Genomic DNA, 72,089 nt, shown 5'->3' on the forward strand with positions numbered 1-72,089 from the left:
TTTTGGGTCTTTCGTAAAGCGAGAAACAAAATCATCTTTAGACAAAACGTATAAACTCAACTTTCTCCTTCAAACAATTTATTACCCTCAAATTGGAGAGCGGGGGAGAATTAGAGAAGCATAGACAACTAAAATATGAGCTGAAAAATGTGTCGTGTGGTGTCGTGTCATGTTCGTGTTTAGCTCCGCTCCGATTTTGTGTTGTTCACAAAATTTATCAACTGTGTAAAAAGTAAGATAATGGCTTAATGTGAAAAATCAAGTTAAACAATATTTGGGTTGATTTCGTGTTGTATCGTATCAACTTCGTATCGTATCAGTTTCGATCGTGTTGTCGTGTCAGATAACTAAAATGATGTTGGGTCTATTGAGCATTTGAGAGCCCAATGCCCAAAATAAGACTTTGAACAAGTGAATCAACCATCAAAACGTCTTCTTCATAACCCCCCATTCCCCCTTCACTCCCTCTCTTTTTCTCTCTCCTCATTTCTCTACTGCCGCTCACTCTCTGCTGCGATTTCTCGAATTCGTCCTGCTTCCATTATCGAAGCTTCAGAGAGCTAACAATCTACCACTGCTTCTCAGTTACTATGAATTGCTCAAGTAATTCTCTCTGTCTCTTTGAATTATTTTGTTAGGGTTTTTGTCGAACTTTAGGGTTTAACTTTGTTCGCTTTGATTTCTTGCAGTTTCCGGTGAAGTACCGGAAGAGCCGGTTGTTTCCAAGCAATCTGGACTTCTCTTCGAGAAGCGTCTCATTGAGCGTCACATTTCGGTACTCTTTTTGTGTTTTCTTGTTTGCATTCAGTTGAATTTAGCAAATAGTTTAGATTAAACGAAAGCTCGAGGTGTTAACTTAATTTGAACCTTTTGTATTCTTGAATTTCAATACGAAGTATGTTATTTGGAATCTGTTCTTGTCTTTTAATTCAGTGGACTATTCCGAAATTGGATTTCGTTTCTTTTTACCAGCTCACTAGGGTTTAGATTTAAGTGTTGTGGGAAAAAGATAATTAAGTATATTGATGATCCCTTTGGGTGGCATTTGTGAAGGATTATGCAAAGTGTCCGGTTACAGGAGAGCCTTTGACCATGGATGACATTGTTCCAATTAAAGCTGGGAAGGTATCATCTTTCCTCTTTATTTCTGTACTCTCTTTGTTGTGTAATGTTGTTATATTTAGTCGGATACTAATGTGTAATATTTGTCTTGCAGATAGTGAAGCCTAGACCTGTCCAGGCTGCTAGTATTCCTGGAATGATTGGCATGTTCCAAAATGTATGTACCTATGCTATCTTTACCTCATTATTGTTTCATCATCACCTGGCACTGTCTTTATGAATTGTGGTGTTAGCATTTTTCCTGCTTCGTTGTAACTTTGCTACTGGGTAATTTTATGAGTAAATGTGTACATTTTTCATATGGTACTTCGCCAAGGGAGTCTTTCCCTTGTTGTCTTGTTGATGCACTTAGTTCTAACTGGTTAACTATTTGACGAAGCTATCATTTAAGCGCTATGCAATTCAGGAAATACGTCAAATAGCCTCAGGCTGAGGCTTCTCAAGTCTCAACTCTTTCATTTGTGTTTGACTAGTTATTGGACTTTGCTAATAATGTATAATAGCATTGGAAAAGTTATTTCTTGTTTTGTTTTTGGTACAGGGAACTCAAAAGGGTATTTCTGTGCACTCAATCGTCAACCCCAAAGATATTTGTATTATTCTATTAATCATTGTGTTGAAGTTCTTTTATGATTATAATGTCTAAACAAGTTTACACATTGATGTCCTTCCCGCTCACTTATTGCTCCTTCCAAATGATATTTCCCCATACACAAAGTTACTTGATGAAAATCTTTAAAAGACAAGGTGCATAGATGGAGTGCCTTGTTGATAAGTCATATTCGATCTTGAAAGGGAAGAATTAGCACATTCAAGGCAAACTGCTCCTTCAAATCCAAGTAGATCCCCCAACAAAATTACCATATTGCCCTTGTTTCCTATATTTGGGTTTAACTCATGTGGAAAGATCTGACAGGAATAGGATCATAGGAAGCTACACACTGTAAAAGGAGCCCTAATGTGTGAGGGTTTAGTAGCACTTTATGAATGGAATAGTAACATTGCTCGGGGAAATTAGTTTCCAAAATCTTGCTAGATCATAAATGTTGAAGGAGTTTCGGCAAGTGCACTACTCGCACTTCATCACTTCAAGTGCTTTTCTTGTGAACTAGAATTATGGCCATCTTGTCAATAGTTTTCCTCTCCCATCACAAGAGGGCAGCATCTTGAATAAAAAATGTTTCTGACTGAATGTTAGGTTAACTAATCAAGTAATCATCTTAGAATGGATTGATTCCCCTGTCCTATCCAACAGAAAAACTCATTGTCGGTCTACTAGTTGGTCCTCTGGTATATAAAATAGTTTACCCTTATACTCGGCAACTAAATTGTTTAAGAGGTTTGTTTCTGAAAGCCGTAGGGAAACATGGTTTTTATAAAGAAAAATGACGAAAAAGTAGTATTAAGTAACCAAATGTATATTTCCCGACACATTTCCTAACAATTTGGCTAAGTTGTTGACAATCTTTTAAAATGTCTTTCACTCTGGTTGTTCCCTAGGTGTCAATTTCTCTATATATTGGTATGGTATATATATCTGTGATGTGAATATATAAGCCAAATCTTATGGAAGATACCATATCAAGATTCTGGGAGTGTTCCTGTAGTAAAGTTCTATCTTGAGCTATGGCGTGTTAGACACCTGGATATATGCAAGTATGGCATTCGTGTCTGGTTGACGTAGTGTAGATGGAGTGTGAAACTAATTGCATCTTGTCCAATATCAGTTTGATTTTGGACTTTGGGTTTATTCCTTTGCTTTGTTTTGCACAATTTTCATATTTTCAAATTTCCTTGTAACCGTTGTAAGTGTTGGTAAGCACAATAAACAGCATTACCAAATGACAACTAAAATAAAGTTCGAAAGATCAACTGTAGAATTGCAGTATGCAGATTTTCTGATGGACATTATTTTTCACTTGCCATTGTAAATATCTAAGCAAGGTTTAAATGATGGTATTTTGTTCTGCTTATTGATTCACCGAGTTAAACAGTTTATTTTGGGTCGCTAAAAATAGATAAAGTTGTATGCTTTCTAGCTATTCTGATGTGCTAGCTTCTAAAGATTTTTCTGTTGTATTCAGGAATGGGATAGTTTGATGCTTTCCAACTTTTCTCTGGAGCAACAATTACATAATGCCAGGCAAGAGCTTAGCCATGCTCTTTACCAGGTACTAGACTTTGCCTTTCTGTGTTTGATGGGTTTTTGAAGTTATGTATCTCAGACTTTCCAGTTGAATTCTAGTGTGTCGAATACTTGATACTCCAGCAGGAGTTTGGGCACTTCGGTACTTATGTTGGAACAGAAACATTGCTTTTAGTTGATAAAACAGTTGAGTCTGAAACTTGGTCATGTATCCGCGTCCGTGTCTGATATGAGTTCCCGAGACCGAGAGAATTAGTCTAAGAGGGTGTTTAGCCAAATTTCCAGAGCAGTTTCTCGAAGTACGAAACATAAACAATTGCGAAACAAGGTAAAAGTAGAAGTGGAAGCCCCAAACTTCTTTTACAAGCTGAAAAAACTTTGAGCTTCTAAAAAAACCGTGAAGCTGTGGAATCATTTAATTAAATTTTTACCTGGACTATAATGCCCCTAAATAAACAAATGACCACAAAATAATAGACTAATGATAATTTCCTACCTCCCCCCCCCACCCTCTCTTTCTCCCTATCTCTCAACTCTTCGATTCTTCAGCCATGATTCAGCAAGTTTCCCAAGATTTGAATATCTTTCTCTCATCTCCCCCGCGACAGAATTTCCAACCTCATTCACAATGGAGAACAACATTGTTTGAGTAATACAATGCATATTCTTTGTTTATGTGCAGAACCATAATTTCTTTAAAATTCAATGAAAAGGGGATCCTTCTCCTATTGCTAAATTATGCAAAAAATCAGGAGGCTTTATATTGAACTTTGTTTGATTTAGTATCTGCGTCATCATTTAGTTATCAACATTTTGGTGTAAACTGGGATGCAACTTAAGTTTTCTTTTCGATTTATTGCTTTAGCATTAAATCCTTATAGTTGGTGGTATGTGCAGAGACAAAACAGACTTTTTGTTTGATTTACTATTTGCACCATTACTTCCTGTATGGATTTTTGTTAAATTTGTGGCTTTATTAGTTAATAGGCCAAGGCAACTGATGCATTTTCTCTTGTATTATTGTGTACCGGTTGTACTGTCTTGATGATATTCTGTTTTGTGGGGGTTTAATTAGCTTTGATACTGTATAGAAGAACGGGAAAGGGAAAACAGAGATATCTGATAATATTTTGCAGCAGTCTGTTCTTTGCACTTAGGAAGAATGACAAAGCTAATTTTTGAGAGTACTGGTCGTCAAGTTTTGATGGAATAAATGTCAATGAGCTCTTGAAGTCTATATTATTTTACAACTGTCTTCTCTTTATTTACTAGTATCTACTTTTAATAAGTGACAATTTTACTTACTAGTTATGATTATAAACATTTAGGTGCACAAAACAATTTTACTTACTAGCTATGATTATAAACTTTTTTCTTGTTTGGAAAGGATAGAAATAATTTTTACCATGTGTATAGCTATTTAAGTAAAAAATTTGTAGCGTTTTTATCTCTAGTAAGTTAACGATAGGCTGAAGCCGCTGAACAGAGAAACCGTCTTGTTTGTAAAAAGTACTTGTGAAATTTTATGTCCACATATTTCTTTTTTCTCATACCTGTTTCTTTTGAAATAGTTTTTAACTTCTTCCAACTTCTAATAAACAAAAGTTATTTTTCCAGAAGTTTCTCGTTGTAGGCCCTAGTAGGTTGGATTACAATTTTCTGATTCTGGCTCAAATTACAGTCATTTGTGGCAGAATAAGCTTGTTATTGACTGTAGATGGTGGCAAGCTTTTAATTAACGGTTAATTTGTGAAATAATTACCCAGAAGTAGCTTGATGAATTTTGCCTAGCATATTCGTCTTTTAAGGTTTAAAGTCATAACTTGGAATTTTATTCTTGAGTGCATATGGAATAATTTTAATGTAAGGGGAGACACCATACATCTTTATCTGAAAAGATTCTCCTCTCTCTTTCTATCTCGTTTGAAATTTATTGGGGGGTTTTAGTGGGTCACTGATATATGTCTTTGCCTCATAGGCCTGTTAATGAGTTGTGAATCACGTACTGTAGATGTTGTTAGGATCACTGATTCATTGACAACTTTTTTGGGTTTTGTCAGGTTTGATTGGTTTGTCATCAGTTAATTATGGGTATAATGCACTACTGAAAGTTCAAGCCCAATTCATTAAAGACTTGTTTTCTAGTATATAGGACAAGAAGATGAGAAATCTAGCTACCTGCTACTGGATTGAATCTTCCGATGTTTTTTTAATACTTTTTCCGTTCTTTTTTAGTTGACGGGGTTGACACATAGTTTTATCACGTTTACCAACACATAACTTCAACCATTAATAACTTTTTTCAATAAGCAAAAATGGTAAAAGTTGATTTTTTTGAAAATATACAATGAGGCAAATCTAACGAAATCCCTCACGATTTTTTTTCCCCAAGTATAAATCACAAAAGATTGTAAAACTAGAGTATGTGAATAGTGTCAAAAGTCAAAGCGTGTCAACTGAAAGAACGGACGAAGTATTTATATATATGCTGTTCGAATGTCTTCAGCTGCACAGTATGTGTTGTGCATTGACTAGTTGTTCTTTCTCTGTCATCAGTCAATCTCATTAACTGGACCTATGGAAGTAATGATTGACAATAAATTTGCGTTTTCTATCTGCAGCATGATGCTGCTTGCCGGGTTATTGCAAGGCTAAAGAAGGAAAGAGATGAGGCTAGATATCTGCTGGCTGAAGCAGACGAGAGACAGAGATCTATATCAGGAGCAACAGGCAATGCAGTACATGCTCCTGCTTTGAGCAATGGGAGAAGAGGTGATTCATTACATTGTGTTTAATCTTATACTTGGACTTTTGAACTGAAAATGTGTGACTTGCAGCTGCTGAGGAAGAGGATCTGGGCCCTGATGCAAAGAGAGCCCGGCCCGGAATTTCAACCGATACTATTGCTGAGCTGACAGATTGCAACCTGGAACTTTCACAGCAGCGTAAAAAGCGGACGGTATGGTTTGTAGGAAAGTATAGTTGCTATAATAAGATCTTTATTTTTTTTAAGGGGCTATATGTTTTTCTTCATCAGAGTGCACTTTTTGCTTTCTTGCCTCTTCCACTCGTGGCGATCAACTATTTAGAAGCAGAAGCTGAATAGTCTTCAGCACTTTTCTGATAAATATATTACTTATATCTGTGGGTTTGAGTTTCAGATACCCTCAACCTTGGCTTCTATTGAAGATCTGGAGCGCTACACCCAGATCTCTAGCTATCCTCTTCACAAGACCAACAAACCTGGCATTCTATCTTTTGATATCCATTATTCTAAGGTACATTTATATATATTTCACTCATAGTAAGATGTTTGACGCTACTAGGCTAAATTCATTTTGATTGCAAATATCAGCAATATTTTTGGGGGATCTATCTTTGTTGTTTTGGTGCTTTTATCTAACTGGAGACTTGATAAAATGTGTGGGACTGCTGTTTTGTTTTCTAATTTACCTTTATCTGATGAAAATAAGCGTGCTTTTCTAGGATATAATTGCGACTGGAGGAATTGATACAAATGCTGTTGTGTTCGATCGGTCTTCAGGACAGATTGTATCAACACTCAGTGGTCACTCAAAGAAGGTAATTTTTTTTCCTTTCGCCTGGTTCTTCTTTCTTAAAATCATTTGGGATTGCTAGTTGTTTAAACTTTTATTTCTCATGGCCCTTTATGCAGGTTACCAGCATCAAAATTGTTCCACAGGACGATAGTTTAGTTATAACGACATCAGCAGATAAGGTAATGTCTGTTATCAAAGACACTCTTTGTATTGCATGTAAATTTAGTTGCGCAGAATCCCAGAGAGTGATACTATCATTTTGACATATTTTTCCTTCAATTTCTGTGAATATTTGTTTGATGTAAAATTTTCAGCGAGAGTAGGAACTTCGTTTTTGTTGTACTTTAATCTTCCTAGTGCTGCTATTATTATGGTAATGGTAGCTGTCAATTTCCGACTTTTGTGTCATTTTGTCGGGAAAACTCTGCTGTGTGACTTGTGTCAGCTGCCAATTAGAGTTGAGTCACACTTGGTGAGTTAATTTATAGTACCAAAGAGGCAAGGTCTCGGTTTAGTATCTTGGTGCGTAGAATGTTTACATTATTGTGCGGGCTGTTTGGATTTTGATTGATTGTCTTGGTTTAAAACTTTAAATGGGTAGACTTAACTTCAGAATATTGGGAGTTTGTAGGTTGGATATATATTATATATATATTTCACAATAGGCACTTTTTACTTATGTTGTACTTTATTTCACAAGACCTTCCTCTTTGCTTGGGCTTTGTTCTGTTACCATATTTTAAAGATGTATTACTAATTGTGTTTTCAGAATCTATAGATCGTGTTGTAAAAAAGATAGAAAAAAGATCAAATTTCTTTTTACTTATTAATTATTATCATATTTTTAATTATTATTAAAATTTATTAATATTCTAAACAGAAATTTAACAAGACCCTGCTGGTTACTGTTCTTTTATATTAGTGTAAAAGTATGGTCAATTAGATCAGACCAGATCAGAAAGAGTAGACTAGTAAGACCAACTAATTTTAGGTGAAGAGAGCACTGCCCAGTTTGATTCATAAATATTTTTCTTTGTTGAAATGAAAGCTTTCCTTATGTCATGCTTTTTACTGATGTTACTTTAGAAGATGCATCAGTTATAATTACGATACATTATTTCGGAAGAATGCTTCTGGTATGGTTTCGATTAGGTTTATGAATTGGTGCCAAGCTGTTATGATTTGTAGTCCTCTTGTTTTTTGAATGGCTAGAATTGGAGATAATGTCTAGTTAGGGGTTTCCCATGTCGGATTATGTTTTGACCAAAATATTTCCCCCTTTTTTTCCTAGAATTGTACTCCCTGCGTTTTTATTTAAGTGCATCACTTGCCTAATATGGCCGTTTCTATTCAAGTGCATCATTCTTATTTTTCGCAAATACTGTAATATTTTAATCTACTCTCTCCTTTAAATTACCCACTGGTCTACTTGCCAATTTTTATTTATTTTGCCACTCCTTTCATAGCTTTAAGTTAGAATATAAACAAACACACTCACCTTTGTTTATTATACAAAGTACCCGCTTGCTTATTAAAATAAGGACAACAAATATATTGCCTTTATACTCTTTGCAAATATATTTGATGCACTTAAATAGCACAAAGGGAGTATTACTTAAAACCACTTATTTCTATGTTGTTAATCTAGAAGCAAGTCAAGCAACCTCATGTGCATGTTATGTGCACAAAAGATGAGACCCTTTGTGAAAGATTTCAACATTTTCCCAAATTTTATATATCCTTAATTTGAAATTCCAACCCCTAAAATTATATACCTAAAAATCCGATTACAAATGTTTGAGGATATTTACTCGTCGTTGACTCAATTAAGTGCATATCGAACCCCTTTGCGACCCAATAAAAGCAAAAGGAAGATGTGTGTCTCACAAACAGAATGTTTTGACGTCATCCGTCATTTGGTAGTGTCTAACTCAAAACCCGAATTAGTTAGTCGTTCACCAAAATAAAACTCTGAAAGGTAGTTTGTTCACAAAAGTCGACAAGTAAACGGTAGCAACCACAAAAATTTCCTTCGTTACAACCACAAAAGCCTCTTCAAGTCAGTGTTTTATTGCTTGTTCATGTTTGGCAAATGACCATGTTTAACTGTAGTCTTACTTGTACGAACACTTTTCTGCTACCCGTGATTTTATATTTATGTAGGCCAATTTTTGGAATTTTCTTGGTGATTAATTTGATAGGAACCTCTCATACCTGAATTGAGGATATACATTATACAATGACAAATTAGCAATACTTGGGAATGACCTTCCTTTACATTACCCGTTGACTTTTGGGCCCCTTGTTGACTTATGAAAATATGAAGGTTTCAGTTCTTATTTAACAGATATCTGCAAGTACAAACTACAAACACATTTTTTAAATTTGAACGTATAGATTTTCTCTTTCTTACTCTCTCTTGTTCTTTTCCTCTTTTTAGTTTTTACAGTATAAAGAGTTGAGATCTTGATAATACTCCGCCGAACCTTTTTTTCCTGTCTTCTTGATTTTGATCTGTTTTTTCTTGCAATGCTGGTGTTTTCCAACAGACTGTAAGATTATGGCAAGGATCAGAGGACGGGAATTATGATTGCAAGCAAGTTCTACGAGAGCACACAGCTGAGGTAAATAATCCCTTAGATGGTTGTTGCTGCATCTCTGAAATTGGACTCCTTTGTGCATGCTTTTGTTTGGTGCAATCATGTGTTGTAAACAGAAAAGGATTATCTTGTTTTTTTTATTATTCAGCAAGGTTCAGCAGTCTGATTCTTAAACAATTGTTTTCTGTTGCTCTGTAAATCAGAGATGTAAGAAATTATTTGTTGAATTTAGGAAGAGGTTTTATAGTTTTATGTGTGCTTAAATGGTGGTTGTTATTTAATGATTAACCATCAGCGCATAAGTTCCTACCGTACAACTATTAGAATAAACCTGTGCTTTTTATTTTGAAAGTAAAAATTAGTTCATTGATAAAATAGTCATACGACATCTACAATAGAAATCAAAACTAACAAATACAAAATTATTTGGATCAAACAAAATTCTAATCCGGCAAAACCACGATCGTTGTAGATGAGATCTGACAATGATGAATACCCTCTTTCACATCGCTGTTTGATACAACCTTCAACGAGGGGGTCTTTCGATTTGTTGTATCTTTGGTATTGAATTAAATTCGATTCAATTGATTGTAGACGTAAGAATGACATCTGTTGTAACCCCGCACAAATCTTCATGAATAAATCAACTTTTCTTGCGAAATTATAAACATGATCCCAAACTCTCACAAGGAGAGAGATAAAACCCAATAAATGGGTACAGATAACCCAATAAATGGGTAAAAAAACTCTCCAATAGGGAGACAATGGAGTTTTTATTCCGAACATGAAATCAAAAGCTAGAAAAACAAGAAAAAAGGGGCTTACCATCAACCTAATGGTTGGTGGTAGCCCCTAGAAAATTAGGGTTTTGAAAGAGGAAGAGAGGAAAGGGAGAGAAAAAGAAGAGGAGCGGCGGACGAGGAGCGAATAAACCTGTACTTTATTAGTAGGTCTAATGGTCGGAGTTGCTTATCTACTTAGAGTTTGTGCTGTTTGAACTACAAACTGTAATTGTGTCGCCTATTATTTGTGACAGGTGCAAGCCGTTACAGTTCATGCAACAAACAAATACTTTGTAACTGCTTCCCTTGATGATTCATGGTGCTTCTACGATCTTTCAAGCGGACGTTGTCTCACACAGGTTTCTGTCTACCAACTCCAGAGAGAACACCTCTTTTTTTGTTCAGTTTCTCAATGTTTGAATGATTTACAACAAGAGATCAAACTTAACTTAAGGGATATATTGCATCTCACTGAATAGCCGTGTTTAATATTGATCAGGTTACAGACTCTTCAGGGTCTGAGGGGTATACAATCTCACTGATTAGCCGTGTTTAATATTGATCAGGTTACAGACTCTTCAGGGTCTGAGGGGTATACATCTGCGGCTTTTCATCCCGATGGTCTCATCCTTGGAACAGGAACAACAGATGCTGTTGTTAAAATTTGGGATGTTAAAACTCAGGTAGCACCCAATAATGTCTTGCTGAGTTCTAAACCCATGTGGTTCCCCAAAATCTCCCAGTTTATGTATGTTATTGTATGTTTTTTTACAGGTTAACGTTGCCAAATTTGACGGGCACACAGGTCCCGTTACAGCCATGTCTTTCTCGGAAAATGGGTACTTCCTAGCGGTAAGAAATTTATCCTTTTGGAATTTGCTTGATGTGTTAACATGATTTTTCTGCTCTGATTTGTCTATGAAATTGCTCAGACTGCAGCTCATGATGGTGTTAAGCTCTGGGATCTGCGTAAATTGAAGAATTTCCGGTCCTTCCCTTCTCCTGATCCAGACACACCAACCAACTATGGTATTGAAACAAGTCTGATTGGATCCCCTCTCCCCGGTTCCTCTAGAAACGATAATTTGTTTGGAATACTTGATATTTCTTTCTCTGTGGTGATTTGGTGCATATTCCTGCTCACCTTGGTGAAAATGTGACTTCTGTGAGCAAATACACTACCATCTTAAAGGAGCTTTTACTTTAAATAAGGTTTTACCATTCTAGCCATGTTTATTTATTGATTCGATTGTTTAACAGTTGATTTCGACCATAGCGGGAGTTATCTTGCAGTTGCCAGTTCAGATATAAGGTCAGTAATAATTGTAATATTAAGAATATTTTTTCTTCAGTTCTGCTTAAAAGGCTTGTTTGGTGAGTTGGAAGTAGTTGAATGGAGTGGTAAAGATCCTGCACAAACCAATGTTTGATGCAAGGGACCAAGAATAGCCAGGGGGTTGGAAATCAACTCCCACGTTATGCAACTTTTGGAACCTGGGTTTCATTGAATCTCGATGGAAATTTGGGGGTAAAAGAAAATCATTCAAAGACTGAATTGTTCTTGCACATCAAAAGCTCAGTTGCTGTTATGTCAACTGTCAGTCAGTTCACCCCATTTCCATTTCCGAAACCTGCATGTGGACTGGGGATGACCAGTACCATCTTCATTCTCACATGGGGCAAAGATCACAGATTCACAGGTGTTAATTGACATTGCTCATATCTATTGGCATATATAGTGCCAGATTATCCCCCGCTGCGCCTTGGTTGTGGGAGGGTGGGGGTATACAGTCTTGGTGCGATTGTATAAACTTCATTTTGGGATGGGTGTGACTTTTTTTTTATATATATATATATAACTGTAGCTGTCGGTTTTATAGTACTGCAAGCTAAACTTTTGTAAATGCAGAGTGTACCAAGTTGCAAGTGTCAAGTCAGAATGGAATTGTATCAAGACCCTACCTGATTTGTCTGGAACAGGTTTCCTATTTTAATTCTGTGCTATATTCTAGTCATATGATGGTTTAATGCTGCACTTGTGTTTATGTTCAAGTTTACCAATTTCTGGGACGGCCTTTGATTGCAGGAAAAGCTACTTGTGCCAAATTTGGTCCAGATGCAAAATACATAGCAGTGGGATCGTCTGATAGAAACCTTCGGATATTTGGATTGCCAGGGGATGATGTTGCCCCCGAATCTTAAGTGTGATGGGTAGCAGTTGTGGTTACATGCAGTTTCGTGGGGGCTTGAGTGACCCCAGTCTGTTAGATCCTGAGAGCCATATATACGATTCTTTCCTTCTGGTGCTCAAAAGTTCTAAGTGAAGTTCGTTCATTCAACAGATGGTTGTTTCGCGATAACATATCAAATCCCTGTAAAAGCAGTAGAGTTCATTTTTTGTATTGTCGTGTACTCTATCTAATACATTAGTATAGGTTACTTATGACCTGAAATATCAAAATCTGTTTTGCATATCACGATGATTTTTGAGCTGAATTTTCGCTAATGTGATACTGTTTGTCTCATTTTGACCTCTGCTTCGGAAAGAAGTTCGGTGAGAGTAGTTCCAAGAAATTCAAATTTCAATGAGAAATACAGGGCAGTGTGTTTCCTTGTTGGTTTTATGAGCATGGGATTATTTCCCTGTTGATGCCAACAAAATTATACTCAACTGAATATGGATAAAATTAACTTATTTGAAGTTGTTTGAACATTTAAAAATAATAATTTATTGTGGGTTAATTGTCCAAAAAATTGTTGAACGTATATGAATTCAACTTACCTGAATTTATTATTAGACCTTTACAGTTGCATGTGGGATTTACACATAATGCGGTGTACTTTGTAGGATCATGTTTATTCCTATCACTTGCAAAACAAAGGTACTTCGTAAGTAGCATTGGTGAGTTTGCGTTTATTCACAACACTCTCCTCTTTACGAGTGAGTTCATTATTGTATATAGTGACTCTTAGCTTGCTCGTGAGATGGGAATGTAGTGAATGTCGGGTCAATAATATTCTCGGTCCACGAGCCATGTTCCAATAGGAAGTAAGCAGAAAGTGATACTTGTCATCTACTTTTGAGCTTTTCTTCCACTTGCTCACACAATATTATTATTGTAACCGTACAACACTAATAGAGAGTGTGATGGGCAACCTCACCATTATAGAAAAATAAAGAAAGAGAGGGACTCCGTAACTCATACTAGTTGTTCGAGTAAGTGGAAGATGATGTGGAAGAGAGATAACTTTATGCATGGTTGTGGATAACCTTACCACTGCCCATGCTCTCATAATACTCCATTCCCTCTATTTTAGTTGATACTATTTATAATCGACATTCATATCAATTGCGATTAATACTCTGGGTGATTATTGTTATAATAGTCTCATTATATAGATTTATAATAATTCTTCCGTTCCGAAAATATCGCACCATGGTTGACTTTTACTCCTCTAGCCATTACTTGCTTTTAATATCTCAAATCATATGTAAGTAAAAATTATAAAAATTTAATATTTAGAAAATATATATATCGATACGAATCTAACATGACCCTACATGACTAAAATTTCCTTTCGTACGAATCAAAAAAAATAGCCAAAGTCATAGTGTGAATAGTGTAAAAAACAAATGGTGCGATATTTTCGTAACGAAAAAAGTATCAATTTTTTATAATTTTTACCCATTGTTAATTAAAAATATTAATAATCAAATTTTGCATTAGCAAAATAAAAAAAATGTGTTAACTAAGAAAGAACGGAGGAGAAAGTATAATTATTGAAATTTATCTATCAACTAGATTATATCCCGTGCATGCACGGATTTTGATTATTTTTTTATGCACGAATTTTGATTATTTTTTCATGCACGGATTTTGATTATTTTTTCATAAAATATTTAACGGAATATCTCCTAAACTATTGCGTAGTTATAACATTTTTAACATATCCGTTTAAATTTATTCATCTAATATGCATATTTAAAATGCTAATATGAAAATTTGACCAAAAGATTGAGTGATGTATTTTCCATTATTAATATAGCGATTTGACTAAAATATTACCAATTTAGAATAATTATTATTACGTCATATCTATTATTGTCTTAATTTAAAAACTAATTTTTTTTTCCATACATAAATAGTGTATAAAAAAAGGTAGAGAATAAAAATAAAATAAAATAGATACAGTTTTTTTGGGAAAGTTATTTTTGGCGGGAAAAAATCGCACCAGGAATTGACACGTGTCATTTCTGATGTCACTTTTAGTATATAGTAATAGATTTCCAATCTCCATCCCACCAGTTATTTAGTGGCTACAATATTGAAGTTCCATATCTGATGTGGGTAAACAATATTGAAGTCCAAACTTCATGTAGAGAATCAAGGGCATAGCAAAGGATTAAATCTGAACCCAACGATTTGATTCTTGATCTCACTTTCATATTTCAATCATATTCTTCCCTCTCTATTGTGGTATCACAGTTAGTATTTCTCTCCTACAGTACAGCCTGGAAACTGTGAACGTCGAAATATTGGTCACATAACACATGGACATTATATCTTAAGACAAGAATAAGAGATCATTTATCTTCGCAAACTCCCTGTAACAAACTGCTAAGTAAACAATTGCCACAAAAAAAGAAAAAAAAACTGCTAAGTAAACTAGACTGTAAATATGTTGGATTACCTTCTGCTTTTAAAAGAAAATGCAGGGTTGCCTTTGCAAACTTTTACAAAGTACTCTCTCCGTTCCTAAATAAGTGTCACATTTGGGCTCGGGCTCGGTAATTAATAAAATTTCGGGCACGGTAATTAATAAAATTGTACAGTGTGTAAGAGTTAATGATTGAGAATGTTTTTTTGGGGAAAAGGATAAAGTAGATAATTGTTTAGTTGAATAAAGTACAAATAAAAGTGTACGTGGGGATTGAAAAGTGGAAAAGTGTAGAATATGGAAGTAAAAGTAACTATGATTTATAGAAAAGTGGGAAAAGTGTGTGAAAAAGTGTGAAAAGTGTATGGAAAAGTAGATGTTCAAAAATAGAAATGTGACACTTATAAGGAAACGCCAAAAATGAAAATGTGACACTTATTTAGGAACAGAGGGAGTATTTGTTTTACTTTTATCCTCATTTCAGTTTTACCGATTCTCCACGCAGCCTGAATTACAAAACTACTAAACTGGTCTATTTGAAATCCCGGAACTGAACAAAATTATTCATAGGCATAAACTTTGATACAGGCTTTACTGGTATTTGTGAGGAATTTGAGGTACAATCAATGTCTTTGTTCTAATCTGTCGAATACTATCTCATTGCCACCCTAAAATTACATGGGGTTTGAAAGTAGCAAAAGCATATACTGTTGTACAATATGTACACCCAAAAGAATAAATACATAATTTAGCCTATTAAAGATGACCAATGAAATACAATGATGATCTTCCACAACAAATAATGAGCTGAAGTCGTAGATTATCCGCTACACCATCACTTGCATATCAAGTAAGGTACCGAGATGAATGGGTGAAACCCCAGAGCTGCAGACAGTATGGAAATAAGGAAGTCAGCAAATCATCAAGAGAAGTAAAGGTTATCAAAATCGGGATTCTACTTTGAATCAGAGAGAACTCTTAGAATCAAATCGTAAACAAGTATAATAATATTTTATTCTCAAACTTCATTGAAAGTGCTTATATTACAAGTGAAAAAGTTCATAATTGAAATATATTATTGTTTACTAGCTCTAGAAGCAATACTGAACAATATTTATTTATTAATAACTTTCTTAAGGTGATTCAAATTTACGAGGTTTTCGCTAGTCAAGAAAAAAGTGTAGAATCGCAAATCGAATCATAAGACCATTTTTAATATTAGAGAACGGAATAAAGTCAACAAGTACTCAGGCGACTTCTGGGAATGGATTGCGGCTAGTCTGCTACACTTCCAACCAATTAACAAAGTTCTCGAGGGTATACATAGGAATATAGGATAAATATTCCGTCATAAAGAGTAAAGGATGGCTGATGTTAACTGAAAATAACTAAACAGACTCTAAAAGTCCAAGTTTTCTTTGTTTTGGTATGATGAATAAAGAGAAGACATCAGAGACAGGCACCCATGATTGGAAAAACTAACACAACTACCAGCACAGCAGGGACACCACCAGGAAAATCATGATATGTGCAACCTCAAAGCAGATAAACCCATGAAAGCAGATGAGAATTATCCTGTAAGGCTCTCTCATGACGAGCATGTAAATGGGCAACTAGATCTACAACGCCAAATAAAACTGAAATAAATCCCAAGATCCCCACTGAGATGTTTTACACCGGTAAATATGAAGTTAAATTTTGATCTAGCTCATGAAAGCCAATCTAAAGATGATAAACTTCCCCTCTCATCTATTCTATCTCATGTGAAAAACTGATACTCTCATATTTACTGAAAAATCCTACACAAAAAAGTAAACAATGTTGAAGTAGCTACCAGAATCTGTCAGTCCAACTGTCCACTATTAATCAAGTTGTGCGAATGACTCACCAGATAGCACCAAGTTTACAGGTTATCTAACCAGAGCAAGCTTAACTCATGTAGGACTTGATTCAATTCCGTTATCCTCCCACTCAAGTAACTAAACGTCTAAACCCCACCAAATCCCACTTCCAACCCCTGCCTAACACCAGGTAAAAATAAAACAAAGATTGGGCATAAATGAACTGAATCCACCCAACATGGCAGCATATCAAGATGCAGCAACAATTAGATTGGCGTTGTCTCATATTGTTCTTCCTCGTATTTATACTAGTTTTTGTATTATTTAACATGAATCTTTCTGGCAGTCCCAATTCATTCTCAATTCAAAGAATAAACAAAAGCTAATCCTTCAAGCATTTTTTAAACAGGCAGTGTACACCGAAATCTCTTACATGCTATTTTTATTTTTATTTTATTTTTAAAATTCTTTAAAAAAAAATTAATTTCACATGCTATTTTGAAATGTACTTATTTTACTTATTTTTATTATCTCTTACAATATTTCTTCTATAATATATATATACATTTTTCTCTTATCTTACTTCCATTAATTCCACTTTCTCTTCCTTGTTTGTTCTTTTTTTACTTCCTGCTCCTTTCTGGTTTGATTGGTGACAATGACGATCTCCTATGACGATTCATGTTAGCCGACCCCAAATCATTTTGGGACTAAAGCTTTGTTGTTGTTATTGTTGTAGTGTACACCAAAATCTCATCTCTTTTTTTTTTTTTAATATCTTACTGAAAAACTCCAGAATAGTCCACAGGAAGTATGGTGACTGACTAACTGATCATCAAATGTGCGCTTAGAGAGGAAGAGAGGAAGGAAAAGGGAAAAGTAAATCAATACTATGCTTCCCTGTACAAACTCATTAAACTAGGCAAAAGAAAAACTCCCTTGCAGAAACGTAGTCCTGCAAATCTGCAATGTTCCATAAATCGGTCAATTTCTAACTACACTTAAATTGGTAACTTCAGCTCCGACTATGTCTGCATCCTCTGCTCTGTAATACCCCCTGCTGCCCACAACAGATAAACAAGGGAACACAGCAAAATAGTGGAGAACAGGAAGAATTATATTGATGAATTACTCAGGAATTGATTACAAAAGTAGTAGCTTGAGGCTACAAATCTCCAAGTTGGTAGCTTTAGGCTACTAATCTCTATTCTCAATACAAAGGACAATCCTTCTCTTTCCTCCCTTCCTCTATTTAATTGCTACCTAAAGCTACTGGTACGATTCCTCATAAATGCAGTTGCTGCTCTGCTTTGTCTTTTAGTGGCTAACAGCTTTGCTTTCCTACTCTGCTCCTGCTGCAGGTGCTTGTTGTGCCTTATGAGCTAATGCTAGCCCTTTCCTGTGGCGCCTGCTGTACACAAACATAGGTGGGTCAGCTCTCATGCGGTCCATTACATCACCTTGCCCCCAAAGACTCACCTTGTCCTCAAGGTGGAAGTCTGGAAAACGATCGGAGATCAAGTGAGCTTCCTCCCATGTTGCCTCAAAGTGTGGCAGCCCCTTCCACTTGATCAAGACCAAGGTTGGCTTGCCCTCACCACCCTGGTTGCGCACTTCCAGCAGTGCTTCGGGTTCAGTTAAGAGCTCTAGCTCCTGAGTGAGTTGCTGTGGAATAGCTGCAGGAGCTATCTGCTGTCCCACTGCCCTCTTGAGCTGTGATACGTGAAAGACAGGGTGAATTCTACAGGTGGGTGGCAAGTTCAGTTTGTAAGCCACCTTACCTATTTTCTGTAATACCTCATAAGGCCCATAGAAACGTGCAGACAACTTTTCAAAGGGTCTTTTGGCCAAAGAACGTTGGCGATACGGTTGTAACTTGAGAAATACACTGTCCCCTACCTCAAATTGCTCTTCCCTCCTCTTGATATCAGCATTTTTCTTCATTATTTGTTGTGCCCGCAGGAGATTGAGTTTAAGCTCATCCAACACACCATCCCTTTCCTTGAGCATCTCCTCTAAACTGTCCACAGGGGTCTGCCCGGAGCCAATGCGAAACAGCCTTGGTGGGTCACGACCATAGACAATCTTAAAGGGGGTCATTGCAGTGGCTAAGTGGGTCGAAGTGTTGTACGAATACTCTGCCCAAGTCAACCATTTAGCCCACTCTTTCGGCCTTTCACTTGCAAAACATCTTAAGTAGGTCTCCAGACCTTTGTTCACGTTCTCGGACTGCCCATCAGTTTGGGGGTGGTAAGCAGTGCTTCTCTTTAATTCTGTTCCCTGTAACTTGAATAGTTCCTTCCAAAAGATACTAAGAAAAACTCTATCCCTATCCGACACAATGGATGAAGGGAACCCATGTAGCTTCACCACTTCTTTAATGAAGGCATTCGCAACTGAAAGTGCGGTGAAAGGGTGCTTCAACCCGATAAAGTGAGCATATTTAGACAAGCGATCCACCACAACCAATATCGTGTCCACCCCCTTTGAGGGAGGCAAACCTTCAATGAAGTCCATAGCAATGTCACTCCAAACAGCCATGGGAATGGGGAGAGGTTGCAGTAGCCCCGCCGGTTGTTGTTGTGAGTGCTTGCTCCGTTGACATATCGCACATTCTCTCACATAAGTGGCCACCATCTTCCTCATTCCCTGCCAAAACCACTCTGCATTCAACCTAAGGTAAGTTTTAACTTCCCCTAGATGACCACCAGTTGGAGAGTCATGGTATTCCCGAAGTAATGAGGCAATGAAGGCAGAATTCTTTGCCAACACCATGCGCCCCTTGAACAATAATCTGCCACCCTCCACTGTAAACCCAGGTACTACTCGCCCGTCCTCTATCTCCTGCCTTAGTTTTGCCAATCCCCCGTCATTCTTAACCTCCTCTTCCAATTCCTCCCAACGTATACAGTGAGAGGAGAGCAAAGCTACCAACTCTATACACCCCAATTCGAGCTCACCTTCATTCTTCCTAGAAAGCGCATCAGCCACACGATTTGACGTTCCGGGCTTATATTGTATTTCAAAATCAAATCCGATCAATTTCCTCACCCATTTTTGGTAGTCTGCTCCAATCTCCCGTTGTTGAGTGATGTATCTAATGCTTTGTTGGTCGGTCCTGATCACAAAATGTCTTCCCAAAAGGTAGTGTTTCCACTTTTGCACGGCTAGACACACCGCCATCAACTCCTTCTCATATATAGATTTTCCCCGTGCTTGTGGCCCAAGAATCCGACTGAAAAAAGCAATAGGACGATTGTCCTGCATCATCACAGCCCCTATGCCGTAGCCTGAAGCATCAGTTTCGATGATGAATAGCCTTCCAAAATTAGGCATCGCCAATACCGGGGCAGTAGTCATGGCCTCCTTAAGCCTCATAAAGGCCGTGGTGGCCTCTGCCGACCACCCAAAACTGTCCTTACGTAGCTGGTCCGTAAGGGGTTGAGCTATCTGTGCATAGCTTGAGACAAACTTACGATAGTATCCCGTGAGCCCTAGGAACCCTCGCAGCTCCCTCAAATTCTGTGGTATGCGCCATTCTTGGATTGCTCGTACTTTATCTTGATCGACGGCTACACCCTCACCTGAGATTACATGGCCGAGGTACGCCACCTCTGCCTTACCAAACTCACACTTTTTATAGTTGGCGAACAACTGATTCTCAGCCAGCATCGACAAGACTATTTTAAGATGTTTCTCATGTTCTGCTTCACAATTGCTATAGACTAAGATATCATCAAAAAATACAAGCACAAATTTTCTTAAATACGAACGGAATACCTCATTCATAAGGGATTGAAACGTGGCCGGAGCATTGGTAAGCCCAAAAGGCATAACCATAAATTCATAATGGCCTTCATGGGTCCGAAATGCGGTTTTGTGGACATCGCTCTGCTTCACACGAATCTGGTGGTACCCAGCCCGCAAGTCTAACTTGGAAAAGATTTTCGCCCCATGTAACTCATCCAACAACTCATCAATCACGGGGATGGGGTATTTATCGGGAACTGTTTCCTTGTTAAGAGCCCTATAATCAACACAAAATCTCCACGACCCATCTTTTTTCTTTACCAACAATACCGGACTAGAGAACGGGCTAGTCGAAGGTCTGATTATACCCGCCTCCAACATCTCCCTGATAAGTCGCTCGATTTCATCCTTTTGAACCTGTGGGTAACGGTATGGCCTCACGCTAACCGGGTCACTCCCTTCTTTCAAGAGAATGGCATGTTCATGATCACGAGTGGGAGGCAGTCCCGTTGGTAGCTCGAACACCTTCCTATACTCCACCAACACGTCACGCAGGAACGAGGGTTGTTCCTCTGTCTCGCTGCCCTTTTCTTCCAGTCGATTAAATTCAACTAATATCCCACCACCTTCCTTCTTGAGAACCTTAATCATGGCTTTGAGAGAGATTTTCGAACGAGACAAAGAAGGGTCGCCTGTGATGGTCACCGTGTTCTTTCCCAACTGATATTTCATGACTTGGGTTCTCCAGTTTGTCACCACTGGACCCAATTTTTCTAGCCACTGAATTCCAAGTATAACATCAGAGTTCCCCAATTCTAACGGAAGAAAATCCTCAATTACCTCTATTTCTCTGTTGAGCTTCAATTTCACCTCCCTGCAAATCCCTTTTCCCTTGATGGCTTCCCCATTCCCCAAAGAAACCCCGAAACTTGCTGATTCTGTGATCGGAATTTTCAGCTCCTCCACGGCCCGTAGTGAAACAAAATTGTGGGTTGCCCCCGGGTCAACCATAACAACGACTTCCCTGCCTTCAATCAGCCCGACTAATTTGAGGGTCTTCGGGTTCGTGAGACCCACAATGGAATTGATAGAGAGTACCGCAGGCACCTCCTCCTCGCTCGGAACCTCTAATGACTGAAACTCACCCCCTACCTCCTCGCCGAACTCCTCGTCGCCGGTGTCCTCGTCATCCACAAGTAACACACTCATCTCTTTTTTTTTACATTGATGCCCTATTCCCCATCTTTCATCACATCGGAAGCATAGACCCTTTGCCTTCTTATCTTGCAATTCCCGCTCTGTTAATCGCTTCATCTCGCCGCCAATTCTGGAAGTTGTAGTGGTGGTTCTGGGTGAGAAATTATTTGCAGTGGTAGCAGTTGATCCCTGGGATCCTACTGACGTTGCTGGCTTGAAGGTGGAACTTTTGGTAAGTGGGTTATATTGGTTGGATACTAAACCATGTGTTTGGGCTCCTGTGTTGTTGGAAGTTGCTATTGGGCTTTTACTAAAGTATGAAAATTGGCCAGACCGATTTGCCCCCAACCCGTTTCTCCTTACCCGGTTACGTTCCTCGACCCTTGTAGCTACAACCATTGCCTGATCCAGATCTTCCGGATTCAATACCCGAATTTCAGATTTAATATCATCTTTAAGCCCATTTATAAATTGACCCAGTAGAATACTTTCAGGAATGTCATCAAGAGGAGACACTAGGTCAGTGAACCGCCTCACGTACTCGGCCACCGTGGTGGTCTGAGACGTCGCTAACCACTGTTCGTGCAAGGTTCCCGCATTGGTGGGGCGATATTTAACCAATACTCGAGCCTTCAAGTCAGCCCAATCTCTCATAGGTCGCCGCCGTGACTCGAAAGTGAACCACCGCAGAGCATCACCCTCCATTGAGACCACTGCCGCCTCCATCTTTTCATTTTCAGAAAGCTTGTAAAAATCAAAGTATTTCTCCCCGCGGAGTATCCATCCATCTGGGTCGTTGCCTTCAAACAACGGCATGTCGAGCTTCCTGTATTTCCAATGGCCGCCCCCTCCACCACCTCCGTCGTCAAAACCCCTTCTTCTGTGGAGGTAGTTCCCCGAATACTCTTCCTCTTCGTGGCGATTCTGTCTCGCCGGAGTTTGGTTGGCCATCAAAGTCCTTATCTCTTCTTGGAACTGTTCTTGATTCCTCTTTAATATGTCCATCTGTTCAGACTGATCTTGCCTAAAACGGTCAATGCGTCCCTCCAAACGGATGGTGGCTGCTTCCACCGCTTCTTGATTTTTCTGTGTATCCTCTGCACTCTTGGCTACAAAATTCTCAGCAAGAGTCTTTTGGAATGCTGCCATACCCTCCGATAATAGTTGCTGCACTTTCTCTTCCAGGGTGTTCATTCGTTGCCCCACTTCTGTGAGCCCTCCTTCTAAGGCCTCAAATCTCAACGAATTTGAAAGCACCATGGCTGCTCTTCTCCCTCAGGTTCGTGGCTGCTCTGATACCAAATGTAATACCCCCTGCTGCCCACAACAGATAAACAAGGGAACACAGCAAAATAGTGGAGAACAGGAAGAATTATATTGATGAATTACTCAGGAATTGATTACAAAAGTAGTAGCTTGAGGCTACAAATCTCCAAGTTGGTAGCTTTAGGCTACTAATCTCTATTCTCAATACAAAGGACAATCCTTCTCTTTCCTCCCTTCCTCTATTTAATTGCTACCTAAAGCTACTGGTACGATTCCTCATAAATGCAGTTGCTGCTCTGCTTTGTCTTTTAGTGGCTAACAGCTTTGCTTTCCTACTCTGCTCCTGCTGCAGGTGCTTGTTGTGCCTTATGAGCTAATGCTAGCCCTTTCCTGTGGCGCCTGCTGTACACAAACATAGGTGGGTCAGCTCTCATGCGGTCCATTACATGCTCATGCATAAATAGTCTCATCAACTAATACAAGCTTTGGTAATCCCTCAATAAGTTTTTCAGTCCAGTAGGGACAAAAAACATCTATAGAAAAACCAAGCCAAACTGTATTGGAATATAGAACACTAGCTTGTAATTTGCTTGTAACTACCTTGTAACTACTTAGTATAAAATACTCTAGTTTTGTACTATCTCAATTAATCACATCATTAATAAAAATGTAGTCTTTTACTTTCTCTCTCAAGGTTACGAGCTCTAAGCTCTAACAACAATGGTTCATGCTTTCTTCTTCTTTTCTTCTTCTTCTTCCCTCCTACACTCACAAATTCAACATGGTATCAGAGCGGGAACGATCTCGGCTCTTCAATTCCGCATTAAACTTCCGTTAGAATCAAATTACCAATTCGTCAAATTCTCCCCAAATTCTAGGGTTCTTGGCATATTTGCACGAATCTATTATTGCTGATAGATTCTTGAAGCAATTTGCATTTCCGTGTTCCTCGGCGTGTCTGAACGGAGGTTAATCGGTGATTTGGTTGCGATTGCTCTTCCGTCGTCGTCTTTTTCGACGTCTGCTTCTGCTACTTCAAGGTTTGATTTACCCAAACTTTTCTCTACTTACGAGTTTCGGTTTATGGGTCTGCTTAATGGGTTGATAAATGTTGGTGAATTGCGATTTTTGAGTTCGTTTCCGTGATTTCTTGACTTCCTCTGTCGATGATGTGATTGGTAATGCTTAAAACCTCTCTTTCTCTTTCCGAAATTGATGCTGCTAGTTCATCATTTTTTTATTGGAATCGTCTTAGTTGTATCGCCGCAATTTGAATTGTTTCTGGGTAATTGTTGTTGATGCCGATGATGTTTTGTAAATTTGAGAATTGTTAAGAGTTTTTCTTGTCCAATTGATTTCGTTCTCAAACTCTAATGGAAGCTTGTTTTGGAACGACAAATTATGCAATTCTGAGATTTCATTTGATCCCGATTTCTTTTCTTCACTTGAGCTTCTATCCGAAGACATTTCTTGAAGGTTTTGGTGGAAAAGCCAGGGTTTAATTCCTGATTTCTTTTGCTCAAATTGCATTTTGTTGTTGCTGGTTCTTGTGTGAGAATCGGAGTGAGTTTTGGTTGAAATCATCTCGATCTTTAGATGGATTCCTGAGAATTGAGTTCATCTTCTTTGATGTGGCTAGAGAAGGTTTGATTCACCTTGCTGATGGGATTCGATTTCTCAAACCCCTTGCATCTTGGTGCGATAACCATTTTAAACCAAATAGAGTTACAAGAATAATGGGATTCTTTTCTGGAAATGTAAGTGAGAATGATGACACTGGTGAAGGTAAAAAGGAGTGTATCAACACTAAAAGAGGCAGATTTGAAGGGGGAATAGAGTATATGTTCGTGTAGATTTGAATGTTACATTGGTTGATAATTCAAAGCATTTTTGATATTGCTGATATTAGTCTGATGTTGTTGTCTTACACTATTGAATTGCAATATAAACAATTCAAATGGAAATTGCATAAGAAGGCTGCACAAGTGTTGTTGTGTTTACATTTTGCATTGAAGAAACGTGTGATAATTGGGGATATTCACCAAAAACAGGAACAGATTAAAGAATGGCTGCAAAACCTTAGAATAGGAGATCATGCACCAGTTTTTGCTCTAGAGGATAATATACTGTTAAATGATGGAGGTTGGTTGTTGAATGTTGGCTTGATTTGTTGCCCGCAGTATTGATTGTTTTTGATGTTGAAGTTTGTTTGTAACCCAACAGAGGCTGCCAGTTTTGGGTTGAAGTTTTTTTTTCTTTTGAATGTTGGCACGATTCAACATTTCCCAGCAATAGATCTGGAGATTCAGTACCTGTATAATCAGGTCAGTTTTGTGCATTTTTCACAGCAATAGATCTGGAGAATCAGAACCTGTAAAATCAGGTCAGTTTTGTGACTCAACAGAGGTTGGGGATTGTTTTGTGACCCAAAGAAGTCAGTTTTGTGACCCATAGAGGTCTGTTTTGTGACCCATAGAGGTCTATTTTCATTGATCCATTGTGATCATTCTTTTGATGAGACCCATTGAGGCTCATTTCTTCAAGGCAATATTGGAAGTTGCAGTTTGATATGAGCAGTTGGTACAACAGCAACAGCAGTGGCCAACATCTATGCTTGTTCATGAGGAGTTCTTGGTGCAGAGTTACTGAAGAGTCTGTTTCAAAGCTTTCAAACTGAAGATGTTTTTCACCATCTCCAGTTTGAGGGGGGTATTGGAGTATAGAACACTAGCTTGTAATTAGCTTGTAACTACCTTGTAACTACTTCGTATAAATACTCTAGTTTTGTACTATCTCAATTAATCACATCATTAATAAAAATGTAGTCCTTTACTTTCTCTCTCAAGGTTACGAGCTCTAAGCTCTAACAACAATGGCTTCATGCTTTCTTCTTCCCTTTTTCTTCTTCTTCCCTCCTACACTCACAAATTAAACAAACTGCAAATACATCCTACATCATTACTGCTTCGGAGTTCGGTGATGTTATTCATATTCAAAACTAAAACTGGCCATTAAACTGAAGTTGCATCTACTTCAGCATTGTATTGTATTCTGTTCAACTCCGTGCTTCCCTCAAAGTCCATCACCAGTCATCGACGCGACTTGAAATGACACAGATTCTCCAAACTTCATGTATCACCTCTTGTTGCAGACTTTCACACATACCCAAAGAATAGAAACCTCATCATCCATATCACACATTAGTAACCTCATTCACTGAAGCAGACACATGCCATTCTACTTGTTTCATACATCAAACCAGCTGACAAAGCTTTAAAACCTAGCTGCTTCTGCCCCAAAACATTTTTTAAATTAGAGTTCAGGGAGTATATTATATATGGCCATCCAAGGATCTACAAATTCAAAGTAACTTTAAGATGTGTCTTCAAGAGACAATTCAAATTTGCTATGAACGATGAATGGCAACAAATATTGCGTGGATGTTCGTACCAATAGTTCAAGCTCGACTGCAGATAATTTCATCCTGGAAATCAACCGGGGTCCTAGTATTTCATGGTGGGCACTGATTTTGGGGAAAAAACGTGGACTCGGTGGCGATTGTGAAAGCGGCTTGTTATCGGATTAATGGAACAGATCCCGGCCAATGCGGCGTGAAGTTTTTCAAAAAAATCCATATTAATGGATTTAACTTCATCATATAAGTTTTTTTTAGTTTAAGAACTCTTTCAACATAATATAACCAAACCTATAATAATATGAGTGGTTATAATATTCAATAAATGATTAATTACGGAAAGTAACATGATACAGTAACTAGAAATATATTTTTGGCCAATTTTGACAAAAGAACAAACGTATAAGGAAAGAAACGTTCCAACGCAGCGAGTCATGGTAACGTAACAAAAGACATGACGAGAAGGACATGATTTTTTATCACGGGTTTGACATTCTGACAATCCCGACATGAAACAAAAAAGTAACATACAACATTTAGTGACAGTTGATGTCTCGGAGATAATATAAATAAGAAAGTACCTCAACATTTTTCAATTCAAATTCTGGATCGTGAGCCAAGCATGTGTTCCCGAAAGTCTGGCATGGCCCACTACTTCCAGCCAACCTGATAAATAAATACATTTAAGTAAAAAAGCATTCAAAAATGTTATATGACTTGCTCTCACGAATGAATGAATGAATGAATGAATGAATGATGGAAAGGAACTTACAAATCTTCATCCAGTGACAAAGCAAAGTTGCCTCCCCCACCGAATGCTAGAAAGTCATTCAAGCACAAATAGAAGTATCGGTTGGCGCCTATTATAGCATGCAAGAACAATCATAAGCATTCACAACTGACAATCTTTTCAAGCCATTAAAAACACAATTCCAGATATTGGCAAGTACAACAGAAAAGTAATTTTTACATTTACACATTGACAGTATGGCCTCAAGACATAAGACAGGCTTTAATCATATCCAAGATTCCTTAGCTGCTGTTTAGGAAGAGGAGAGAAGGTCCTAAGGTTTTTCGTTGCTAAGAGAGGATTCAATTCTATCAGTTTTTTACTCCAATGATGCGCTGCCAGTCATTAGTGAAGGGGGGAAAACTCCAGTTATGATCGTTTTAATTTGACATATGCATATTCATCTGCAAAGAACCATATCATTGAACCTCAGGTTCCATTTAGTTTCATACATGACATGGGGAGAGGCAATTAATTTTGACACTATTAGGCTCTTAGCCTCCCAGCACCGCCCTTATGGAGACATGTATGGAACCTACCAATAGTCCACTCAAATTTTCAAGTAGGTCCGTGTAGGTGCAAAGGCTTTCAATATTAACCATAAAGGACAAGCAATTCAACCAGAAGCCTCCATACTTGTAGTCCCACTGAAATCTGTATTTTTTTTCGCTAGCTTGGAGAAACAGTATGATAAAAAGAGATGGAATAACACCTTTAAGAAGGAATCTTACTCGACAGAATCCATATCCAACCAATATCCGATAATTCATATGATTCTTTAGATAAATACTTGAGGGACAGTTTGTTCATAATTAACAAAATGCATAACACCGGAAAAACATATGCTCATCAATGACCAAAAATAATCTTATTTAAGCAGCCTACATTTGAACCTTCTTGGACCCTACCACGTGGAATTCTCACAAGGTTGTTTTTGTCTTTACAAACACATTATATCCAACAGCTTGAAAAAGAATCAAGGGATAGATCCTTTACCTGTTGCTCTAAACAGCCTTGGTTCACCATATTTAGTGGTAAAAACAAAAGTCTGGTTTGTTCCCTGTCACATACATGATAAAATCCAAAATAATTATGGTATAAAGAAAAGCACAGACAAAAAGAAGTAACAGTGCTGAGATCAACTCACTTGATATTTTCTCCTTGGACATGGTTTAAGAGGACAGTCAAGGAGCCCACCAAATACAGCACCTTTTCTATCTCCAACAATCTGGAAGACGAACAACATTTTCCATCAGTAATTATCAAAAAATCTGATGTAATGTACCTCCAGGACTAATATTTATATGTCAGCCTTACCAATAGACCAGGACTTGAAAGATCGGCACTTTTCCGTATAAGAGTACGAAGTGATGTACCATGTTTTAAAGTACTGCCCTTCAGTTGAAAGAAGCCAAAGGAAACTACAATGATTAGTGAACAAGCATTGAAGCAGTTGGTGAAGACCATTATGGAAAACAGTTGAAAAAGCAGTTACCTGTAAAGCAATCCCCATTGACAACCTTTCACGATGTTAGGAAGGGATGCCTGAAGAAACTCGTATAATTCCACATTAATAAACGAAGAATCATCTGTCAGATTGGGCATAAGTTTCCAAGGGCTTGGAGGCTCAAATGCATCCTCAAAGAATTCTGGTGCAGAAACACTTCTGCCAGAAACAGGGCTCTCAAGCTCACCATGAGAAAGAGTTGATTCTCTACATTCATTTTTTGGAATGCCTTCTGGCTGACAATCCATGTTTTGAATTTTCCAAGAGAAACTATTACTTCTCCATCTGGTAGGAGAAGATTGCAATGATTTCAGATCACCCCGAGTCTTTTGTTTGGCAGTTGAAGGATGGATGTAAGTAAATAACGATGACAAAGCCTTTGCTCCCTTGGAGTGTGAATTGGCCTGCACATGCCCATATCATACATTGAGTATTAAAACGAAAAAGTCAAAGAGACATGTGACAATTCTTATACTTAAAATGGATTGGAGGTTTGGAGACTTTGGACCGACAAGAAAGGTACTTAATGTACATCCTTGACCAATATATTATCAATTGGATGCTCAACAAAAGACTAATGGTGGCATCAGATGTTCCTATACCAACTTCCGAACACTGAAATTTAATATGTTGATCAGGTACAGTGAGGGAAGAAAAGCAAGTAACATATCAACAAGATGCAACGCATGCTTAGTGATACACAGGGCCAAGAGCTAGAAGTTTGTGGACTCATGGTAATTCGCTATTCTACACGTACTATTTCATTAAAAAAAAATCAGCTTCTTTATGCTATTTTAAAGATCATCAAAAGATCGTCACCAAGTTTAATCATATATCAGCATACAATGGACAAGATCAAAGTCATGTCTGACTAAATAAATTCCCCCCAAAATCCTCTAACTCGTGAAGAGGTTTTTCATTCAATGTACGGCAGAAACCAGCCCTTTGAAATCTTGGGCTCATAAGGCTAAATACGAAGTATAATACTCCTCCACCCGCATCACCAACAATGGTGAGAGCCTCGTCAAAAGCAGTGGAACAACAGTACAGATTCACGACTCACATGCACTTTTATTCTAATTGCAAGAGAAAATTAATTTATCTAAGTATTCAGAATTCCATATTTGATAATCATCATAAACTTATAAGATTCTTTACGCACCAGAAACTACTTGAAGCTTTAAAGGCAATTGCCGATTTCAAAGAAAGGGCCAAGTTTCAACACACAAAAACCAAATAAAATTCAGGTTATAAAAACAAACAAAAAAAGAAAGAGAATCTGCAATGATCGCATAATTTCAGCTGCGACTAATTGAAATCTCCATAACATTGATCATCATCAATTAAAAAGTAAAACAAAATCAGCTGAAACGTCACACAACGATAACAAATTCCTCTTTTTTAAACCTAAAATCGTGATCAACGTACAAAATCTAGCATCAGGAAGCCTACATTGTACAGATCTCATCTCAAAAACAAAAATTGAAGATCAATTAAGCTAAAACAATTCTTTATACAAAAAGCCCCAAATTTAAGTACCTGGGGAGATTCCTGTAATTCAGGGGACGGTGGAGACGGAGAATCAGCTAAAAGACGGGATAATTTCTCGCTCACTTTCTCCTTCAATGCATACATTGTAGTGGATTGAATTGAATATATGAAAGGTTTGATGATCTCTGAGAAAAATCGAAGTTTTGCTCAGAATTCGATCATCAAACCCTAACCCTAAAAATCGAAATTCACCGGAGAGAAAAGGGAGGAAAGAGAAAGTAAGGGCGGTGTATAAATAGATGTCGGAAAAGACGGACGGACCACCTTAGAAAGCAGAAGCTTTCCTGTGACAAATTCTAAAATTTAGTCGGTGGTGGGACTCTGTGTGAGTACTCCGTGTTTTTTTTTTTTTTTGCGAATGAGCCAAAGGGGCAATATAAATTACAAATGGTGGCAGGGGAATTTGAACCTGAGACCTATCGTACACAGGCCCTCAGTCTTAACCACTGGGCCAAGACATCATTGGTACTCCCTGTGTTTAGGCAATATTAACTTATCTGAAATTTGTTGAAATTTAGCTGAACAGAGAACTAATTAAAACTGATCAAATTAGGTACTTATCTAATTTATTGGAATTTATTTAAACTTATATTAGAATTGATCAAACACAGCTATCACCCCAAAGCTAGAAACTCCTCTTTCACTACCCTTTTGAAGGTATCACCCCAAAGCTAGAAACTCCTCTTTCTTTAAAAATACTCTGTCTGATGGAAAGCGAAAAAGAAATCCCAAAATCCCAACAAGAACATGACCAACTAATCAGGTCAAATAAAAAACCAAAGAGGAAGATCACGCATTTGATCTTCAATAGAGATGCGGAACAAGACGAACCCATGGCAGATGCATCAACAGGGGATCAAGAAATTGTTACATCTCACACCGCAAATACTGAAGGAACAAAGGAGATCTCCAACAACAGTCCAAATTCAGTCCCCTCCTTCCGTGATATGTTGAGAGGTCCAAACCAAACTCAAACAGGAATTCACAATCAGGAAATGGATGATGAGGAGGATGAAGTATCGGACGATGATGAGGCACCGGAAAATATGCCCATTGATGATCGTTGTCCGATCATATTACTGTTAAAAGAGGAAAAGAAACGGATGCGCAAACCATGGAAAAACTCACTGATAATCAAAATGTTTGATGGTAACCTTGGCTATATGGGGCTAATGAGGAGGCTGAAAAAGAAATGGAATATCAGGGGGGAACTCTCATTAACTGATATCGGCTGTAAGTACTTCATCGCACGGTTCACCAACTCAGCAGATTATAATTATGTCCTCACACAAGGTCCATGGATGTTGGATGATAATTATCTTACAATCAGAAAATGGGTTCCGAACTTTGTACCAGACAATGCTCCAATCACTGTACTTACTGCTTGGGTACGTATTCCTAACATATCTGTTGAATACTTTGATGTCCAATTCCTGAACAAAATTGGATCAAAAATTGGCAAGGTCCTCAGAGTTGATAAATCGACAGCACAAGCAGATAGAGGCCAATTCACACGAGTAAGTGTTGAGATTGATCTTACTAAACCCTTACTATCAAAGTTCTGGATGAAAGGCAGGATATGGAAAGTCCAATATGAAGGGATACGGATGGTTTGCTTCAAATGTGGAACTTTGGGGCACAATGAGGAAGCATGCCCAACAATGCAGGCACCTAGAATCGACACTGGAACTATGGAAGATATAAATATGCAGCTTCAAAATACGAGCATCAATCCTTCCATTCAACAAAAAGATAGACCAGAGGAACTAGAAGATTTTGGCTCCTGGATGCTGGTGAAAAAACCAGTACGCAAACGGAATCCTAGACAAGAGAAAGCGAATCAGGCGGCCGGAAACACATCGACTGGTGGAGCAAGAATGGCCGACCGGAATGGCCAAAGGGGCGAAAACTTAGGAAGGAATCCGGTCAATGGGAATACTAGCGGTATTCAAGGAGTTGGTTCGAGATACGCGGTCTTGGAAAATCAGGTTAACGTGAATGAGGCAAGTCATAAGGTAACAGATATGCCAACAAGGAAGGAAAATCAATCAGCAGTCAATGATGAAGATTCGCCCCCGTCCACAGTTGATCTAGGAGCCCAATCCCAATCTGTTTTGGGAATTTCCAATATATCTCTCCCCTTTAATTTAGGGAGTAAATCTTGGAATATTTAGAATCCTAAAACTACCAAACCTGCAGGAAAGCAATATCAAGAAAAAAGGAGAGTCCCGCTACAAGACTCTAGTAAAAATCTTTCTGATGCTAACCTAAATGTCACCCCCACTCCCTCTGTGTCAAACATCCTTAAGCCCACACAAGGTAAGGAGAACTCCTTACTAATATTCAAAGCAACAAACAAGTCCACCGAATTGATCACAAACAGCCTAGAGAAGAAATCTTCAAATCCTGAACCAAAAGCAACAATCCCTTCAACTATTGCACAAGATGTTTCCTGCATTCCCCCCAAAGTCAGATGTGATCGAGTTGAAAATCCCACCAGAGAAGACGTTGTTCGCGGGACATGTGATGGAAAAACCCTACTTCTACGTGACAAACCCCCTGACACACATACTAGAAGTTCGAATGGACTCGTGGTTGGAGCCCATCTCGACACCGGAGGAGTTAGTCCTAACTCTAATGATTCCCAATGAAATTCAACGCCTTTTAAGGTTAATAAGTCTTGCTTACATGTCGAATTTACCAACCATCCCAATTTCTATGGAAGCAAGAACCCCGAATTTAGCCCCGGATTCGTTACCAATTACTTGTATGGTCTGGAACGTACAAGGAGCAGGAAGCAAAGAATTCGTCTCTGTCCTCAAAGAAATTGTTCGTGCTAATAACCCGAATGTCATTGCACTAATAGAGACACATATGGGAGGCGAACAAGCCCTCTTGATTGCGTCAAAGCTAAATTATTCCGGCCACACAAGAGTTGATGCCATGGGGTTTAGTGGAGGAATCTGGATTTTTTGGAAACCAGATTTAGTGATTGTTGAGCCTATAATAAAACACACCCAACACATCACGATGAACATCACAAGAATAGGGGTTGTGCCCTGGTACTTCACTGCTGTTTATGCAAGTCCAGACCCGGTGAAGCGTAGAGAATTATGGAGTGAGCTCAAAGAATTTGCACGCACACATAACAAACCTTGGCTCATCGCAGGGGATTTCAATGACACGAGATTCCCGTCAGAACGAAACAAATCCTGCCATGAAACCAACAGAAGATCAGCAAGGTTTAATGATTGGGTCGATGAGATGAATCTCTTGGAAGTCGAGTTCTTGGGTGCTATGCACACTTGGGCTCGAGGCCTAACACCAGAAACAAGGCAAAGCGGACGACTTGATCGAGCACTTTGCAATGGAGAATGGGGCCTTCGTTTTGAAAAGGCTAGAGTGAAACATCTACCTGCATCCCACTCAGATCATTGCCCTATTTTTATCTCCCCCAATGGTTTTGTTCCGCTGCAATCTATGAACAAACCCTTTCGTTTACAAGCTACTTGGCTGACACATGAGAACTTCAAAGAGTTTATTTCACAAAAATGGGACAATGCTTCTGCCTTATTACCAAATCTAGCACGACTATCTGAGGAATTGCAAGTTTGGAATAGAGAGGTATTTGGCAACATTTTTCACAGGAAACGTTCCCTTCTGGCAAGACTAGCAGGCATACAACGAACGCTCTCCATAAAGGTGAACAAGTATCTTCTGAACCTTGAGTTAAAGCTGCAAAGTGAACTAGATGAGGTCCTCTCGCAAGAAGAAACTCTTTGGTACCAAAAATCACGTGTTGAGTGGATAAAGAATGGAGACAGGAACACCACCTTCTTCCAACTAAGTACGATTGTTCGTAGATGGAGAAACAAAATAACTGCAGTAAAGGACGTGAATGGCGACTGGATTTATGACAAAAATTCAGTTCAGAAACAAATTGTAGATTATTTTGTCAACTTATTTACGGAAGAAGGTGAACCTGAGGCCTTTGAGGTACCATATGACGTTTTTCCGGAACTGTCAAGACGGGACTGGGACCGCCTCTCTCTACCATTCTCAAAATCTGACATAGATACTGTGGTGAAGAATATGGGAGCCCTAAAGGCACCGGGTCCTGATGGATATCAAGCAATCTTTTATCAGAAAAACTGGGATATTGTGGCGAATAAGGTATATGACTTGATCATTCCTATTTTGGAAGGGAAGGGCCTACCAGCTAGCCTAAATGAGACGCATATAGTGCTGCTCCCCAAGGTCGATCAACCTGAACTTCCATCTCAGTTTCGACCAATTGGGTTGTGCAATGTAGTCTATAAAATAGTTACTAAGGTAATTATTAATCGAATTAAACCACTACTACCAATGCTAATCTCGAATACTCAAGCAAGCTTCGTCCCGGGGAGGCAAATTACAGGCAACATTGTTGTCGTCCAAGAGGTGCTACACACTATGAAAAGAAAGCAAGGTGGGAAGGGTTATATGGCAATTAAAATCGACTTTGAAAAGGCCTATGACCGTCTGCGTTGGTCCTTTATTAGGGACACACTTATGCAAATGAATTTGCCACTATTATTGATCAATATCATCATGGAATGCGTCTCGACGGCTTCACTTCAGGTGCTATGGAACGGTGAACCTTCCAACTCTTTTAAGCCTACGAGAGGAATAAGGCAAGGGGATCCACTCTCACCCTATTTATTCGTGATGTGCATGGAAAGATTGTACCAAACGATCGAAGAAGCCATTGTTAATGGAAAGTGGAAACCCATCAGTGCCAGTAGGAATGGCCCCCTATTGTCTAACTTGTTCTTTGCAGACGACATAATTCTTTTTGCGGAAGCAGATGTTGATCAAGCCAAGGTAATACACGACTGCTTGGACAGGTTCTGTCGAGCATCAGGTCAAAAAGTGAGCCTCCCGAAATCTAGAGTTTACTACTCGAAGAATGTCAATAGTGACTCACAGGCTGAAATAAACATAGCCCTTGGGATGGAAAGCACAACTGATTTGGGCATGTACTTAGGAATGCCAACCATCACAAGCCGGGTCACGAAAGAAACTTTCAATCACCTATGTGAGAAGATTGACCGTAGATTAGCAGGCTGGAAGACAAGATACCTTTCACTTGCAGAAAGAGTAACATTGGCCAAATCAACGCTATCCACCATTGCTTGTTATTCGATGCAAACCGCTAAAATCCCCCGCTCAATTTGCGATGAAATTAATAAAAAAACCAGAAGGTTCATCTGGGGAGGGCACGAAGACAAGCGAGGGGTACACCTGCTGTCGTGGGAAATGCTGCAAAAACCCAAGGAACAAGGAGGAATTGGCATTAGATCATCAAGACAATCCAACGCTGCATTCTTAACAAAACTTGGGTGGAGATTACTTTCTGAACCTCATTCCCTATGGTCCCGTGTAATGCGTGCTAAATATTGCAAGGGGCGTTGTGATATTGACATGTACGAGAGCAAAAAGGACGGTTCAAATGTGTGGAAGGGCATTACTGAGAACGCTAAGGTTCTCTGTGAAGGGATGAAGATGGCTGTTGGCACAGGGTCACAAACCCTCTTTTGGGACCACAAATGGGTAACTAACGTGCCTCTAAGTGATCTGGTAATACAAGAAATACCCATGGAGATTGCAGGATCTACTGTGGAGGAAATGTGGGAGCATGGGGCTGGCTGGAAATGGGACAGTTTCGCTGAGTATCTACAACCTGACATTCTGAAATTAATTCAGTCATTTGAACTAAAAGCAGACCCAAATATGGGGGATCTAGTTTACTGGAAAGATGGAAAACATGGCAAGTTTTCAATCAAATCAGCCATAAGCATTATGAGACATGAAACTGATGTTTTAGATGACAGTAGTTGGGACAAGGTGTGGAAGACTCCTGCTCAACAACGTGTGCGAGCCTTTTTGTGGCTGGCTTGCCATGATCGCATACTTGGCAACCTGAATAGATTCAAACGGAACATGACGGATGACCCAAAATGTTACACCTGTGGTGAGCCAGAGGAGTCCACATTGCATATTCTGAGGGACTGTCCTGCAGCAAAACTCGTGTGGAAAAAATTAGGAGGACTCACCACTGAGCAAAGGTTCTGGCAAGGTAATGTGAAGGACTGGATCGTGTTAAATGTTGATGCAGCACCACTTCTAGAAAACTGGCCAACTCTATTTGCTGTTACTTCTTGGTGGCTTTGGAGGTGGAGAAACTGCTATGTGTTTGGTAGACATTCAGAACTTCCAGTTGATATAAGTGGTTTCCTTCAAGTCAGATTCAATGAAATAAGAAGAAGCTTAGTTGCAGCAACAGATGAAGAAAATAACGGGAAGAATGATAGAATCGAAGCCCACATCAAATGGACTCCTCCAGACACGGATTGGTATGCTTTAAACTGTGATGGTGCCGCCAAAGGGGCACCCTGGCCAGCTGGTGGAGGTGGCATAATTCGTGAACACAGTGGCAACTATGTTGCTGGATACTCAGCTAATTTTGGGCACTGTGTTGCCTTCAAAGCAGGACTGCTTGCACTGATTAGAGGATTGGAATTAGCAAGCAACTTACACATCAAACAACTGGAGGTGCAGTTGGACAGTTTAGCATGTATACAGGCAATTCAAAGCACCAGAGGCGTGAATGGAGCATTCACGCATGAACTAAACTATTGCAGAGACATGCTTGACAACCCACAGTGGAAGATACGAATTGCACACACATACCGCGAAGGAAATAGAGCAGCTGACTGGTTAGCTAACAATGGAGTCATGCAAGATGAGAAACTTGTGATTTTCAGAGACATCCCAGTAGCATTAAGGAGAATATTAGAGGATGACAGGAGGGGAGTGACATTTCCTCGTTTCATACCTCCTTAAGCCCTTTTGTTTTGTTATTTATTTCTTGTAATTTTCTTTATTTTCGGAACTTTCCTCATCAGAATCAAAAAAAAAAAAATATTAGAATTGATCAAACCCGATTGATCTAATTAGAACTTATAGTACCTTATCGAATCAAGTGAAAACTTGTTATTAATTAAAAATGCTCCATAATAATTATAAGTATAATTTATGTATAATAACAATAATTATTATTATTATAATAATTATCGGAGAAAACATTATTATTAAAATAATATAATTATAAATAAAATTATTATCGCCATTATTAATATTATAATTAAATAATTTTAATCTAATATATATATATATATATATATATATATATATATATATATATATATATATATATATATATATATATAAAGGAGGCATATTTGTTGAATCATTAGAGTGCCACGTAGGATTACTATGGGTTTCGGCCAATGAAAAATAAGATTTCTAATTTATTTTTGAATTTAAAAAAATCAAATGCCACGTAGATAAATAAAGGTGCCAAGTAGATATTTTAATAATATATACAATTCCATCCAAAATCAAATACTCTAATAATTAAAAATAAATCTAAAATAAAATTTAATCCAAAATCAAACACTAATCTAAAATAAAAAAAAATCCAAAGTCAAACACTAATCCAATAGTAGAGCGTCACGTAGAAAATCTAATTGTTTCGGCCAATAAGATTTCTAAATTATTTTTGAATTAAAAAAGGTCGAGTGCCACGTAAATAAATAATTAGGTGCCACGTAGATATTTTAATTAACTAATTACTAATATATATATATATATATATATATATATATATATATATATATATATATATATATATATATATATATATATATATATATATATATATATATATATATATATATATATATATATATATATATATATATATATATATATATATATATATATATATATATATATATATATATATACAACTCCATCCAAAATCTAACACTCTAATAATTAAAATAAACAAATAAATAATGAAATTCAATTCAAAATCAAATACTAATTTAATCTAATATATAAAATATAGCAGTTGTAATATGAGTTTTATTTTAACTTAACGATTTAACAAAATCAAAATCAGTTAATTACTAATATATACAACTCCATCCAAAATCAAACACCTCTAATAATTAAAAACTAAATCTAAAATAAAATTCAATCCAAAATCAAACACGAATCCAATATTAGAGCGCCACGTAGAAAATCTAATGGTTTCGGCCAATGAAAAAAAAATTGATTTTTTTTTAATTAAAAAAGTCGAGTGTCACGTAGATAAATAATTAGGTGACACATAGATATGTTTATTAATTAATTACTAATATTACGCATATACAACTTCATTCAAAATCAAACACTCTAATAATTAAAAAATAAATATAAAATAAAATTTAATCCAAAATCAAAAACTAATCTAATCTAATGTATAAAACATAGCAATTGGTATACATATGAGTTTTATTTTAACTTAGCAATTTAATAGAATCTGTGCATCGCACGGACTAAAATATCTCTCTCTCTCTCTCTCTCTCTCTATATATATATATATATATATATATATATATATATATATATATATATATATATATATATATATATATATATATATATATATATATATATATATATATATATATATATATATATATATATATATATATATATATATATATATATATATATATATATATATATATATATATATATATATATATATATATATATATATATATATATATATATATAAAGGGGAGTTTTTTTAAGAGATTTCGGAGCACCATGTAAGACTTCCATGTCATCAATTATAATTAACTAATTTCATATTTATTAAAAAAAATAGATAAAAAAAGTTCACTAAAATTGAAAAACGGATAGACTTCTCATAACAAAAGATATATTTTATCTTTTTGTAGAGGAAAATGATTAATCACAAAAGATATATTTTATCTTTTTTATCTTTTTCTTTTTTGATAAACAAATTAATTCATTGATAAAAAGTCATACGATATCTACATAAAGATTTAAATCCTAACACTTATAAAGCTTTGAACTTGGTTTACTATTCACCCAATAGTGGAATACCCACACTACCCCCATTTCATGCCTAAATTTTATTTTTGTCTTATTCTTAATAATAGTGCTCAGACTATATTACCCTCGGTTATTTTACTTACACGTGTTTCTTTTCTCCTTCTCTTTCCTCCTTCCTTTTCTTTCCTTTTCGATTGAACGCTGGGAAGTGAGAAACTGAGAACCCTATCTTTTCTCTGCCATTATCATCTCCTTCCTCCTTTCACCTGGTTTTTTCGATTTCTCCTTCCTCTTTTTACATCAGATCTTTTTCTCTCTCCTCCAAGCAGCTTCAATTCTCGTCTGCTACTTCCGATGATTGTTGTAGCAACTACAATCTTTTTGCCCAGGTTTGTTTTATTCAGTTTCTCAATCCATTTTCTTGATTTTGATTTCATGGCACTCTTTATGAATTAGGACTGATGGTATGAATTTGTTAATTAATTATGTTAATTTGTTAATTTTATGATGAGATCAAACTTGTATGAATTAGGGCTAATTGTATGAATTTGTTAATTAGTTATGTTAATTTGTTAATCTTATGACGAGATCGAACTTGTATGAATTAGGGCTGATTGTATGGATTTGTAACCCTAAACTGAATTAAGTTGTGAAGACTAATTGCACTTGCTTAATTTAAGCTGCTTGTCCAACTAGCAGTTCATAGTTCATACTCTTACATTATTTGAATGTACGAACATCTTCAAGCTTACAATTGACATGTGAATTTTCTTTTCTTGCCAGCTTGTTCTGGTTTACATGTCCAAGGTGGATGGAAAATTTGATTTTATTCAGTGTCAACTTCTTGACCGAGATTATGAAGGTTATCTTTGCAATTGTTATGATTTTGATTCAGGTATACTTGTTAATCTTTTTAGTTATAAATTCTGTCAATTTTTTCTTTTTTAGCTTAAGTTTGGTGTCAAGCTCTGAACAGTTCTCTTCACTCTGCATGGTCTGTCTTCCCCCCACTCTTTTTTTTTACTAAGATCACAGGGGGAGCAGACAAAGAAGTTTTGGTCTCCATCACTTCATATATGCATTTTATTATATGGGTAGGGACGTAGGGTGCTTTGCGAAAGATGACAACTCAAGTTGTCTTGATTAGTTCACTTGTTGGTTGTCCTTAATGTGCTTTCTTCTGTTTATGTCACCTCGAATCATCACTCTAAAACGGAATCAGGTCTGCACAAGCTTCAATCGGCCTGGGGTATGGGCACAAGTCTATGACTCTGTCTATACATGTTAACCTCTCTGGAATCCCACAAACCCTTTACATCCTAGGTATTGTTGTATTTAGCGGTCTGAGCATAGCGCTGTAAGATGACTTATGTTGCATAGATCTCATATTATCAAGAGATGTGACTGCAGACTAGAAATAGGATAATTGACATGAGAATACTTGATGGATTAAGAGTTGCTCTTGCATCTGTTTTATCTTGTGGCATTAATTTCCTACACGAACGGCCCCTAATGGTGAGTATAAGTATATAACATAAAGACGGGCCCTCTACCTCAAAGAAGCGTTAAGGAATGATGGTATACATATAGGAAAGTAAAAGGAAAAAAGGTCTTGAAGCTAAAGAATTAGTAATAGTCTTCTCCGTATAAAGAAGTGATCTACATAGACCGCTTGGTAGGGATGCCAGTGGGTTTCATGGGAAATTTTAATTTTACTGTTTTAGTTAATTTTTTCATGTTAGATTTTACTTCAAGATGAAAGAGGAAAAACCGAAAAAGTTACTTTAGGATAGTTATGGGGGCTACATTGCCATAACTACCAATTTAGTTTACTTTGAAGTTAGGCTATCTGCTAACATCTGTACTTTGGGGAACTTTTTCTTTCATATTGTTGACTTATCTACTCTGGTAACTGGTAACGTGTGCAGGCCAGACATCATAAATTTGGAGAAAAGCCTCTTCCATCTGTCTCCACATTTGTTCAGGTATTCTTTTTTATTATGTCACAACATTCACACTTGTAAATTGTAATTCCCCCTTGTAGTGTATAATTTATGTTCTTTTTAGCTCAGTATGTCTTTGCTGGACAGAAAAGAACGCCAGGAGGATAGCAGTATCCCCTGGGTCCCTCATGAGAAATTTTAAGTTGTTATGGTGAATCAAACAAATGTCCATTTAGATTGGTACTAAACTATTATGATCTTCATTATTTATTTAGTCTTCCAGGATTCTTGATCTTTTGCATCTTGTTATTTGTGTGGGATTGATGATATGAGTTAAGGTCACGTTAAAAAAATTCCTTAGTATACCTTTTGTATCGCGACACGTTGATTGGTCCAGGTCGACTAGGTAATTTTTTTCTTGGGACAGGATATGTAAAGCTTCAAGCAATTTTTCAATTTGACATAGGAAGGAATACAAGCTTTTAGGTTTTGGTATTAGGGTAAGATTTATAGTTTAGTACCTTTCAAAGTTCAAACTCAGTGACTGGGTAGTCCTTAAGACACATGATAATATGGATCAACTAAGGTTGCTTTTTTTCTCACAGCAAATGCTGTAGATTCTGAAGCAATACGCTTTAGTTGTCTTGGATTCTGTTCTGGTTAAATAATGGCTAGAGTTTGGAATGAACTTGGTGAGCATGATCAGATGTAATAGTCATTGTTGGCATATGCTGAGAGGTATGTCTGCCCGGCGTAATATTTTTACAAAATAAAAATTATTTAAGTTGAAGTATCCTTTTGAAAGTATGTCACTTTGTTCTTTCTTCAAAACAAACCCATCATCCTAACACTTATAAAGGCTTGAACTTCATTTACTATTCATGTAACAGTTAGATTACTATAATGCCCTTATTTCTTCTTTGTTTTACATTTTTCCCTTTCCCTCAATCTGATGCCACGTTCCCCCCTTGCCATCGGCTCTCCTCTCCTCTTCTCTCCCCATTTGGTTCCCTAATTCTTTGTTTTGTTCTTCAGCTCCCCCTCTCCTCTTCTCTCATGGTAGAAACTAGATATGCTATAGCTATCTTTCTCTTCTTCGATCTTACCTCCCTCTCATCTACTACCGGCCATATTCTTTGATCAAACAAATTTCTCTGGTCTCCTCGCCCTCTTCCTGTTCCTCTTCGATAATCTTTGTCTGGTTTTTTCACCCCTTGTCCTGTTATCTCTCATGTGAATCTCCTCTGATGATCATCAAAGTATCGCCGGCAATGTATCTCAATTGGGTTGTGCTTTTGTGTGTGTAATTTGTGTAATCTTGAGCAATGTAATTATAGTTTACATACACTCTTTTGTAGTTGGGTTATTACTGATTTTTATGTTCCAAAAAACAAATCAAGGGTTTTAATTTCTAGGGGATTTTCTCAAATTTGTCCTTTTTTTTGGGTGAGTATATTTTGAACCGAAATTCAATTTGTAGGTGACTGATTACTGGGGCGAGTACTTGAGGTCCTCTGTCGATTTCTTCTTCCTGAATCGTTTCTTGCTCGTCGGACTCAACTAAGCAATGATGTAAGTTTAACTCCTAATTTCTTTTTAGTACCAATGATTGTGAATTGATATACGATTAAGTTGAATTGTAGTAATCTGAGTGTGGTTGCTTTCAGCTTGATGCTGATTAGTCGATTAAAAGGAGGATGTATAGGGAATTACCAATGGAGATTTTATTGTTTGAGCTATTAAGGAGGATGTATAGTGGAATTACCAGTGGAGATTTTAATGTTAGAGCTATCAAGGTTAGAGCTTTTCGCCTCTTCTGTTGATTTCAGGATTAATTGGAGCCTATGCTTCTTAGAGTTGTAAGTGCACTTAAACTACAATATATGTCTGTAGAATGTGGCACATTTTCTTGAGGCTTTTAGGAAATCTTAAAGCATTTTTATTTTAATCATAAATTAGAGAAAGTATGATAGTGATTGAACTATTATTATTTGTTTTTTCTGATGCTCTATCTTAATCTTTTAGCTTATTTGGAGGTTTTTGGTTTGTTGGGTGTTTCCACAACTCTGACTCTTACGTGGCCCTGTTTAGTCTGAAATTTAAAAATTCTTCCGCCTTCCACAATATGTGTTTATTCAACTTTGAAGAGACCTGCTCATATATCATTTTTATTAATATTATTAATGTAAGTGTTCTACTGCTTGGTCAAGATAGAATCTTATAGTTGTCATTTGAATGTTATTTATTATGTATTGGAACTCGCAGTAGTAGAGATGTAAATGGAAAGACCTTTCTGTGTGGAAGATGTAGTTTCCTGAAGATGTTATATTGGCTTGTGATAGTTGATTAGTTGTTATTTTCCCAGAGATGGCTCATCTATTGTTTGTGCATTACAGGTTTCTTCAGTTCGTGCAAGCAAGTTAGATGATAAAAGACTGAGCATATTTACTGGAACAAAGACTCTTCACTTACACTGTGTGTCCAAAGAAGATAGAGAAGCATGGATTGAGGCACTGTTAGCTGCAAAGATGTTTTCCCCAGGGTGCTTTCAAGCAATGAATTTTCTCCTGAAGACACTCTTGTGTCAACAAATAACCGTCGGCGAAGGATGTTACAAGAAGGTGTTGCCGAGCCAGTGATTAAAGATTGCGAGTCTATTATTCTCGTAGAAGTCTCTGAGCTGAAGAATCAATTTACAACTCTTCCACACAAACGTATTTCTTTGCTGGAGACTTTGAGACGGTTGGAGGTATGTATCAGAATCACCCAACTTTATTAAAACTGTCAGGTCATTTGGCTATTATATGCAGTCTAAGAATTAAAATTCTCCGTAGTAGGATTAGTGTATTTTGCAATTCTGTTGAAATAGACGGTGTGATACTATGACAGTGTGACAGAGATAACTTTTAAAGTGGTATAAAAACCCTTAAGATTTATATTTTCCTTTTATAGACAAAGAATCATGTTACGAAGTTACCACGCATCTCCCTTTTCCTTCCTGCGTTTGTGTTTTAGCTATATTCTTTAACAACTGCTACTATCTTCATATGTGAGCTTTTTCTTTTGTGGATCAACCTACCAGAAAATACTTTGCTTAAAAGATCCTCTTTTGACTAATAGTTGCAAGTTTATACGTATATCCTTATCCTCTTACATTATATCTTTCGAAGTATCTTGAGTCGTGGAGAGTGTATTAAGTGACTTTTCTTTCCCGTGTTCTCTTTTCCACGACGTGGATTCCACTTATTGGGGTTTAATCTCTAGGTTAGTTTTAATAGTACATTGGACTTCTAGGGTAATTAAATAATACTGAATCTGATATTTATGTTTCCGGCTAAATATCACCTAGGCATTAGGAGGAATTAGGAGTATGCTTTTACTGATTGGTGAATTCATGTAGAGTAAAATATTCTCATATTTAGCACAGTCTAAGTTTTGTCTTCATCATCTGATGCAGTTAAGCCGTGTTGCAAGATTGGGTTGTCTTTCTTTGAATGGGTTAGGGTTTTCTCTTGGATTGTTCCCGAACTATTAGTAGCTTGCTTGAACGGTTACATCAGTTTTTCTGGGGATTTTTGATACTAGATCTGGGAATTGAGTCAGGATTTAATTTTGTCAGATTGGATTAAAATTTGTGGTAAAGGTTGGGGTTGACTTTAAAGTCGCAATCTTGTATATAAGCCCATGACTTAACTTTTTAATACACCCTATTGGAGTATGCTTGATTTAACATTGTATTATTTGTCTGATAATTTAGATTTTTCGATTGTAAACGACAAAGACCCCTACAAGATTTTCCCCAAAGTAATTGTATTTTTATGCACTTTTTCAGAATAACTTTTGCATTTTTCTAACCCTGAATTTTTGTTTCGTGTTTACAGGAGTTTTGGGGCAAAATTACTAGGTAACACATGTACTGCATGAGATAACAAGACCAAGAAGGTCTTGGGTTGATTATTATATTGTTTATGTTGGATTAATGTATTTATTGGAAGACATTGAAATTGTTTTTTGATGTTGTAGGCTGCTCAGGGAGTGGTGGGAAAGGAAGTACGGTACCGAATCCACCCATGAAGAGGGAAGTCTTGACCACACAACCTAAAGTAATGGAAGTGATAGAGATACAGTAAAACAGGAGAAGTCGGTGCCTCATAATGAAGAAGGTTCGTTCTATGGGATGTATACGCTGCTAGGAGCAAGGTATAAATCTAGACTAATTTTCTGTTGTAAATTATAATTGAGTTTTTTCTTTGAATGTTAATGGTGTAATAAAAGAACTGTTGTATGTCATTTTGCATAAGCTATTTTTCAAAGGGGTTTAGACTGCTTGTGGTCTGAGTAACAAGCCAAAGAAACTGGTAGTTGACATTTATGTTATTGATGTTGATATTGAGTTAGCTGATGTTGATAATCTGAAAGTTTTTAATAGTATTGAAGAAAGTTCTAATATTAGACATTTGATCAGTTCTGCTTGCCATGCTCTCTGTAGAGTTGATTGTAGTTGTTGGATTCATTAAAAGCCATTTTTCATAAAGGTGCTTCCTTGACTAATCCATAAGTGGTGTCCATTCAAAAGTGTGAGGCAACATTTTTACATAAATTTCCGTTGGAAATGGGCCTTGCTGGAATTGTAAGAGGGTGTGTTATAGGAGTTTTTGGTATTCAATATCATAACTCATAAGAGTTTTAATGAAATAAATTATAATACCCAGTTGATATTTCCTTGTGTCAGCCTTTTTTATCTTATGCACTATGCCCCTTTTCTCTTTTAATTAATACTTGGATTGTCATTGCGGACTCATAATGGTCAGTTGTATGCTGGGAAAATCATAATTTGAAAGAGCTGCATTTCAACAAGATAAGCACAGCTTCATCCCACTTGTGAAAATTTTAACTTGCCAATATGTTGAAAGCCAAACATCCATGCCTTCAGCCTCTCATCGCTTGACATTGAGATTAATGTATTTCCTTTATGGATAATTATTTTTGCATTCTTTCATATTGAACCGGAAAGGTTTCTTTGAGATCATTTATATTCTTGTTGACTGTAATGTAGCAAATGTATTGTTCAGTTAATTGGTATAGGACAACTTAAGTAGCAATACTATTATGAGAACTGTCAAAACTGGTGTCAAACGCACTTTCCGATTATCGATTAGTTAAGAATATAAATTTTAGGGAACATTCTTTTGGAGGTTGGATTAGTTATGAAATTATGGTGCAGTTTAGACTAGACATGTAGTTAAGAATGTAAAAATAACTATGCAACCAGCAAACCGGGAATAGTGTGCAGTACTGTAATGCGTGTATTATATACATTGCGAAAAGAAAGAACGGTGTACCACGAAAGTTGTTTACATGATATATTGATATACATATGTACTTATATATAATAAAGTAAAATTATACCACTAAGCTAGGCGGTAAGTAAAGATGTAATGGAGTAAGAACGAGAGCCTGTGCCTAACAAAGCTCTGGTCAAGGGCATTATGTGTTTGCAGACTGGATCCTTCCTTTTATTAGTATTGAACTAATAGATAAAATTACCATAAAAGGGCATAACAATGTACTCATCGTACTCTAGAGATTGAAGCTTTGGTTGTTGAAGTGGAAAACCAGATGATTTTGCTTCCTGCTTAGCTTGTGAGACCTTGTTTCCTTGGCAACGTTCGGTGTAAGAGTTTCAGGGCCACAGACTAAGACACCAACATCAACCACCCCTCCCCCCAATGTTCTGACAACTGTTCAAAAATTTCTGCAATAATAATTGTAATCAAGTTGTTGATCAGAAATGTCTGTCCATAATTCTTTCATGGATACATTACTTTTAAGGGTGGGTAGATTTGGGTTTTAATAATGATGCTGAATAAAGAGATTTGACAAACCGGCCTTAAACATCTGCTGGAAAATTCAAATTTCCTATGTTTATCCTACAAAGGATCCTCAAGTTGCTTGACTGAAGTTGTTAAGACTCAGTTCGTTTCAGTTTTCACTTTATGAACTTATATGAACTCATTTACTTGTGAAGTTTACTTGGTAGCCCTTATCTAAAGATGTTTTTTCCTGTAACTTATAGGTGAAGAGAGCAAACTTTGGTGTTAATTCTGACTTTTGAGATAAAACTATCGTATCTTGCTACATTTTTAAAAATAAAAAAAGAAGGGCATGAAAGGTTTTGGATTACAACGAGCCTTTAAGCCGACAAATTTAACAAGTGATTAACCCTTGTATAATCTTATTTTAAGCATTATCTGAGAAATTTATACATTCCTTGATCGTATTATCATTAGTTGATCTTATTTGACATGCCAATTCAACACAATTGGTTAAATTTGGTGGTTTGTTCTTCATTTCTCTGTTTTATGTTAGTTTTTAGTACGTGTTTGATTTTTAGTTGTTATGGTTGATTTTTAGTTGTTATGGTTGATTTTTAGTTGTTATGGTAACTCAACAAGCGCTTCACCCAAAACATCTAGTGATAGCTATAGACGTAATTTTTCACTCTGGTTATGGTGGATCATCGAGCTACCTTATTGTGCATGTTAAGGTAGTTGTTTCATATGTAGAGTATATATGCCATTTTCTTTGTCTATAACTATTTGTAAATATCTACTATAGTATTTTGATGCAATTGGTTCTATCTGTCTTAATGTCTTAATATTAACACCGCTTAATATTAACACCACCATAACTTATGTTGCCTGATTACTTGTAAGGCCTTGTGAATTATGTCAAGGAATTAAGCTTGCTCATTTTCTGTCAATAATTTCACTTTGCTGACACATTGTATTTCCTACAGCAAGGGTTCAAGACGAAGATTTAGTTTCTTATATAAAAAATTGGCAGAAGGCAGGGGATCTCTATTTGGCGGTTGTTGTAGAACTACTCCAAAGACGATAAATGGCAGACTCTCTTCGAGCATTCAGTCCCTCCGAGTTAACAAGTCATTCACACTTTTGTGTTGTAAATGAGTAATTAGGAAATGTGATCTATGCTTGTGTACTGTTGTTGCCTTCATTGTTTCATAGAATTATGAGGATTTGCTTCCGAATTTGTTTACTGAAGGGACCTTCTCGTTTTCTATAATCTGTATATAAAAACATTTGGATATCAGTACAAAGGCGAGCTTTGCATACAAAACAAATACAAGTACTACAGTTTGCAACCATTAGTCGTTCGTTTTTATTATTCTAAGCTGACTCGTGAACTTTGACCCCGATTTTACACGTAGTGTTTTTACGATATATGTTTGTATCCCTTGGGGGATCGTGCGCGCTAGCGCACGGTCCAACAACTAGTATAACAAATACATAACACTGAAACTATGTAGTTTTATTGAGATCTAACGCAAAAACACAACACAATTTTTCAAAGAAAATTGGCTATTTTCGCCATAGAAAATCCTAATTTTTTTGTGAACCCTAAAAAGAGAGATAAAAGAGGGAGAGAGGGGAGCTTTGTATGGAGTATAAATGTATAATGTAGTAGAGTTGTGCCATTTGCTTCAACTCCCACGTAGCATTTTTTTTTTTTTTGGAAAATAAAATAAAATGATATATTATCATGTATAAAGAATATATTATGTTACTGTGTTTTGAATTTTTTTCTACTCTTCTTATTGTTAATTATTTTAGTTTAGAAACTTTTATGTGAGTTTAATAATTTTTTTCTTAATGAAATTTCTTTCAAGGATATGCAAATTATAGTTGGAGGGGAGATTATGATGAAAGGTTCGTAGATATATAATTCGTAAGGTAAACTCTTAATTATTGATTATTAGATGTAATTAATTACTTTAACTAATTTTCTTTTTACCATATTTCCATTAGGTTCGTAGATATATCTAATGTTATATTTGTTGAATATAAATTTGAATATATACGTAGTAGTTTGTTATTTAGATCTTTATTGATTGATATATTAACGGTAAGTGTTTAAATGTTTATATACGGAGTAGTTTGTTATTTCGATCTTTATTGATTGATCTTTGTTGAATATATATGTATTTACTTTTACATATTTTGATTTGATGTATTATAGTTCAATTTGTTGTTATCATCTATATTTAACATCTAATTTAATGCCAAATATATTAATTTTAATACTCTGCAAAGCGCTTTTTTTTTTTTTTTTTTTTTTTTACGTAGCTCTTTATTATAGTATCAAGTGGAATTGGTATTAAATTTTAGTTTAACTTGAATTCAAAATTTTGTAAAAGTTGTGTTTTATATTATCTTGATATTATATAGAATTAGTTAAGCGATGAAGTTAAAATATCTAGGTATCTAGTTATTAACCATTGGTTCTATGATGTGTTGTCAGCCAATTGGTTGAGGTAATTTATAGTTGTTCGTCGGCTAGCAAACAACGTATGGATCACATACTACATCTGAAGTTTTTTCATTTCAATTCGATAAATATGTGTGTATATTACTACTTATCTATATAGTATGCATTTATTAATTTATTTCCTTTCATGCAGTAACATTACTATGTTAGGAGCTTAAAGTAGAAGTGTAGGTTTTACCTTGTGAAAAGCTTAAGCTTAGCACCACATAGTTGTCCAACGAAACAAAAAAATAATAAACTAAAACAAATTTGTTTAATGTTCCCCTTGACACCGAGGCTTAACTTATATGATTAGTTTTTTAAAATTTTACGAATTCCTACCTTGAGAACTCAAATCAACAAAAAAAATCTATTATTTGTTTAAATGGGATCCTATAAAATTATTAAATATTTAAATGTTACTCTGTACTTTTCTAAAATAGGATTTTGCTTCGTATGATTAATTTACTATTTATCTTTTGCATCAAAAAATGTATATCATCCAATTACAAAAATTATAAGAAACAATTATTATTCCGTATTATTTGAATTTGATATTTTATAAATACACGTCTATACTATATATTAAAAGGCGTTTAAAAGAAAGTTTATGTGACACGTGACGCTCTTCTTATGGGTGGTTTGCTCAATGTAATCTTCATACACATTAAAAAAAATATCAAACATGGTTTCATAAGATTTGAACCCGTGACCTTGACTTTAAACAATAAAACCTTTACCACTAAGCTATTACATGTGTTCATGTAATCATTGCAAAAAAAAATATAAGTAAATATGAATGTCATTAATGTAGTAACCCGGGGCATCGCCCGGGCCCAAAAACTAGTTAACCTTGTAATTGTGCTTCAAATCAGTCAATTAAAAAAAATTGGACTGCAAGAATAAAACACAAAAAAGCAATTAAATTAACATGTGCATCGCACGGGCTAAAAACTAGTTTAGTAATAATTATAATAATATTGAAACTTATTAGACTTGTTTGGAACTTATTGAACTTATTAGATTGATTGTAAATTATCCGAACTTATCTAAACATATGGAACCTGAAACTTACATATTTTTTTAATATGAACAAAGTGCCCCTTATATGCAAAACTGAAGTCTATAATACTTCCTCCGTTATTTAGGAGTTACTAAGTAAAATGACTAATATACCTATGATTTTTTAAATAAATAAGGATTCTTGACGTTTGAGAAATTTTTGAACTTACCATTTAATTAAATCAACTTTTCGTAAAAAGTTGGTTCAACTTGCTTGCTTATTGAACTTTTCAAGACCCTCCTCAAACATAACCGATTCTCCAAATCTCTTTGGGGTTTTCTTTTTTCTTTTTTATTTTCATCTCCATTGTCGAATTTTCTTCCACTACTTCAAGTTCTTTACTTTGTTTTTAAGGTTTCACTCAGTTTCAAGTAGGTTTCACCAATTTCCCTAAAAAAAAAAGTAGGTTTCACCAATAATTACTTTGACCAAGTAGGTTTCCTTCCATGTATTTGATGATTGGGTGTAAATCAAAATTCTTACTATTATGATGTTCAAATGAATCAAATGGGTTTCGTTAAGGCCACAGTACATTTGCTAAGCTATTAGGTTTACTCTCAGAAGAAAGAAATCCTCGTGTTACGTATAAGACTAGATTTAAGATAATTCGAGGGGAAATAGTGATGTGTAAATTAAAATATTAACATTAAATTATATGTACAAAGAGCATGTATGAACCAAACGGGTACAAAATGCAATTTTGAGATTATACCGCGCATCTAACTCCAACATAGTAATAAGTAGATGACATAATGATATATCTAACGCAAACAAAGTAAGGAGTAAAAATAGATACTAAGTGATGCTTTGAGTCAATATTTTCTTTTTAATAGACTTATTTGCGTTAGGTTACAAATTATCAGGGACGGTCATCTGACAAAAAAAAAAAAATCAACATAAATAAAGGATGAATTATCTATATCTAAATAGACTAGCAAATAGGGTATACTGGTATAGGGGGGATTTTTGACATGAGAGTCCAAGAGAAGTATATTATCTAGTATGTTCAAATATTGGTGCTCTTAGTTTCTAGAATTTTCTTGTATGCATTTGTGTAGATGAGTTACTGATTTTTAAGATTAGCAAGTTCCAGAAGCATGTTGTACATACACTTGTTCTAATGAATAACCTAGATTAATATTCAAAATTAGAGTTCATAGGCATGTCTTAAATAGATGGGATCGTAATAGAGGGTGGCTAGGCCAATAGTGGTTATAGACAGACATGAAGATTCATACGTTTCTTTTGGTCATATTATTTTTACATAGATTATGGATATGTTAACTAAATGAATTTCTTTACTAAAATTTTATAAGGTTGTAATAATTAAACGTATACAAACCTTTAGTATTAAAGTTAATGATCATTAAATTCGTTTAGAAAATTACCAAAGTATATAAAAAGCAAACCTTTAAACATATGCTCCATCAAACGAACTATGGCTTCCTAACAAGATAATAAAGCTATAGCTAGTGATCCATAAATGATAAATTACCCACAGTTCATAATCGTGATTTTCTCACCTTTGTTTAACATAATTTTTGGATTTGCATAAACTAAAGGGCTAGCTTCAACAAGGTAACCCTTCAAAATAGTAGATGGGTCAACAGACGTGGACATGGTCATCATTTTCAACAATACATACACTAGGGACTTGAAAAAAAAACGGTTAGCTGTGTTTAAGTTATTTTCTGGAAGAAAATATGAACATTGATAAACAGAGATGTGTCTTCTGTGGTACTACAATAAAGATCAAAATTTTACAAAATAAGATTCCAAATAAGTTTTATACCATAGAGTTAAGGATGAGAGTGAGATGTTGAACCAGTCTTAGGTGCATTTCGGATGGCATCTTAAGGGGATCTGGAGAATTTGTGCATTAGATACGAACTTATGCGAAACAACGTGACTCATGCTTATATAATTTGATTTGAAATTGTTTAATTCTTATTGTTACACTACAAATTCTACATCGAAACCACTAATTTACTAGCTTAGTTTGTTGTTAAAAGCTCTTATCCAAACTCTGGTTTTAATTATTATTTTTAAGAAATTAATAAGTCAATATCGCTCAGTGCTTGAAAAAATTGTTTACTAAATAAAGAAATAATTTAAATACAAGGATTTTAATTAATGGGAAGTTTTTATTGTCTTATTCTTATTCCCGGTTATTGTTATGTTTTTTATTTTTTTGTTAGTTGTCGTTGTTTTTAGCATCTCTTGACTTATGTTTATAATCCATTTAGAAATCTTAGAGATAATTAGAGTTGTTTGACCACCACTTTAAATGGGGTTTAAAGTTTCTCCCAAAAAAAAAATAGGGTTTAAGGTCTTGAGATGTTACTTTGAGCAACATCTCATTTGATGGTCCTTAAATATTTTTTTTCAGTAAGCAAGTAAGAATAATATTAATCACCAAAACAGATACAACCTAAATCAACTCAAGCAGAGACCAACCAACTAGGTTGGACCTCCTCAAACAAGAACTGAAAAAAACAACAAACTACAGTTATACAACTCACAAAGCTAAGAATCACAAGTGATCTTTCTTACTAACTTTCTTAGGCATAAAAACCAGAATTCTACTCCTTATAATTTGTTTAAAATTAGACATTACATACTGAATTGCGGGAACTGAATGCTTCCAAAAGATACTATTTCTGCTTCTCCACACAAGATACACCAGAGCTGCCACCCCTGCAGTAACAGACCAATCTTCTGAACTTAGAGTACCTTCTATGACTAATACAACTGATGATAGTTTGCAGAGTAGAACTATTCGTCTGTATCCCCATACAGACTGTAAGATATTTGATACATTTACTGATGTAATGACAATTAAAAAAGAGGTGCTCGTGTACTGCATTTGCTTGACCACACAACAAGCACGTAGGAGAGGGACTAATACCAATCCTTGCTAATTTAGCAGTGGTTTGCAGCCTTTGTTGAACAACAAGCCAACATATAAATCTATGCTTTGGGGTACTTAACCTGTCCACACTATATATTGTATCCCAATGAACCACATGCCTAATGCCTGGAAGCTTCAGATACACCTGTTTTACAGAATAATGCAACATACCACACAACTCAGCTTGCGAATAAATCTACTTCAACTGATCTTTTGTAGCACAAATCTTCCTCTAGCACCAACTAGAAGAAGCTTTAGGTTGGTACTCCCACCAATCCCCATCCTGTACATACACAGAATTAACCCACTTAATCCACACATTATCTTGTTTAGTAGTAATAGCCCACACATACTTACCCATATTGGAAGTGTTCCATAGGATCACATCCCTGAATCCTAAACCTACAGCTTGTTTATCACAACACACCTTCTCCTAAGCAATATTACTTGGGCTAGTACTATAGGCTTGACCACTCCACAAAAAAGCTCTAAATTTTTTAGCAATATCATGCATCACACTTTTAGGGAGGATGTAAATTTGAGACCAATACATGTGCAGGCTAAGCATAATAGAATTGATCAATTGCACTCTAGCAGTATAAGAGAGATTTTTAATACTCCATACCTTAATTCAGGCTGTCATTTTATTACTAGCACGCCACATTGAGCTGCAATGATCTTCTTAGAGCAAATAGGGAATCCTAAATACTTGAAAGGCACGGAACTCCTAGCAAAACCAGAAGAATTCACCACTCTAATTACATCAGACTCAACCATTTCATGACAATGGATGGAAGATTTCTGATTGTTTTCCACCAACCCAGAAGAGCTAGAGAACAATTTGAAAGCTTACGACAACAAATTAATTAAAGCATACTCTCCCTTACATCAAAGAATCAGATCATCTGCGGAGCACATATGAGTAAGCTTGATCTCCTTACACCTCAGATGAAACTGAAACTACGGCATATTACTCATTCTGCGAAGAATTCTAGACAGATATTCCATATAGGTGACAAACAATATATAGAGGAGACATTGGATCTCCTTGCCTTAGGCATATGTTAAACTTGAAAAACCCATGCATTGTACCATTAATTATCAGAGAGAACATAGGAGTAGTGACACATTCCATAATCATCTTCACCAAGGAAACAGGGAATCCCAACAAATTAGTCAACATTTCCTGAAGAAAATTCCAATACATAGTATCATAAGCGAATTTGTAATACCCCGAAATTTTAAATTCGATTTATTAAAATTGAAAATATTTCTTAACTTAATTTCGTTTTAATTAAATTACGAATAATCGAATTTCGTTATTTTAATCGTTTTTACGAATTATTTTAAACGATAAATTTATAAACTGAAATTATTTATTTTCGTTAACGATAATTTATTTATTTTTAAGGAATTATTTTAATTAAACATTTTATTACAAATTCTGAATTTTTGCCAAATATTGTGAATTTATAAAAAAAAAAAAAAAAAAAAAAATGAAGATGTCAGCTTTATTTTCTTGCTCCCCACGCTCAAACCAGGAAGTCAATACTTCCTTCCTTCCCACATTTCAGTCCAAATGCAAATGCTTGGACCCCAAGCATAATTCCTAGCTTGTTCAACACAATTCTCATGTACAAATTCAGAAAAATTAAGGTGGAATTTCAACAACAAACAAAACACAATTTCAATTTTTGGTGATTCAACCCAACCAACCACCATCAACCACCGTCTGCCACCACCGCAGCCACCACCGTGCACCACCATTATCACAACCACCTCAACCACCCTGACCATCGTCGCCCCCAGCACCACCGTACACTCCACCCCTCGTCCATGCTCTCTTCGCACTCCCCTGCCCCCTCCCCTGTCTTACCCCCTTTCTTGCTCGCTGCGCCACCAGCACCACACCGCTATCACACCGCAACCACATCACCACCTCAGTAGTAAGTCCCGCCTCCACATCCACCTTGAACCGCCCTGCCTCCGCCCAAAATCACCCCCTTTCTCTTCGACTCCCCTGTTCGCGCACCCCCTTTTCCTCCCTCCTTGAGTCGTCGCTGTCAACCACCACCCACACCGTCGCCTCCGGCGCGGGTTCGCGGTGCTGCTCCGCTCAGCCGCCTAGCCTGACCACCCTCTCCTTCCCCCTCTCTTTCCTCCTCCGTGCTCTGCTTCTGTTCTCCCTCCTTCCCCTGCTCGTGTACTTCTTTCCCAGAAAACCCAAAACAAGGTTTCAATTTTAAAACTTTGGTTTTATTCTCCTTAAAACCCAATTTAAGGATTGGGCCATTTCAAATTGGGCCTTGGTGAGTTAAAAACTGAATTGTTATTTTTAGATTTCTTAATTACTAATTTTCATGTTTTAACAAATTTTTATAATCTAATTAGTTACTAGTAAATTGTTATTATTACTTTTTAGGTTTAATTATCGATTTTAATAGAGTAAAGTCCAAGCTTTATTTAGCAAATATAGAATTTAAATAATACTCATGAAAAACGATTTATGAATTAATTATATATATATATATATATATATATATATATATATATATATATATATATATATATATATTTCGATTGAAATTCCGATTAATAATATTTTCGAAAAGTATATTTTCATTAAAATTCATTATTTACAAAATACGTTACTTATAAAATTTATTGATTATAAAGTATTGATTTTAAATTATTTATCGATCTAGTACTAATTCAATTATTTACTATTTTATTGGACTCGGAGCTCAGGACGAACGAACCAACGAAAATCCCTTAGCAAAGTCGCGGAATTAAGGTAACGGCTATTGCTAGTACCCGCAATTCCCTTATAAATGTGATTATGAAATTACAACGTATGATTGATTTATTAAATGAATGTTTTGACATGTTTTATGAATTGCGGGAAATGAAATATGATTTTATTGAATAATTTATTATAATATGATTTGATGGAATTATTCCTTATTTTATGATTGATTATAAAATGCTATGATGATTGATTGAATTTCTTATAAAATGCTGTTTATAAGAAACCTGGAAAGAAAGGATGTTTGATCTTATGATCCAAAGGAATTATGTTACTTCAACTGAAGTAAAAAGACTAAAATGTAAAATTAAACGAAACATGATAAATGAAAGTGAAATTCCTAGTCCGTTTGGCAGTACATGTTCACAGGTTACGATTCTCGGTCATGCATGTACCCATGGGTCATCCGCCCATTGAGCCAAGGCTCTCATGTTTTCGGGCCAAGGCCCCATGTTTATGGACAGCGGTCCATCGTGGAAGACGTTCCACCATGTCATACTTGCCACGACAAGCATGTGCACCCTAAAGTTATGAATGAATTAAATAGAGGACTTTATAAAATGTTTTACATTATTCTATTCTCCCTGTGTTATTAAATAAAATGAATTGAAATGAATTTACGTTGCTAGAATAGTTCGTTACTGAGTCTTCGGCTCACCGTTATTTTGTTTTCTGTTTTAGGTACCGCTGTGATTGATGGGAACGAGTAGTGGCGAGGATTTCACTTTAATAATTCCCACCTAGTTTATGTTTTAAGTTTTAATAGTTTAATTAAATACTTTTAGTAATTTATGCACCTTTATTTTGGTAATATAAAAGATTATTATACTAATCTTTTTGGGATTTAATATCTTATGATTGATTGTTGCCTCGTAATTCCCAAGAGGGAGTTACGGCAGGTAATGCCCCAACCAATTAGGTTAATTCCGCTGCTGATTATGCTTTAATAATTGAATTAGAAGTCGGGGTGTTACAGTTTGGTATCAGAGCAAAGGTTCTGGACCATAAGTGCTAAACCTTACGGGTTTTCGCACGAATAAAATTCATTAGGCTTTAAGTAAAGAATTTTAAGGAATGAGTTAAAAAGAATTTTCTAAAATCCTGCTAAGTTAAAATGAATATGAGTGTGAGTGTAGGAACGGGATCAAAGGGTTTATTTTATATTATTATTTCGCTTCAACCTGATAAGATATGTTATGCAGAATGTCGACCATCGATGCTATCAACGATGTTACCAACGGAGCTCGCAACGAGCATCATGTTCACGATGATAACGACATTACTCACGAGGAGTATGTCCATGTTAATGGCCACGAGGAAAGGATGGAACGATTGGAAAATGTGAGTGCAATGTTGGCCGAATTAGTCCATGATTCTCGGAAAAAGAAAGATGTTAGTGGGAACGAGAGCGCAACGATGTTCAAAAACTTTTCGTCACTCAACCCACCATCCTATGATGGGAAGCCCGATCCAGTTGAGTTCGAGGATTGGATAAGTCACATTGATCAGTTGTTTGAAACCCTGCAATGCCCTGAGAAATGGAGAGTTGATTTCGCAGTGTTCTACTTGACGGGTCAAGTAGGATTATGGTGGAAAGTTAACAAGGAACGAAAGAATGGGCCTGGATTTGGTTGGAACGAGCTACAAAAGTTAATGAGAGACAAGTTTTATCCACCATCCTTGAGGAAACAAAAAGAAGATGAATTTCTCCACCTGCAACAAGGAACAATGAGCGTGCTGGAATACGCAAATAAGTTCATGGAGTTGTCAAGGTTTGCACCAGACTTGGTGTCGACAGAACAGTCCAGGATGAACCGTTTCGAGCGAGGTCTGCACCTTAAGTACCAGGATAGGTTGTCCACTCAAAGGTTTACTTCATACCAGGATATGGTTGATATTGCAGCTAATGTGGAGCGAGTGGTACTACTTCGAGAAGCGAAGAATGTTGGGTATAAAAGGAGAAATGATAACCAAAGCCAAGGAGGAGCAAAGAAGCCTAACCAAAGTTACCAGGGAAATCAAAGGAGGAATGATGGTAATTAAGGAAATAATAGCGGACAAGGATTTCAAGGAAGGAACAATCGGTCGCAAGGATGTGCCAAATGTGGGAAAAGGAGTCATGTTGAGAGTGAATGTCGTGTTGGCACGAATTCTTGCTATCGATGTGGAAGACATGATCATTACGTCAGAGATTGCCCAAATCAAGTGACGCCAACCATGAGAGGACCAGTTCCAACTAACAACGATCGTGGTCGTAACAACAACGCCTCAGGTTCAAACCGCAACCCACCTCGACCACCGCCAACTGGAAGAGTTTTTGTGATGAGACAAGATGAAGCAGATGAGGATGATAATGTTATCACCGGTACCTTTTCTATCCATTCGTTACCTGCCCATGTTCTTTTTGATTCTGGAGCTTCACATTCCTTTATTTCACCATTGTTTGCTAAATGTTTATGTTTGAAACCATGTTGTGACTTTCATGCTATGAGTGTTTCCCTTCCTAGTGGAGAAATTGTGAAATGTAGAACCATGTATAGAGATTGTCCCATTGTAATAGAAAAAGTAGAGTTTCTAGCAGACTTAGTAGCTTTTAACCTATCTGAGTTTGATGTAATCTTGGGAATGAATTGGTTGACTAAGTATGAAGCTAACCTTAATTGTTCGAGGCAAAGTGTGACCCTTCGAACACCAAATGGAGATAGAGTTTCATTCCATAAGTTAGTAAGAAAACCAACGATTCAAATTGTCCATGCTTTGAGAGCACGTAAAATGATTGAGAGTGGTTTATCTGGTTATCTGTGTAGTGTTATTGACTTAAATACCTCTGGACCTTCCTTTACCGACATACCTTTTGTTTGTGAGTACCCCCATGTTTTTCCAGAAGAAATACCTAGTATGCCCCCACCAAGAGAATTGGATTTCAGCATTGAATTAATTCCAGGATCCACCCCTATTTCTAAGGCACCATATAGAATGGCACCAGCTGAGTTACAAGAATTAAAGAAACAATTAGATGAGTTACTTGAAAAAGGATATATTCGACCTAGTGTTTCACCCTGGGGAGCTCCTGTCTTGTTCGTGAAGAAAAAGGACGGAACTATGAGGTTATGCATAGATTATCGAGAGTTAAACAAGATTACCATTAAGAATAAGTATCCTTTACCTCGTATTGATGATTTGTTTGACCAACTACGAGGAGCAAAAGTGTTTTCTAAGATTGATTTGAGGTCAGGTTACCATCAACTTCGAATTAAACCTGAGGATATTCCAAAGACAGCCTTTAGAACTAGATATGGTCACTATGAGTTTGTTGTGATGCCTTTTGGGTTAACCAATGCGCCAGCTGTATTTATGGATTTGATGAACCGAATTTTTAAACCATACCTTGATAAGTTTGTAGTTGTTTTCATTGATGATATTTTGGTATATTCTAAGAGTAATGAGGAACACGAGGAGCATCTGAGAAAAGTGTTAGATATGTTGATTGAAAACCAGTTATATGATAAGTTGTCGAAATGTGAATTCTGGCTTAAGGAAATATCATTTTTAGGTCATATTATCTCTGAGAAAGGTGTATCTGTTGATCCTGAGAAAATAAAAGCAATTGTGGAATGGCCTAGACCAACTAATGTACCTGAAGTAAGGAGTTTTATGGGTTTAGCTGGATACTATCGAAGATTCGTTCAAGATTTTTCTAAGGTTGCCTTACCCATAACCCGATTAGTTAGAAAGAATACCAAATTTGTGTGGAATGGTGATTGTGAATGTGCATTTCAAGAACTTAAGAAACGTCTCACCACTGCCCCTATTCTTACCCTTCTATCTGGAACCGACGGATTTGTAATCTATAGTGATGCTTCTAAGAATGGGTTAGGATGTGTCTTAATGCAAAACGGAAAAGTTATAGCTTATGCTTCACGCCAACTCAAAGTCCATGAACAAAATTACCCTACCCATGACCTCGAACTTGCAGCTGTTGTTTTCGCCCTTAAGATTTGGAGACATTATTTGTATGGAGTTTCGTGTCAAATTTTCACCGACCATAAGAGTCTTAAGTATATTTTCACCCAAAAAGAACTCAACATGAGACAACGTAGGTGGTTAGAACTTCTTAAAGATTACGATCTTGATATTCAATATCATCCCGGAAAGGCTAACGTTGTTGCAGATGCATTAAGTCGGAAGTCTCACCTAAATTCTATCCTAACTTTCTCCCGAGACAACCAAGATGATCTACAAAAGATGGAAATTGAGTTTACCATGAAAGGAAACCCTTGTTTGAATGTGTTGGTAATGAAGCCAACTTTGATTGATGAAATTAAGGAAGCACAATGTAAGGACTTGCAATTAGAAAGAATAAGGAGTGAAGTGGAAAATGGGAAGTCACCTGGTTTTGTCATTCAAGAAGATGGCACGTTGGGGTTTCAGGGAAGATTATGTGTGCCAAATGATGAGAAGTTGAAAAAGAGAGTTTTGGAAGAGGCTCATAGTTCACCATACTCGATTCACCCTAGAGGAAATAAGATGTATAAGGATTTAAGGCAAGTGTATTGGTGGAGCAACATGAAGCAAGAAGTGGCAGAGTATGTGGCTAAATGTTTGACGTGTCAGAGAATCAAGATCGAGCATCAAAGACCAGCAGGGTTGTTGCAACCTCTGGATGTGCCCGAATGGAAATGGGATTCATTTTCAATGGATTTTATCATAGGTTTACCAAGATCAACCAAGGGAATGAATGCTATTTGGGTCATTGTTGATCGATTAACAAAGTCAGCGCATTTCTTAGCCATGAAGAACAATTCGAGTTTGGATCAACTTGCTGAACTTTATGTGAACACCATTGTGCGGTTGCATGGAGTGCCTAGTTCGATCGTTTCTGATCGTGATACGAGGTATCAATCAACCTATTGGAAAGAATTGCAGAAAGCTCTTGGGACGAAACTTAACTTCAGTACCGCATTTCACCCAACGACTGATGGACAAACAGAACGCACTAACCAAATTGTTGAGGATATGTTGAGATCTTGTGTTTTGGATTTTCAAGGAACGTGGGAAAAGTTTCTGCCTATGGTTGAATTTTCGTACAACAACAGTTATCAGGCCACTATTGGTATGGCACCGTACGAAGCACTTTATGGAAGGAAATGTCGAACACCATTATGTTGGAGTGATATCGATGAGGCACGTGTTATAGGACCAGAATTGATTCAAGAAACTACTGACAAGATTCGTTTAATCCAATCAAGAATGATGGCAGCGCAAAGTAGGCAAAAGAGTTATGCAGACCAACGAAGAAGACCTCTAGAGTTTGAGGTTGGAGATCACGTATTTTTTGAAAATTTCGCCAACAAAAGGAATAATGAGATTTGGTCAAACAGGAAAGTTGAGCCCAAGATACATCGGGCCATATGAGATACTAGAAAGAGTAGGTGCAGTAGCATATCGACTAGCTTTACCAACCGACTTGGAGAAGGTGCATAATGTGTTCCACGTGTCGATGTTAAGAAAATATGTTCCTGATCCTAGCCATGTGATTACGCACGAACCCTTGTTATTGCGAAATGATTTGACTTACGAGGAGAAACCAATTGAAATTCTAGAACGAAGAGAGAAACGGCTTAGAAGCAAAATAATTCCAATGGTTAAAGTCTTGTGGGCCAATCACTTGACATCTGAAGCTACATGGGAAGTCGAAGCGCAAATGAGAGCGAAATATCCCCAGTTATTCGTTTAGAAACGATAAGATGTATGCATGTTAATATGTTATTTGAATGATTATGTTATAATGTTATTCCGCCATGTTTGTATAGCGAATAAAACGATTAAGTATGAATTATATGATTCTAAGAATGGCTAGTTCGACTGAGCTCCAGTTTCGAGGACGAAACTTTTTCTAAGGGGGTAAGAATGTAATACCCCGAAATTTTAAATTCGATTTATTAAAATTGAAAATATTTCTTAACTTAATTTCGTTTTAATTAAATTACGAATAATCGAATTTCGTTATTTTAATCGTTTTTACGAATTATTTTAAACGATAAATTTATAAACTGAAATTATTTATTTTCGTTAACGATAATTTATTTATTTTTAAGGAATTATTTTAATTAAACATTTTATTACAAATTCTGAATTTTTGCCAAATATTGTGAATTTATAAAAAAAAAAAAAAAAAAAATGAAGATGTCAGCTTTATTTTCTTGCTCCCCACGCTCAAACCAGGAAGTCAATACTTCCTTCTTTCCCACATTTCAGTCCAAATGCAAATGCTTGGACCCCAAGCACAATTCCTAGCTTGTTCAACACAATTCTCATGTACAAATTCAGAAAAATTAAGGTGGAATTTCAACAACAAACAAAACACAATTTCAATTTCAATTTTTGGTGATTCAACCCAACCAACCACCATCAACCACCGTCTGCCACCACCGCAGCCACCACCGTGCACCACCATTCTCACAACCACCTCAACCACCCTGACCATCGTCGCCCCCAGCACCACCGTACACTCCACCCCTCGTCCCTGCTCTCTTCGCACTCCCCTGCCCCGTCCCCTGTCTTACCCCCTTTCTTGCTCGCTGCGCCACCAGCACCACACCGCTATCACACCGCAACCACATCACCACCTCAGTAGTAAGTCCCGCCTCCACATCCACCTTGAACCGCCCTGCCTCCGCCCAAAATCACCCCCTTTCTCTTCGACTCCCCTGTTCGCGCACCCCCTTTTCCTCCCTCCTTGAGTCATCGCTGTTAACCACCACCCACACCGTCGCCTCCGGCGCGGGTTCGCGGTGCTGCTCCGCTCAGCCGCCTAGCCTGACCACCCTCTCCTTCCCCCTCTCTTTCCTCCTCCGTGCTCTGCTTCTGTTCTCCCTCCTTCCCCTGCTCGTGTACTTCTTTCCCAGAAAACCCAAAACAAGGTTTCAATTTTAAAACTTTGGTTTTATTCTCCTTAAAACCCAATTTAAGGATTGGGCCATTTCAAATTGGGCCTTGGTGAGTTAAAAACTGAATTGTTATTTTTAGATTTCTTAATTACTAATTTTCATGTTTTAACAAATTTTTATAATCTAATTAGTTACTAGTAAATTGTTATTATTACTTTTTAGGTTTAATTATCGATTTTAATAGAGTAAAGTACAAGCTTTATTTAGCAAATATAGAATTTAAATAATACTCATGAAAAACGATTTATGAATTAATTTTATATATATATATATATATATATATATATATATATATATATATATATATATATATATATATATATATATATATATATATATATATATATATATATTTCAATTGAAATTCCGATTAATAATATTTTCGAAAAGTATATTTTCATTAAAATTCATTATTTACAAAATACGTTACTTATAAAATTTATTGATTATAAAGTATTGATTTTAAATTATTTATCGATCTAGTACTAATTCAATTATTTACTATTTTATTGGACTCGGAGCTCAGGACGAACGAACCAACGAAAATCCCTTAGCAAAGTCGCGGAATTAAGGTAACGGCTATTGCTAGTACCCGCAATTCCCTTATAAATGTGATTATGAAATTACAACGTATGATTGATTTATTAAATGAATGTTTTGACATGTTTTATGAATTGCGGGAAATGAAATATGATTTTATTGAATAATTTATTATAATATGATTTGATGGAATTATTCCTTATTTTATGATTGATTATAAAATGCTATGATGATTGATTGAATTTCTTATAAAATGTTGTTTATAAGAAACCAGGAAAGAAATGATGTTTGATCTTATGATCCAAAGGAATTATGTTACTTCAACTGAAGTAAAAAGACTAAAATGTAAAATTAAACGAAACATGATAAATGAAAGTAAAATTCCTAGTCCGTTTGGCAGTATATGTTCACAGGTTACGATTCTCGGTCATGCATGTACCCATGGGGCATCCGCCCATTGAGCCAAGACTCTCATGTTTTCGGGCCAAGGCCCCATGTTTATGGACAGCGGTCCATCGTGGAAGACGTTCCACCATGTCATACTTGCCACGACTAGCATGTGCACCCTAAAGTTATGAATGAATTAAATAAAGGACTTTATAAAATGTTTTACATTATTCTATTCTCCCTGTGTTATTAAATAAAATGAATTGAAATGAATTTACGTTGCTAGAATAGTTCGTTACTGAGTCTTCGGCTCACCGTTATTTTGTTTTCTGTTTTAGGTACCGCTGGGATCGATGGGAACGAGTAGTGGCGAGGATTTCACTTTAATAATTCCCACCTAGTTTATGTTTTAAGTTTTAATAGTTTAATTAAAGACTTTTAGTAATTTATGCACCTTTATTTTGGTAATATAAAAGATTATTATACTAATCTTTTTGGGATTTAATATCTTATGATTGATTGTTGCCTCGTAATTCCCAAGAGGGAGTTACGGCAGGTAATGCCCCAACCAATTAGGTTAATTCCGCTGCTGATTATGCTTTAATAATTGAATTAGAAGTCGGGGTGTTACAGTTTGGTATCAGAGCAAAGGTTCTGGACCATAAGTGCTAAACCTTACGGGTTTTCGCACGAATAAAATTTATTAGGCTTTAAGTAAAGAATTTTAAGGAATGAGTTAAAAAGAATTTTCTAAAATCCTGCTAAGTTAAAATGAATATGAGTGTGAGTGTAGGAACGGGATCAAAGGGTTTATTTTATATTATTATTTCGCTTCAACCTGATAAGATATGTTATGCAGAATGTCGACCATCGATGCTATCAACGATGTTACCAACGGAGCTCGCAACGAGCATCATGTTCACGATGATAACGACATTACTCACGAGGAGTATGTCCATGTTAATGGCCACGAGGAAAGGATGGAACGATTGGAAAATGTGAGTGCAATGTTGGCCGAATTAGTCCATGATTCTCGGAAAAAGAAAGATGTTAGTGGGAACGAGAGCGCAACGATGTTCAAAAACTTTTCGTCACTCAACCCACCATCCTATGATGGGAAGCCCGATCCAGTTGAGTTCGAGGATTGGATAAGTCGCATTGATCAGTTGTTTGAAACCCTGCAATGCCCTGAGAAATGGAGAGTTGATTTCGCAGTGTTCTACTTGACGGGTCAAGCAGGATTATGGTGGAAAGTTAACAAGGAACGAAAGAATGGGCCTGGATTTGGTTGGAACGAGCTACAAAAGTTAATGAGAGACAAGTTTTATCCACCATCCTTGAGGAAACAAAAAGAAGATGAATTTCTCCACCTGCAACAAGGAACAATGAGCGTGCTGGAATACGCAAATAAGTTCATGGAGTTGTCAAGGTTTGCACCAGACTTGGTGTCGACAGAACAGTCCAGGATGAACCGTTTCAAGCGAGGTCTGCACCTTAAGTACCAGGATAGGTTGTCCACTCAAAGGTTTACTTCATACCAGGATATGGTTGATATTGCAGCTAATGTGGAGCGAGTGGTACTACTTCGAGAAGCGAAGAATGTTGGGTATAAAAGGAGAAATGATAACCAAAGCCAAGGAGGAGCAAAGAAGGCTAACCAAAGTTACCAGGGAAATCAAAGGAGGAATGATGGTAATCAAGGAAATAATAGGGGACAAGGATTTCAAGGAAGGAACAATCGGGTCGCAAGGATGTGCCAAATGTGGGAAAAGGAGTCATGTTGAGAGTGAATGTCGTGTTGGCACGAATGCTTGCTATCGATGTGGAAGCCATGATCATTACGTCAGAGATTGCCCAAATCAAGTGACACCAACCATGAGAGGACCAGTTCCAACTAACAACGATCGTGGTCGTAACAACAACGCCTCAGGTTCAAACCGCATCCCACCTCGACCACCGCCAACTGGAAGAGTTTTTGTGATGAGACAAGATGAAGCAGATGAGGATGATAATGTTATCACCGGTACCTTTTCTATCCATTCGTTACCTGCCCATGTTCTTTTTGATTCTGGAGCTTCACATTCCTTTATTTCACCATTGTTTGCTAAATGTTTAAGTTTGAAACCATGTTGTGACTTTCATGCTATGAGTGTTTCCCTTCCTAGTGGAGAAATTGTGAAATGTAGAACCATGTATAGAGATTGTCCCATTGTAATACAAAAAGTAGAGTTTCTAGCAGACTTAGTAGCTTTAAACCTATCTGAGTTTGATGTAATCTTGGGAATGAATTGGTTGACTAAGTATGAAGCTAACCTTAATTGTTCGAGGCAAAGTGTGACCCTTAGAACACCAAATGGAGATAGAGTTTCATTCCATAAGTTAGTAAGAAAACCAACGATTCAAATTGTCCATGCTTTGAGAGCACGTAAAATGATTGAGAGTGGTTTATCTGGTTATCTGTGTAGTGTTATTGACTTAAATCTTGGAATTTAGGGTGTAACTATAATACAGGTAACAAGTGTGTATTTGCCCCTAACAACAAAAACCAAACTACTGATTTCTATAAATCGAACCAATCTAAGAAGAATAACACGACCTAACAAACAACATCCACTGGATCAAAGAGAGCGAGATGAATATCACCAAATGCCTTCTAATGTTAAACAACCTTTAAAACAAAGTGAAAATCTATCTAGTAAAATCTCAAGAAGACCTTAGCCTTATAAGAAGCGTAGTTCCAGGTTGACTGTTGATAAGTCCAAAAGCAATTGCTAGCCTTTCACTATGACTACAAACCATGCCAGTCTTCTCGCCATCCTCAACATCATGGAATATTTTCCTAGTAGTTGGAGCATACCCCGCATCTGTTATCAGTCCTGTCAATCTCTCCAACTCTGCATATATAGCATCACATGTTGGATGTGAAGTATCTCCAGAGAGGAAAGCATGAACTTCATTTTTCACTTTAATCCAGCTACATGCTATGCTTTTCTTAATACCTCTATCAATCATCAATCTTCTCACCCTTGAAACTCCGTCCCATTGTCCAGCTTGTGCATATATGTTAGACATAATCACATGATTTCTTGGATCATTAGGTTCAACAAATTAGTGACGTATTTCTTTGAAGAAAATTGAACTAGACTTGCTAGTCCCTTCATCAACAAGTCACTTGGCAATTTCACAATTATGATAAACATAAAAAAACACAATCAATGAGCTACCAAAATTATAATAAACATTCAGCAATACGATGATCAACAATACAATGGATTTCATAAGTCAAATTTCCCACAACACTGTAGAAATACTAAGAACCCCGCTAAACACAATATATCTAGCATTGACCACATCTGTACAAACATAACATAGGTAGACTATCAAAAGGAGTTAAAATAGTAAACCAAACAAAACTAGCATAATCATTATTAGTAACTCAAATCCACCACAGAAACTCAAAAATCTCAATCTATCGGCAAAAAGAACACATAGAAAACATAATCCTAAACCAAAAATAAATCGACACAAACATTACATGAGTGCTCGAATAATTTCAGATAAAAAAAACGATTTCCGTCCAAAAAACCTAGTATTTCAAAATATAAATCGACACAAACTATAAAAAAATCCCAAATTGTTACCAACATTTGATAACTAACATAACCCTAAATAAAAAGTCCCAATAAAACTCGACCCAAGAACCAAAAAATGGCAGTAATTAAACGAGAGTATCAATTGCTGAATCCCGATTAGTATCAATTAATCATAGATGTACCTCCAAGAGATGCTACGAAGTTGAATTGCGTCAGATTGAGCAGCGATTCTCTCAGCAAGAGCTTTAGTTTCAGGGAAATAGAAAAGGCAAACCTTCTTCGAAAACTCGTAGAAATTCTCCTGATTTGAAGACATTTGAAATCTGCGAGAATTGGGGACGATTTGAATTGGGTCGAGTTTAGAAATGTGAAGGTCGCCATTCATCAATTTCCGACGGTTTTGGAAATTGCATCGAAATGTGGGTAATCTTCTTCTGGACAATGGAATTAATGGGTTTGAGGAAAGAGAAAAAGAAGAAGAGGGTTTTAGGGTTTCAGAAGAAGAAATTGCAGGGGTTTTGTAGGGGAATAATAGTAATAGTACACTAACGTCTAGTTAACATTGTTAAACTCTAAGGGTCATTAAGGGTATTTAATGCAAGAAAATGAAACCTAAGAGGTATTTAGTGAATAACCGGAACTACGAGGGTATTTGGTGAATAAACTTAAACCTCAGGGGTATTTCATGAAAAATCCGTATCATAAGCCTTTTGCAAAACCACTTTCATTAAACAACAAGGCTTTACTATTTTCCTCCTATAATGCTTCACAAGATCCTGAACAACCATAATGTTGTTAACATTGTATCTTCCATGAATAAACCCACCTGGATCCCCAAGATCAAGTCAGGAAGAATCAACCTCAATCTCCCACAAATCACTTTAGTAATGCACTTGTACAGGGTATTACAACAGGTGATGGGTATGAATTCACTAACATTTTTTGGACATTTAGTGTAATACCCCAGATTTTTAAACTTGATTAATTATGCTAATTATTTTAATTAGCCTTTCTAATTAAGCTTTCTCAGGATTAATGAATATTTTATTTTGAAAACTTTAAATGTTTTAATGGTAAATATTATTTTCAGGTTTTGTGAATTTATGTTAAAACTTAATTTTATTAGCAAATTTTCAGAAAAAAAAAAAAAAAAAACTAAAATCATATAATTACCAAAATGCCATGTTAGAGTCAAAGGAATTGAAAACCAGGTTCTCAAAATCCCCTTCTTCTCCCTCTTCCGTGTCACCATATCCATGAACCTCATATCCATGATTGTCTATGTGTCTCTACCATAATCAATTCTCTTGCTAATTCATCAAACCTATTTACCTAAAACTAGACTAGCTAATCCTAATCACCAATTTGTTAACTCAAAACTCTTACACTTGTCTCTACCAACAATCTGAGTTGTTGCATCCATGGAGCACCATTGCTCCTATAAATAGCTGCTCAATCATCCCAGAAACAATACAATTCAGATTGACCTTCAATTTCTAAACCACCATTAAAACCCTCTTAAACAAGATAAATTTCTGGAAAATTACCAAAACCACCACATTAACCACCACTGCCGCCCCATTCTGCCGGAAACCACCGCAACTGTCACTGGCGTTGCTGTCGGCATACCGCTTCCACCCAGCTTCGCTCAGGTATCCGACCACCTTACTCTCGTGAAGCCAACTAGTAGCCGCCACCTTCTCTTTTCTCTTTTCTCTTTTCCTTCGTGCGGCTCTTTGTTCCGTTGCTGGCGCTCCAAAAATGTCGGGAAGCAAGTTCCATTTGGAACTTTGTTTCTTTGTAAAGTCAGCCCATTAACTAAGTGCTAAGAGTGGCCCAACTTCAATCTTTTTGGGTAAGCCTTTATTCAAGTTATATTGCTTAATCGAGTTGGTTTACAAAGTTTAGTGTCTAATTAAAATTGTTTAAACCAATTTTACAAAGCTTTAGTGTTTAAATGAAGTTATAACTTTATCCTTTTAGATTACTACCGTGTTTTAGTTTATAAAACCTAAGCATGAAACTAGTATACATATTCCCTCTCTTTTTCCTTTAAAAAGAATATATAGTTCTTAATAAATATAAATATTTTCTATACATGTATTCACTATTATTAATTTTACTTATTAACCTTGCTATATCTATTCTAATATAAAAAGAAGAAAAATCGGACTCGGAGCTCAGGAAGGACGATAATCAAGGTTAGAGAAAAGCCTAGTCAATCGCGAAATTGAGGTAACGGCTATTGCTAGTACCCGCAATCCCCTTATAAATGTATTATGAAATTATGACGTTATGGTTGAATTTATGAATTAAATGTTTTGATGTGTTTTATGGATTGTGGGATGAAATATGATTCGTTTGAATTGTTTATTATAATATGAATTGATTGAGTTTTCTCATAAAATTATGTTTATGCAATGCTTTGAAAGAAATGATATGTTTATTGATCCCAGGATCAAAATGATGTTTTATGAGCTAAATGAGTTATGTTATTTCGAATTGAAATACAAGCCAAGGCTTGGTAAAATTACATAAAACATGATAAAATGAAAGTGAAAAACCTAGTTTGTCTGGCGGTATATAAACTACCATCTTCCTATCTATAGGTCATGCATGCACCACGGACACCTGTCCACCCATGGATTACGAGCCCAGGCTCCCATGGTTTATGAGCCCAGGCTCAGGGCCCAGGCCCATGTTACGATGATGAGCCCAGGCTCAAGGCCCAGGCCTAGTGGAGAATTCCTTCACGGTTCGTACTTGCCGACAACTAGCATGTTAAATTGCAAAGTTTATGAATGAAGTGAATATGATGTTTTATTAAATGTTTTACTTATTCTATTCTCCCTGTGTTATTAAATAAATGAATTGAAATGAATTTACGCTGCTAGAATAGTTCGTTACTGAGTTTTCGGCTCACCGTTTTGTTTTCCGTTTTAGGTACTGCGGGGAATGATGGACACGAGTAGTGGCGAGGAGTTTCACTTTAATATTATCCACCTAGTTTATGTTTTCGGTTCTAATAGTTTAATAAGTTTTAATTAAAGACTTTTAGTAAGTTATGTACTTTCATTTTGGTAATATAAAGGATTATTATATATTTTGGAGCATTTAAAAGGCTTATGATTGATGTCTGCCTTGTAATTTCCGAAAAGAAAGTTACGGTAGGTAATGCCCTGACCAATTAGGTTAATTCCGCTGCTAATTATGCTTTAATTACTGAATTAGAGGTAGGGGCGTTACATTTAGTCTTAGGAATTAAAGCGATAACAGTATGGTTCAGCTCCTTTAAGAACTTAACATGATTAAGAATATCCAACACAACATCAAGTACATCATTCCCTACAATATGCCAAGCATCTCTGTAGAAAAAAGAACCAAAACCATCAAGATCAGGAGCTTTGACACCAGGAATAGAGAAAAGATCTTGTTTGACCTCCTCTCTGGTATACTGAACATTTAAGATTGCTCTGTGTTGGATTGTAACCAGTGGACCATCATGAACAACCCAATTTATCACTGATTTCCTATGTTCCTGAGTCTTTCCAAGAAGAGACACATTGTAATCCAAAAAAGAATCTGAACAGTTGTAGGAGTATCTCTCCATACTCCATCCATGTCATGTATATTGTACACATGGTTTGAACATTCCTACTTTTGATACTCTGATAAAATAAAGCAGTGTTCTCATCTCCAACTTTAATCCAGTCAATCGTTGCTTTCTGCTTCAAAAAATATAAGTAAGCGTGATGTTGGATCTTATACACCTGGATAGCATTTAACTCTTGATCAACAAGAGTCTGATTAGAAGGAAAGGTGCATGGCTTCTTGAGAAGCAATCATGGACTGATATGCTTTTAAATCTGCTGCATGAACATCTGAAAATCCATTCGTAATGAGTTCCTTCAAAGCTTCTTTAACTTTCTTCAATCTTGTGACTAATAAACAAACATTTTACTCCCATTGACCTGAACATAGGACTGAACAATGTCTATAAAACTAGGGGAAGACTTCCACATAGTGAAGTATTTGAAAGGCTTCCTACCCCTTATATCTCTTGGGTACATAGTAATCAAACCAGAAGAGTGATCAAACTCACCTTCACTCATAAAACACACTTTTGCAGAAGAATAAGAATCCCGCCAAGTTGGATTAGCCAGTACTCTATCTAATTTAGAAAAGACTCTAGCTGCTCCTTGTTGTTTGTTATTCCAAGTATACAAGTTCCTATCACTCTTGATATCCTCTATACTACACCAATGCATACATATATTAATGTCAAAAATATCAGAGTGTCTCACAGTAGCCCCAATTCTTTCATCAACTTCCATGACACAATTGAAATCACCACACAAAATCAAAGCTTCATGTATATTTAGATTCTTCACATCCCTCCATAACTCCATCCTTTGGGGACATTCATT

The 72,089-nt window shown here is 36.5% G+C and overlaps 3 protein-coding genes and 1 long non-coding RNA gene across 8 annotated transcripts; 2 read left to right on the forward strand and 2 right to left on the reverse strand.

Moving 5' to 3' along the window:
• Positions 1 to 402: 402 nt before the first annotated feature.
• On the forward strand, positions 403 to 12,735 carry LOC110788907 (pre-mRNA-processing factor 19). The gene is made up of 18 exons (XM_021993537.2): positions 403 to 603; positions 690 to 775; positions 1,054 to 1,125; positions 1,217 to 1,279; positions 3,207 to 3,293; positions 5,890 to 6,040; positions 6,106 to 6,227; positions 6,430 to 6,546; positions 6,755 to 6,850; positions 6,945 to 7,007; positions 9,378 to 9,452; positions 10,465 to 10,569; positions 10,777 to 10,893; positions 10,985 to 11,062; positions 11,143 to 11,239; positions 11,471 to 11,522; positions 12,120 to 12,190; positions 12,297 to 12,735. Exons 1-18 carry the CDS (start codon positions 591 to 593, stop codon positions 12,410 to 12,412), a joined length of 1,581 nt encoding a protein of 526 aa, XP_021849229.1. The 5' UTR covers positions 403 to 590; the 3' UTR covers positions 12,413 to 12,735.
• A 2,685-nt stretch (positions 12,736 to 15,420) lies between these two features.
• On the reverse strand, positions 15,421 to 30,493 carry LOC110788908 (uncharacterized). Of its 3 annotated transcripts, none has more exons than XM_021993538.2 (8): positions 30,175 to 30,493; positions 28,624 to 29,039; positions 28,446 to 28,518; positions 28,276 to 28,356; positions 28,125 to 28,188; positions 27,111 to 27,198; positions 26,920 to 27,004; positions 15,421 to 15,754 (listed from the first exon to the last, which is right to left on the reverse strand). In XM_021993538.2, the coding sequence occupies exons 1-8, from the start codon at positions 30,268 to 30,270 to the stop codon at positions 15,716 to 15,718; spliced, it is 942 nt and encodes a 313-aa protein (XP_021849230.1). In that variant the 5' UTR covers positions 30,271 to 30,493; the 3' UTR covers positions 15,421 to 15,715. The 3 variants fall into 3 exon arrangements, with proteins under 3 accessions (XP_021849230.1, XP_021849232.1, XP_021849231.1); XM_021993540.2 differs by lacking the exon at positions 15,421 to 15,754 and adding an exon at positions 23,011 to 23,322 and having other exon boundaries at positions 30,175 to 30,490; XM_021993539.2 differs by lacking the exon at positions 15,421 to 15,754 and adding an exon at positions 23,011 to 23,325 and having other exon boundaries at positions 30,175 to 30,490.
• Positions 30,494 to 66,605: 36,112 nt separating this feature from the next.
• Positions 66,606 to 68,329, reverse strand: LOC130470661 (pentatricopeptide repeat-containing protein At1g25360-like). 3 transcript variants are annotated; one of them, XM_056841188.1, is made up of 3 exons: positions 67,845 to 68,329; positions 67,069 to 67,154; positions 66,606 to 66,963 (listed from the first exon to the last, which is right to left on the reverse strand). In XM_056841188.1, the coding sequence occupies exons 1-3, from the start codon at positions 68,045 to 68,047 to the stop codon at positions 66,773 to 66,775; spliced, it is 480 nt and encodes a 159-aa protein (XP_056697166.1). In that variant the 5' UTR covers positions 68,048 to 68,329; the 3' UTR covers positions 66,606 to 66,772. The 3 variants fall into 3 exon arrangements, with proteins under 3 accessions (XP_056697166.1, XP_056697165.1, XP_056697164.1); XM_056841187.1 differs by having other exon boundaries at positions 66,606 to 67,119; XM_056841186.1 differs by having other exon boundaries at positions 66,606 to 67,154.
• A 502-nt stretch (positions 68,330 to 68,831) lies between these two features.
• LOC110788881 (uncharacterized) lies at positions 68,832 to 70,765 on the forward strand. The gene is made up of 3 exons (XR_002533468.2): positions 68,832 to 69,517; positions 69,822 to 69,897; positions 70,606 to 70,765. It is a non-coding gene; the product is annotated as an uncharacterized lncRNA (long non-coding RNA).
• The last annotated feature ends 1,324 nt before the right edge of the window (positions 70,766 to 72,089 follow it).

The sequence above is a fragment of the Spinacia oleracea genome, chromosome 3 (assembly GCF_020520425.1).
Source record: "Spinacia oleracea cultivar Varoflay chromosome 3, BTI_SOV_V1, whole genome shotgun sequence".
Lineage (NCBI taxonomy): Eukaryota > Viridiplantae > Streptophyta > Magnoliopsida > Caryophyllales > Amaranthaceae > Spinacia > Spinacia oleracea.

Excerpts from the sequence above, each read along its gene's own strand:
- LOC110788907 (XM_021993537.2), top strand. Across the intron at positions 3,294-5,889 it reads TTAGCCATGCTCTTTACCAG|CATGATGCTGCTTGCCGGGT; the intron begins GTACTAGACTTT and ends TTCTATCTGCAG. Across the intron at positions 11,523-12,119 it reads GTTGCCAGTTCAGATATAAG|AGTGTACCAAGTTGCAAGTG; the intron begins GTCAGTAATAAT and ends TTGTAAATGCAG.
- LOC110788908 (XM_021993538.2), bottom strand. The coding sequence starts at position 30,270 with ATGTATGCATTGAAGGAGAAAGTGAGCGAGAAATTATCCCGTCTTTTA. Across the intron at positions 28,519-28,623 it reads CAATGGGGATTGCTTTACAG|TACTTTAAAACATGGTACAT; the intron begins GTAACTGCTTTT and ends ACTGAAGGGCAG. Across the intron at positions 27,199-28,124 it reads AAGGCTGTTTAGAGCAACAG|GCGCCAACCGATACTTCTAT; the intron begins GTAAAGGATCTA and ends ATGCTATAATAG.
- LOC130470661 (XM_056841186.1), bottom strand. The coding sequence starts at position 68,047 with ATGAATGGCGACCTTCACATTTCTAAACTCGACCCAATTCAAATCGTC. Across the intron at positions 67,155-67,844 it reads CTTCGTAGCATCTCTTGGAG|AAATCATGTGATTATGTCTA; the intron begins GTACATCTATGA and ends TAATGATCCAAG.